At 42.0% G+C, this 72,089-nt stretch overlaps 1 long non-coding RNA gene across 1 annotated transcript; it reads right to left on the bottom strand.

Moving 5' to 3' along the window:
• Positions 1-26,135: 26,135 nt before the first annotated feature.
• LOC134757459 (uncharacterized) lies at positions 26,136-28,326 on the bottom strand. Its single transcript, XR_010131447.1, has 2 exons — positions 28,213-28,326; positions 26,136-26,697 (listed from the first exon to the last, which is right to left on the bottom strand). It is a non-coding gene; the product is annotated as an uncharacterized lncRNA (long non-coding RNA).
• Between the last annotated feature and the right edge of the window lie 43,763 nt (positions 28,327-72,089).

Below are 72,089 nucleotides of genomic sequence, written 5' to 3'. Positions count from 1 at the left end.
CTAGATAACCGTTTTTATTTCTATTTTTATAGAGCCATAAGCAAGAATATAACTGTGAGCTAAGAGTGTCATAGAAACAGAGATATATTGATGTTTTATATAGTGAAAAAAAGCTGTCTACATCAAGATTACCATCTCCTTCTGAGGAGAAACTTTCCTGGTTGGCTTTGCCTTAAGTTCTCCAATGGCTATAAAATTTCAAAAGTTTGGAGGCACCCTTCTGAGTTGAGAAATTATAACCCAAGATTCAAGGTCCTGAAGTCTTTCTGCAGGGTGGATGGCAAGAGGGGAATCGATCAATGGTTTCTATTAAAAATAAAGTTTAATTGTCTTCAGTCAGTGGACCATCAAAAGCTTTTTTACCTCGTAAAAATGAGCTTTGGAATAAAGCATTAAAGGCTTGCTGCATTTAGTCATATCTGATTTTGGTACCAGAAGATACATGAGGTTCTATTATTAGATTCATAGGCCTTCCAATTACAATTTTATAATGGTCAACATATTTTTTCTACTTTAAGTGGATCTGATTGTCATTAATCTGAAATTGCAACAGCAATCCAATCAATTTGGTTAGCTTTGCTTAATACTATTGTATCTGTAATAACTTAACAGTTTTACAACTTCTCTACTAAAATAAGAATTTTTATCATTGGAGTTTTTTTTCAGAAATGTCCCATTAGGAAAACATATTTTCTAATATCTTTTTAGCTACTGTCATAACATCAGCCTTCTTGCATAAGAAAGCATTTATACAACCAGAAAACGTGTTAAAATGACAATTGAGTAAAATTTCTGTATAAATGTTTAAATTACCCATCAGGTAGCATAAATGTACCTGAAGTTTTGATTGTCTTCTCAGTATTATATGTTTGGCAAACAAAGCATTGGTCATAAAATATTTTAGTAATTTAGATAATCAACACACACACACACACTTAATTTACATTTAATTTAGATTATTTTATCATTTCTGTGTTGAGTGATAAAATGCATAGCTTTTAATAATGGAAGCTATAAGAACTCAGGAAAGCCCAAGTGGCTGTCTAGGTTTTTCAGGAGCCCACACTTAACATTGGATTTATGTCCTCTTATTTTTTTGTTTTGGTTGTTATTTTGAGACAGAGTCTCACTCTGTGGCCTAGTCTTCACTCTGTGAAGTGCAGTGGCATCTTATCAGCTCACTGCCACTTCTGCCTTCTGGGTTCAAGTGATTTTCCTGCATCAGCCTCCTGAGTAGCTGAGATTACAGGCCTTTGCCATCATGCCTGGCTAATTTTTGTATTTTTAGTAGAAATGGGATTTCCCCATGTTGGCCAGGCTGGTCTAGAACTCCTGACCTCAAGTGATCTACCTGCCTCAGCCTCCCAAAGTGCTGGGATTACATGTGTGAGCCACTTGCCAGGCCAGGATTTCTGTCCTCTTACGTACTAGGTTTGTTTCTGCAATTTAGGTACGTAGCACTAATAACTGATGAGTTATCATACATAGGTAATTATACTTGGACCATATGGTTTATTCAAATTTCATATCTAACGAATTTCATTACTTGTTGGTTTAGCATAAATATCTGGCAAAGTATTGTTTTGGTGTTCAATTAATTTTTGTCTCTCCTGGGTTAGCAGTTTTATGAGTCAGTCTCTTCATTAAATTTCCCAGAATTCTGACCCACTCTAAACAATATCATTCTAAAATGACCAGAAAACTGCATGCAACTTGTCTGGGCACTTTTCATCCTTTTCATGAATCTCCTTGAAGACACAATACTCCAGGATTTTGTGTGCTTATGAAGATTTTAGGAACTGCATTAGAATTAATCCATTAACTGTGGAAATATCTTAAAATGCTTATAAAGGCACGTCAACAAAAAATTGTTTATATTTATGGCCTACAGTAATTTATCATAAAAACTGTAACTGTGGGCTGGGGGCATTGGCTCTTGCCTGTAATCCCAGCATTTTGCGAGGCCCAGGCAGGTGGATCACCTGAGGTTGGGAGGTCTAGACCAACCTGACCAACATGGTGAAACCCCGTCTTTACTAAAAATACAAAAAATAAGCCAGGCATGGTGGTGGATGCCTATAACCCTAGCTACTCAGGAGGCTGAGGCAGGAGAATCACTTGAATCTGGGAGGTGGAGGTTGCAGTGAGTTGAGGTTGTGCCACAGCACTCCAGCCTGAGGGACAGAGCAAAACTCTGTGTCCAAAAAAAAAAAAAAAAAAAAAAACAAAACTGTAATTATGATTAATAGCATATACTCAGATGTATTAGAATTTTATAAATCCCATATAATTTTGGATCACATACTAATTAGATATTTAACAAAATACAAGTTGAAGAAAGTAAAACATTTTTTATTTGACAATATTTCCCATGTTATTTAACATATTAAAAGATTCTGTTTATGTCTCTTGGGTGTTTCAGGGACCCTCTTTTCTTTTGTCAAAAAGACAATTTTGGAGCTAAAATTTGGCTTTGGGAAGCCTGTCCAATATGTCAAAGTTTGGGCCAGGCATGATGGTTCACGCCTGTAATCCCAGCACTTTGGGAGGCTGAGGTGGGCTGATAATCTGATGTCAGGTGTTCAAGACCAGCCTGGCCAACATGGTGAAACCCCATCTCTACTAAAAATACAAAAATTAGCCAGGCAGGGTGGCACAGGCCTGTAATCCCAGCTCCTCCAGAGGATGAGACAGGAGAATTGCTTGAACCCAGGAGGCAGAGGTTACAGTGAGCTAAGATCGCACCACTGCACTCCAGTCTGAGTGACAGAGCAAGACTCTGTCAAAGAAAAGAAAAGAAAACAAAACAAAAGAAAAGAAAAGAAAAGAAAAGAAAAGAAAAAAAACTCTAAGGTTTAAAACAATTTACCAAAATAGGATCAAGGTCACCACGAAATAATAGTCATTCACTTAGCCAAAGTGATAATTTAAGAAAATTATTAAAACAAAATCCTTTTTTTTATAGAAAAGATTTAGTTTGCTAGTCAAAAGGCCTAAGTAAGAAAGCATGACTGATATTATATGTCCTCTCTTTCTCATTCTTTAAGTTTACTCAAAAGTTGAGCAAAAATATTATACTGTGTTTATTAACACTACATACAATTTTTGTTAAAGAGAAAATCAAATGTTACTTTTTTATTAATGTATTATCAATACTAAAGCTAATTTTAATAAAATCTTATGAAGAAATCTATCAAATCTGTCATTTTTGACCACACTAGTTTTCCATAATTATTTTAAAATCTCATAATTAAATTTTATACTTCTTATATTTTAGTTTTATCTATATTATTTTTATTCTTTCAATCTGAAACAACACTTAAGCAATTTCAAACTGGATAAAAATATTCTAAACACACGTTTTATGCCTTTATAACTTTATTCATCAAAAGTATATCTTGCTTTTTTCTTTTTTTTTTTTTGAGACAGAGTCTCACTCTATCACCCAGGCTGGGGTGAGGTGACTTGATCTCTGCTTACTGCAACCTCCGCCTCTGGGGTTCAAGCGATTCTTGTGCTTCAGCTTCCCAAGTAGCTAGTATTGCAGGAGCCCACCACCACACCCAGCTAATTTTTGTATTGTTAGTAGAGATGGGGTTTCACCATGTTGGACAGGCTTGTCTTGAACTCCTGACCTCAAGTGATACACCTGCCTCAGCATCCCAAAGTGTTGGGATGACAGGCATGAGCCACTTCACACAGCCGTTTTTTTCTTATCTACTCTTTAGGCAGACTTGTTTTTCTTACATTTAGTGTTTTTCAATTATATTTAGGAATTACATTAACTGTTAATTATCCCAACTTTTAGTGAAATGTCTAGGAAATAATTTTGAACTTTCCTGTGTATTTGTAGATAAAAAATTTATATTATTTAAAAAGTTGTTTTCCTGATTTTTTTTTAATTTTCTTTTTCTTTTTCTTTTTAAACTGAGTTTTGCTCTTGTTGCCCACGCTGGAGTGCAATGGGACTATTTCAGCTCACTGCAACCTCTGCCTCCTGGGTTCAAGCAATTCTCCTGCCTCAGCCTCCCAAGTAGCTGGTGTAGCAGGATGAGCTGCAGACAAAAGTCCTCAGACACTGGGTTAAAGAAGGAAGTAGGTTTATTTGGCCAGGAGCTTCAGCAGACTTCCGTCTTAAAAGCCAAGCTCCCCAAGTGAGCAACTCCTGTCCCTTTTAAGGGCTTACAACTTTAAGGGGGTCTGCATGAGAGGGTCATGATTGATTAAGCAAGCAGGGGGTATGTGACTGGGGGCTGCATGCACCAGTAATTAGAACAGAACAGGAAAGAGATTTTCACAATGCTTTTCCATATAATGTCTGGAATCTATAGATAACACAAGCAGTTAGGTCAGGGGTTGATTTTTAACTAACAGGCCCAGGGCATGCGCTGGGCTATCTGCCTGTGGATTTCATTTCTGCCTTTCAGTTTTCACTTCTTCTTTCTTTGGAGGCAAAAATTGGGCATAAGACAATATGAGGGGTGGCATCCTTCCTTATTCCCCCCTTTGAGAACTTCACTCATTAGTGGGAGTTCTCACTTTTATCCTCACTACCCATGTCTTCTTGTAGGACAAATTGATAATGATTTATATAGTACACTCGTGCTGAAGCATTTTGGTGAACTAAGGTAGTGATGAAGCGTTTTTTATTAGAAGGAGTACAGGTAGCAAACAAGGGAGTAGTAAGCAGGTGCCTATTACTATTATAATTTCTATTATAAGAGTTTTATATCTTCCTAGTTCTGGGAACCATTTTCTAAACATGACCTGAGGATTAAATCCATGGCACACCTGCATGGGCACATGTGCCACTTTTGTCATATCTTTAACTATGTCTTCAACTACTTGCCCTTGATTATCTATGTGAAGACAGCAACTGGTAAGGTTAAATTTCCCACAGACCGCCCCCCACCAGCTGCTAGCAAGTAGTCAAGAGCCAGTCTATTTTGATAGATAGCATTTCTCATCTGAGTTTCTTGCTGGGCCAGAATAGTCAAGGCTCTGCCAGTTTTATTAGTGATTATTTCTAAGATTTGGTTGAGCATGTAAATAGGGGTCTGATATCCCCATGAGCCATCTTGTACCCAAGTAGCAGGCCCATAATATTGTATGATTTTCTTAGCGGGCCATTTATCATCTTTCCAATTACCTATAGCTATGCTTCTCTTTTAGTGGGAAGCATAGACAGGGAAGCCCAGGAATTCACTTGATTTTATGGGTAGTAGGAAGAAGGATGGTTTAACAGTGCCAATAACACAACTACCTGCCCACTGGTCAGGTAATTTGGCATAACCTTTATGCCCGCACATCCAGTATAATCCAGTGGGGGTTTTCCAGTCCTGGTGGGACTCCAGGTGGGTCCACATGGTTTGCAAATTTGGGAATTTACTAAATGGATTCTTTTTAGTATGGTTTAGACCCAATGAGATGACTATTTTTAATTTTATTTTAAAGACTGTGACCATAGGGGGCTCAGATGGGTTATAATACACATCAGGCTGGTCACTTCCTGGGCTACATAACTCATACTGGGTGGTATTATACAAACAAGTCCCTTTTAGAGTTCCAGCACATTTATAATAACTATAGAACAAAAAGATGGTTTTAAATTGTTGCCCTACCTTAGAGACCTGATGTATACACTGGGAACAGTCCTTAGTTTGAGGAAGTCAGTTGAAGTCCCTACTGTATAAGTCCAAAATTTAAGGAAAATAAGTCCCATGGTGAGTTTCCTCATGCTTCAGCCATGCATGGACCAGTTAGCTTCCGGGTGTGACTGGAGCAGGGCTTGTCATCTTCTTCTGAGTCACTTTGCAGGGATTGTCCAGGCTTGGTCTCACCTCCCAGGTCTCAGGTGCTGCAGGTTTTATGCAGCTGTGATGGATCCAGGTTGTGATTCCTCTTACTTTTACGTCTGTGGGAGTGGTCAAGATGATGGTCTGGAGTCTTTTTCATTGTGGCGGCAAGGGGGCTACACTCTAATCCTTGATCTATACCCAATCACCTTTGCTGTTTTCTGTACCAAGTCAGCCACTAATGCCGGCTCATTGTCCAAGCTGATTTGTAAGGGCAGTCTAAACCTAGGGATGAGATCTCCACATTTGTGCATCTCAGTGAAGTCTACTTGGAGTTCTTCAAAGGGGGCTGCTCCATAAGCCTGTATGCCAGGTGGAACAGTTAGACCTTGCCTAGCATTGTGCTGCCAGGAGGTGACACACTGCTATGCCACTGTTTTGGTAAGGGCTGAGAGATGTGAGATGTAGAAGTACTGGCTTAACAACTTTTTAAGTGACTCTTGGCCTAGGTGGGTGGTCTCATGCACAGCCAGTATGACCACAGCTCCTAGCAGTTGTGGCATGGCTATTCTTCTGTCTGATAACCAGATCCATCCTTCTATTACCTGCCCTCCCTCTGGTTGATGAAATGCCAGGATGAAAGGGATAGCCAATTGGACCAAAGCACAAGTGCCACTCTAGTTATTTGGCAGAGTGTCCAGTAAAGGTCCACCACAATACCACCACACATCCGCTCAGGGATGAACAAGGGCTGACCTATTGGTAAGCCCTTAAAAATTCTTAAGCTCACTGAATCCCTTCAGGTCTCCAAGGAACACTAACTTTCCTCCCTGTCGTGAGAGACACGAAGTGAACTTAGTGTTTGGAGATGGAAGCTAGATGCCCTCAGGGACTGACCCACAGGGTGTTGAACTTCAGCATATATCAGAGAGAGAACTTGGCACAACTTATTACTCTAGGCTGTAGAATCCTGGAAAAGCACTACCATGCAGTCCACACCTGGTCGACTGGAGGACCTCCTTAGCGGAAAGGGGACAATCTGGGCCTCTGGCCTGCCATGTGCACAAGCACAACAATTGCTTTTGTTTAACGAGTGGACAGAATATTTGATCCATTCCAACAAGGCATTTGCATCTTGGTATCCTGTCTTAATTGTCAAGGTTTGTTTTAAGTCTTTAACTTCTATGATCCTCTAGTAAAATGAATGTATGGTTTTAGGAAATAACAAAAACCAGCTGGGGCAGTCCATCCTTGCTCTTTAGTGGTTCACAGAATGTTGGGCCAACTACAGCATAAAAGCTCTACATCTGGGCGCAAGACTTCTAGTTGACACTGGGGTCTTTATCAAATTCTCCTGAGATTAAATGGTCCTAATTTATTAATGCCTAGTCTCAGGAGAGTCAGGAGGGACAGAGGTACTTTTCTGAAGTAGAGAGCTGTCTTTGACTTGGCAAGTCCTCACAGGGTATAACAAGGGAAGCATTAAATTCAATAGTTTGAGGTGGAATTGACTTGGTTATGTTAATAAGTAGATGGTCAGCAATAGAGCAAGAAAAGAAGGAAGACTAATAGAATAGATGAATTAAATTTTTCTTAGCTTTAGTTTGGTAGAATTTTCCCTTGGGACTATGGCCCATGACTCTAGAGGGGTGGCGCTTTCTTGACTTGGGTGTGATGAATCCAATCCCTTTTTTGCTGTATGAACAGCAGTCTCAGTGGTTAGCAGCACAAGGTAGGGTCCTTCCCAGGCTGGCTTGAGTCCTCCTTCTTTCCACCTTTGATGAGAATGTGATCTTCCAGCTGGTGGTGGTTTACAGGAAATTCTAGGGGTGGTACATGTGCTAAAAGACTTTTAGTTTTGAGGGAAAGGAAAGTGGAAGATAAACCAAGTATATAATTTTTAGGAAATTGATCTTCTTTTTTTAAATGTGGGGACATCAGCAGTGGACTTTATAGTCCTTGGTGCCTTCTTACTGAGAAATTTCCTTTAGCATCTATTTTTGTTAGTTTTTAGACCAAAGAAAGCCAAACACCATTTTATATTTGACTATGCTTTCTATATAATTTTTATACCAGATAAGCTATATTTCACCTTCATATTAGTGTGTTATTAATGTTAAAATTAGTTTTAATAAAAATTTGTAGATATATTTATTCAATTTTTAATGTCTGACCATAAGGTAAGATTTTTATAGATTCTTTTTAACCTTTTATAATTTTTGTTAAAGAGCAGGTTAGTGCTTCAAGAAAACCCCATTGTGTTTTTACTTTAATGTCCAGTTCACAGAAAAACTAGATGACATCCCTTTAACTTTAGCTAATATGTTTAGACACACAATTTTATTTACAATTAATGTTTTAAAACTTGCTTAAACCTTTAAAACAACAAAAAAAATTTAACCTTTTAATGTAGGTAAAAATTCACATTCTTATGCCTCCTTGTAATCCTTTTACCAGAGGTATATTTTACTTTCTTTACACACCTTGCACATAAACTGTTTTTTCAATAGTTTTACGTTCAGGAAGCCTAATTACTTTTAAATTATACAGCATTTCTTGCATAAATTTTTTTATAACTTTTTTTTTCTTTCATGACTTTCACAGACAATTCTTTGACATGTCTCAACTTTCTGGCTTATTACAAACATTTCTTTCTTTAAACAACCAGTTAATTTATTTCAGGACAAGAATTCAAAGATGGCAACCATTCTTTTCCAAAGTGAATTTTCTTTATGTCTGTGGACTAGACTGTCTAAGGCCACAAGATTAGAAGTTACTATAATACATGTTACACTGTTAACTTTTAGCAAACTTTACTTTTGTTGAAAACCTTGTAAGTTTGGGATTTCAATTATCCTTTGCTATTAATATGAACTTGTTTAGTCCAAATTAACTTAGAATTGGTATAGATGGCCTTTTTTTTCCCTATAATTACCCAGGAGGAACCATCTATTGTCCTGTCCTGAAGGAAATTCCTCCTAGGTCCGGTCATACCTTTGTATGGTAATTAAGATTTAGAGCCCCTGTTAGGAAACCTGCTGGGTTAAGGGAATTTTCAGTGGTTAATGTTAAATCATCTTTTTTTTTTTTTTTTTTTTACTTAGTGTACTTCTGAACTGGTGGGGTGTACTCACAATGAGGTTTCCTCTAAAAGTTATTTTTCTACCTTCTTCTGTTAGCAAAGCAATTGCCGCTACATATTGAATGCATATGGGCCATCCGCAGGTTACTGGGTTAAGGATTTTTTATAGGAAGGCTACGGGTTATCAGTGGCCTCAGTGCTTTTGGGATACACTTTTGTTTACACTGAAAACAAGGTGGTATTGGAGTGGTATGGGGTTACAGAGAATACCTTCACTTATTAACTATAAGTTTTTAAATTTACCTTGGCTTTTAAAGGAGTAGGGTACACTGTTTTTTTCTTAACTACTTGTATATCTCTCTCTTTCTCTCTTTTTCTCTTTGACTTTCTGTCTGGCTCTCTCTGTCTTTGCTTTTGCCTCTGTCTCTTCCTCTCTCTGTCTCTCTCTTTCTCACTCTCCCTCTCCTTGACTCCTTCTTTGTTTCTCTGTCTCTTCCTCTCTGTCTCTTTCTCTCTCTCTCTCTCTGCTGGTCTTTCCTTGCCTCTGGCAGCTACTTATGCTGCTGTTCTCTCAACCACTGTGGTGGAGCAGGGTAGGGGGGTGTCTAAAACCAGCTGAAACCAAGTGTCTATGTACTGAACTGGTCTGGGTGCTGTGGCTTACAGGTTACCTTGTGCCATACCTTTGAAACAAGAGACCTGTCCAGGCTTCCTTCTGATGGCCAACCCATCTCTAATGCTGGCCAGTCTATTTCACACAATGTTCTAAGTTTTCCTGGTGTCATAGTAAACCGTAATCTCCCTTAAATCCTTTCTTGAAATTTTTCAACATAGTTCCTAGTGGAGTGGGCTTACTTTGTTCCTGATCCATGTTTCCTCAAGAAAAAACACCATGCTCACACCACACACACACAACAAAACAGAGAATGGGTAAAAAGGGCACACACACACTTTTACAGTTTACACCAAACCAGAATCAAAACCAAAATCAGAGTATCAAGAAATCCAAGCCAGGTCAAAACTAAAACCAAAGTATCAAGCAATCCAAGTCAAGTCAAAAAACAAAAAAAAAAGTGCCAATACAGGCACACCATGGGTGATCAGGCCATGCTTCCACTCAAATGGAGTGGGCAAGTTCCAAAGACCAGTCTTACCAAGTTTCAGATGTCTGGACTCCAAGTGCCAGTTCCTTCCCAGTGTTCAGCCACTGTGTTGATCCTCCACTGGGGCCTGCCACACACTGCTCTGGCCAGGTGTCCCACCAGGGCAATTGCCTACCTGGGAGCACTCTTTGGATCCGCATCGCTAAGGCTGGTTGGAATCCCCCACAGGGATGTTCCACAGGGCAGGACAAAGACGACTAAGGGGCTGCCTCCACCATCCACCAGCCACCTCGCTTCCCAGTCAGGGAACCAGGAGTTGTAGCAGGATGAGCTGCAGACAAAACTCCTCAGACACCAGGTTAAAGAAGGAAGGAGCTTTATTCGGCTGGGAGCTTCAGCAGACTTGTGTCTCAAAAGCCAAGCTCCCCAAGTAAGCAATTCCTGTCCCTTTTAAGGGCTTACAACTCTAATGGGGTCCACGTGAGAGGGTTGTCATGACCAATTGAGCAAGCAGGTGGTACATGACTGGAGGCTGCATGCACCAATAATTAGAATGGAACAGAACAGGACAGGGATTTTCACAATGTTTTTCCATACAATGTCTGGAATCTACAGATAACACAAGAAGTCAGGTCAGGGGTTTATTTTTAACTAACGGGCCCAGGGCATGTGCCAGGCTATATGCCTGTGGATTTCATTTCTGCCTTTTAGTTTTTACTTCTTCTTTCTTTGGAGGCAGAAATTGGGCATAAGACAATATGAGGGGTAGTCTCCTCCCTTATTGGGATTACAGGCATGCACCACCACACCCAGCTAATTTTGTATTTTTAGTAGAGATGGGGTTTCTCCCTGTTGGTCAGGCTGGTCTTGAACTCTCAGCCTCAGGTGATCTACCCACCTCGGCCTCCCAAAGTACTGGGATTACAAGTGTGAGCCACCGTGCCAAGCTAAAATTTTTTTTTATTAAATTTTCTACTAACTACCTTATCAAATTATATTTAGCTTTTTAAATATTATATAAAAATATGATGCTAGCCAGGTACAGTGGCTCATGTCTCATGTCCTCTTTCTCAATCCCATATTTTCGGGAGGCCAAGGCAGATAGGTTGCTTAAGCTTAAGAGTACAAAAACAGCCTTGGCAACATGGTGAGACCCTATCTATATAAATAATTCACAAATTAGCTAGGTGTGGGTGTGTGTGCCTTTAGTCTCAGCTACTCAGGAGGCTGAACTGAAAGGATCATCTGAGTCCAGGAGGTAGAGGCTGCAGTGAGCTGTAATCATGCCACTGTACTTCAACCTTGGTGACAGAGAGACCCTGTCTCAAGAAAAAGATGCCAAAGCATATAAACTTAAACTTATGTTTAATAATTAATGTTTTGGGCTGAGCATGGTGGCTCATGCCTGTAATCCCAGCACTTTGGGAGGCCGAGGCAGATGGATCACCTGAGGTCAGGAGTTCAAGACCAGCTTGGCCAACCTAGTGAAACCCTGTGTCTACTAAAAATACAAAAATTAGCTGGGCATGGTGGCAGGTGCCTGTAGTCCCAGCTACTTGGGAAGCTGAGGCAGGAGAATCACTGGAGCCCAGGAGGTGGAGGTTGCAGTGAGCCAAGATCATGCCATTGCACTCCAGCCTAGGCTACAGTGTGAGACTCCATCTCAAAAAAAGAAAAAAGAAATTAATGTTTTAGTATTTTAATATACAAATGACTCATAGATTTTATGATTATTATTAAATTAACATAGTATCACTTTAAGATTCTAAATTATTGAAAAAGATTTTGAAACTATGACACAGGTACTCTTCCTAATATCTTTCCCAGTCATCCTGAGTCTCTAGTAGGCATATGGCATATAAAATGGCTCTGAAGGTCAGGACCTGCAAGACTCCTACATTTACATACTAGATGTAGAGCTCAGGATAAAAGCTGGATCCAACCTCTTAAAGAATATCCAGAAGGCAAAGCTTGGAAAGAGAAGAAGAGGCCATATTAAGCTTCATTGTCTTGTAGCTGCTGGTCTAGGCACTGAGAACTTGTTACCAGTTCTCAACATGGCCATCTATCCTCACACCTAAATCCAGAGGTTCAAAACCAAAAATTTAAGTTCACAGCCAAATCAAGCAAGTATCAAATTACATTTAACTGATTATTCTGAAGTCATTTCTACTTTTACCAACAATTTAAAAGCTGGCTTTAGCCGGGCGCAGTGGCTCAAGCCTGTAATCTCTTTAGCCCGTAGGTGCACTACCACATATAGGCATATGGTTTGAATGTATATAAGCACTGGAAAAGAAGCCTGTAACGTCGAGTTGGTCTAGTGAGTTATTCTGACTGTCTCTCTGTAGCCAGTTGAAGAAATAAACTCTCTTCTTTCTCAGTTTTTATGCATCTCATTAATGGACCATAAGAACAAGCAGCCAGACCCCTGTTTAGTCTGGGAAACCTTCCAGGGCCTAATAGTTGTACATATAAATGTAGTCTTAGCTGAAAGGTAAACTACTCAGTTTTTAAAAAATTAAAAATTTCAGCTGGATGTGGTGGCTCACATCTGTAATCCCAGCACTTTGGGAGGCCAAGGCAGGCGGATCACGAGGTCAGGAGATTGAGACCATCCTGGCTAATGTGAAACCTTGTCTCTACTAAAAATACAAAAAAATTAGCCAGGCGTGGTGGCTGGCGCCTGTATTCCCAGCTACTCAGGAGGCTGAGGCAGGAGAATGGCATGAACCCGGGGGGCAGAGCTTGCAATGAGAGGAGATTGTGCCACTGCACTCCAGCCTGCGTGACAGAATGAGACGGCATCTTAAAAAAAAAAAAAAGAAAAAAAATTAAAAATTTCATTTTATCTTGAATTGTAATTGCCCACGGGGTTCTTTCCGCACACTTCATAAAGAAAACTGCATTGTACTAAAGAAAGTGCTCAATAGACATGAGGTAGTCACTCTACATGGGAAATAGAGTTTGTACTTAAATCACTTCATCCAGATGGGGACAGTGGCTCGCGCCTATAATCCTAGCACTTTGGGAGGCCAAGACAGGCGGATTACTTGAGGTCAGGAGTTTGAGACCAGCCTGGCCAACATGGCAAAACCCTGTCTCTACTAAAAATACAAAAATTAGCCAGGCGTGGTGGTGGGTGCCTGTAACCCCAGCTACTCTGGAGGCTGAGGCAGGAGAATCACTTGAACCTGGGAGGCAGAGGTTGCAGTGAGCTGAGATTGCACAGTTGTACTTCAGCCTGGGCAACAAGAGTGAAACTCCGTCTCAAAAAACAAACAAAAACAACAAAAAATAATCTTATCCAAAGCTTATCGGTGAGGGTCTTTCTTTCTTTCTTTCTTTCTTTCTTTCTTTCTTTCTTTCTTTCTTTCTTTCTTTCTTTCTTTTCTTTCTTTTTCTTTATCCTTCCTTCCTTCTTTCCTTCCTTCCTTCCTTCTTTCTTTCTTTCTTTTTCTTTTCTTTCTTTCTTTTCTTTTCTTCTTTCTTTCTTTTCTTTCTCTTTCTTTCTTTCTTTCTTTCCTTCCTTCCTTCCCTCTTTCTTTCTTTCTTTCTTTCTTTCTTTCTTTCTTTCTTTCTTTCTTTCTTTCTTTCTTTCTTTCTTTCTTTCTTTCTTTCTTTCTTTCTTTCTTTCTTTCTTTCTTTCTTTCTTTCTTTCTTTCTTTCTGGTTTCATTCTTGTCACCCAGGCTAGAGTGCAACAGGGTGATTTCCACTCACTACAACCTCAGTCTCCCGAGTTCAAACAATTCTCCTGCCTCAGCCTCTCGAGTAGCTGAGATTACAGACACCCACCACCACACCCAGCTAAGTTTTGTATTTTTAGTACAGATGGGATTTCCTTGTGTTGAACAGATTGGTCTCAAACTCCTGACCTCAGGTGATCCACCCACCTCGGCCTCCCAGCTGGAATTACAGGCATGAGCCACTGCACCCAGCTGTGAGGGGTCTTTCAAAGGCAGTTTCAATAAGGAGTGAGTTGGTCAGTGAACAGGTGCTTGCTCCTGATTAGTTGGAGTGGAGATATAATTATAGGAGGTCAAAAACAAGGGGTCAAAGCTGTCTTTCTGTAGTTTGAATAACTTGTGGGTGGGGCCACAGGAGCTGGGTTGGTTAGTCTAGAAGAAGCCATCAGGTCCAGATGAAGCCATGGGGATAAACATGCATAAAACTTGTAGAGATATCTCAAAAGGCTAATCTTATGTACTATAGAAGTGACAATGTTTGCAGGAGCAATTGGAGATGTTGCATATTTTATAACCTCCAGAATAATGGCTGACTTCCTTCATGTCTGTGCCTTGGCAGGACTCAGGCTTCCCTCTTCCCATCAAGCCTGATGGCCTCCCATTAGCTTTACAAAAGTTGAGTTTGGACCCAAGGCCTATTATCATTTAAACAACAGCCTGAAGGTTTTCACTAGTTAGCTGGGTCCAATATCCCAGGAATACTTAAGGGAAAGTTGAGATAGAGGGTGAGTTAGCTCAGCTTACTGTTGTAATTTTTCTCACTAATACAATTTTTGCATTGTTAATTTTAGAACCTTGGCTTTAGCTTAGATCTTTCTGAACAACTTAGCCAGTAATTTTTCTCTGCCTAAAAGCACAAGAAAAAATAACAAAGGGGGCAGAAAACAAAAATTCCTGCAAATTTTCAGAAGCCAATGTTTACATCCCTTGAAATATTGCCATTTACTGAAACCACCATTGCAAAATTATACCTGAGTCAGTGAAAGAGAGCTGATGTAACCAACTCCATCTTGCTTCTAATGTTTAAGATGTCCCTGTTCACTCTTGTGTGTAGGCTGAACTAATTTTGGGAGGAACTTAGTTTATAGTTCAAAATGAAGGCAATAGCAGCCCTTTCCTAACACAAACTTCCTTCTTTCTTGGAGACAAGACTGCCTTTGTAGGACTAGCAAATTAGCCGCAAGATTAGAAATTATGGTTTAGGAGTCATGCAGCTGGAGGCTACAAGATTCTGGCATTACACTAACTGCTCCTGGGGATAACATCACTGTTTTGTGTGTGTGTGTGTGTGTGTGTGTGTGTGTGTGTGTGTTTGTGCTTTGAGGCAGAGTCTCACTCTGTCATCCAGGCTGGAATGCAATGGTGCCATCTTGGCTCACTGCAACCTCCACCTCCCAGGTCCAAGTGATTCTCCTGCCTCAGCTTCCCAAGTAGCTGGGATTACAGGCATCTGCCACCACACCCAGCTAATTTTGTATTTTTAGTAGAGAGGGGGTTTCACCATGTTGGCCAGGCTGGTCTCCAACTTCTGACCTCAGGTAATCCACCAACCTCAGCCTCCCAAAGTGCTGGGATTACAGGCATGAGCCACCATGCCTGGCCCCATCACAGCTGTAAAATCTAAGATTAGTGCTTGGAATATTTTTCAGACTCTGAACTGGATAGATCAGCTGGCATCACCCAAATTGATAAACTGGCTTACCTGATCTGTGCCCCCGACCCAGGAACTGACTTAGTTCAAGAGAACAGCTTTGACTTTCTATGATTTTATTTCTGACCCAACAGGTCAACACTCACTGGCATTACACTGTGCACCAAATTATCTTTAAAAACTCAACTTCCCAAATGCTTCGGGAGACTGATTTGAGTAATAATAAAACTCTGGACTCTCATACAGGTGGCTCTGACTGAATTACTCTTTCTGTATTGCGATTCCCCTGTCTTGATAAATTAGCTCTGTCTAGGCAGTGGACAAGGTGAATCCTTTACATGGTTACATTACAATTGATTTCTGTCTTACCCAGTGAGACATAAGAGACCTCTAACTGAATTCCAGTTAGTTAATTATTAGATCCAAACTGATCCTGGACCCAGTCCAGGTTTTGTCCTGACATCCAAATCAAGTTCAGATTTTAAATTTGCTTAAACTAACTCAGAGAGCTCAAAACAAAATTTTATGACACTTTGGAATCCAAGAGAAAACTTACTAAAATTCCCAGATGCTGCAAAAGAGCCATGGAAACAATGGGTTATTGTTTTGTCACCTGGTACTCCTGGTGGTCACTAGAGGCTCTACCTCAGATTCCACTATTGATGCAGTCTGTTAAAATTTAGAAAATTTCCTGGGCACGGTGGCTCATGCCTGTAACCCCAGCATTTCGGGAGGCTGAGGCAGGCAGATCACCTGAGGTCAGGAGTTTGAGACTAGCCTGCCTGGCCAACATTTAGCAGAAATCCCGTCTCTGCTAAAAATACAAAACTTAGCCAGACATTGTGGCAGGTGCCTGTAATCCTAGCTAGTTGTGAGGCTGAGGCAGAAGAATCACTTGAACCTGGGAGGAGGAGAGTGCAGTAAGCCGAGATCGCACAATTGCACTCCAGCCTGGGTGACAGAGTAAGACTCTATCTCAAAAAAAGAAAAAAAATGTAGAAAATCTTAGACAAATTAAATTTAACAGAGTTTAATTGAGCAAAGAATGATTCAAAAATAGGGCAGTCTCGAGCCAGAATAGGGTCAGAGAGACTCTCAAGCAACTACATTGTCAAAAATGTTCAAACCAGAGCAACTCCGTCTTGAATATGGGCTAGGCAAAATAAGGCTGACACCTGCTGGGCTGCATTCCCAGGAGGTTAGGCATTCCTAGTCACAGGAGGGAGGTCAGCAGGACTGATATCACAAAATACAGGGGATAAAGACTCTGCTGATAAAACAGAATATAGTAAAGAAACTGTCCAAAAATCCATCAAATCTAAGATGACAATAAAAGTGACCTCTGGTCAACTTCGCTGCACATTATATGTTAATTATAATGCAGAAGCATGCTAAAAGACACTCCCCCCAGCACCATGACGGTTTAAAAATGCCATGACAATGTGCAGAAGTTACGATGTTTAGTCTAAAAGGCAGAGAAAACCTCAGTTCCAGAAATTGCCTTCACTATTTCTGGAAAACTCATGAATAATCATGAATAATCTCTTTTTTTTTTGATGGAGTCTTGCTCTGTCACCAGACTGGAGTGCAGTGGCACAATCTCAGCTCACTGCAACCTCCACCTCCTGGGTTCAAGCAATTCTCCTGCCTCAGCCTCCCATGTAGCTGGGACTACAGGCACACGCCACCACACCCGGCTAATTTTTGTGTTTTTAGTAGAGATGGGGTTTCACCATATTGGCCAGGATGGTCTCCATCTCTTGACCTTGTGATCTGCCCACCTCAGAGTCCCAAAGTGGTGGGATTATAGGCGTGAGCCACAGCGCATGGCCATTTTGTGTTTTTGATTTTTGAGAGGGAGTTTTGCTCTGTCACCAGGCTGGAGTTCAGTGTCAAGATCTCAGCTCACTGCAACCTCTGCCTTTTAGGTTCAAGCGATTCTCCTGCCTGAGCCTCCCAAGTAGCTGGGACTACAGGCACATGCCACCACACCCAGCTAATATTTGTAATTTTAGTAGAGACAGGGTTTCACTATGTTGGCCAGGATGTTCTCAACCTCTTGACTTCATGATCCTCCCCTCTTGGCCTCCCAAAATGCTGGGATTACAGGCATGAGCTACCGCATCCCGCCAATCCCTTTGTTTTAGTATGAAATTAAGAAATAAGTATATGCACTCAAGCAGTCCACAGAGTAGCCTTTCTTTAATTCCTTTACTTTCTTAATACACTTGCTTTTACTTTATGGAATCACCCTGAATTATTTATTTATTTATTTATTTTGAGGCAGCGTCTCCCTCTGTCCCCTAGGCTGGGGTGCAGTTGCAGTGGCACAATCTGGGCTCACTGCAACCTCCACCTCCTGGGTTCAAGCAATTATCCTGCCTCTGCTTCCCGAGTAACTGGGATTACAGCCACCTACCACCATGCCTGACTAATTTTGTATTTTTAGTAGAGACAGGGTTTCACCATGTTGGCCAGGCTAGTCTCAAACTCCTGACCTCAGGTGATCCATGTGCCTTGGCATCCCAAAGTGCTGAAATTACAGGTGTGAGCCACCATGATTGGCCTGTCACCCTGAATTATTTCTTATGTGAGATGCAAAAACCCTCTTTTGAGGTCCAGATTGGGACCCCTTTCTGGTAAAAATAAAATGAAAGAATATTTATGCACAGAAAAAGAAACGTGAATTACAGAGAAAGAAGAGAGGTACACAAACAGCTGGATTGATTACACCTTGACATTTGCCTTATTTAAACATGGATTGAACAGTTGGGCACCATTGATTTGCCAAATCTCAGTTACTTGCACAAAAATAGGTTACAGTCTGTAACCAGTTAGGTTTCAGTTTACCACGTATGAAGAAACCTTTAGGCTGAATTTAAACTATATAAGGAGGCAGAGTTAGGCTAAACAAAACATATTTCATATGTGTGCAAACTCTTTTCATCCCTTTTTGACATTTGTAGGCTATTTATTATTTTCAACACTGACTAAAACTACTGTGCCTAAAAGGGAAAGGAAGAGAGATCAGACTCTTACTGTGTCTATGTAGAAAAAGGAAGACATAAGACATAAGAAACTCCATTTTGATCTGTACTACGAAAAATTATTCTGCTTTGAGATGCTGTTAATCTGTAACCTTAACCCCAACCCTGTGCTCACAGAAACATGAGCTGTATTGAATCAAGATTTAATGGATTTAGGGCTGTGCAGGATGTGCCTTGTTAACAATTTGTTTGCAGGCAGTATGCCTGGTAAAAGTCTTCACCATTCTCCATTCTTGATTAACCAGGGATACAGTGCACTGCGGAGAGCCACAGGGACCTTTGTCCAAGAAAGCCTGTGTATTGTCCAGGTTTGCCCCCACTGAGAGAGCTGAGATATTGCCTCATGGGAAGGGAAAGACCTTACAGTCCCCCAGCCCAGCACCCATAAAGGCTCTGTGCTGAGGAGGATCAGTGAAAGAGGAACGCCTCTTTGCAGTTGAGATAAGAGGAAAACATCTATCTCCTGCTTGTCCCTGGGAATGGAATGTCTCAGTGTAAAACCCGACCACACATTCTATTTACTGAGATAGGAGAAAACCTCCCTATGGCTGGAGGTGAGACATGCTGGTGGCAATACTGCTCTGGTACTCTTTACTGCACTGAGATATTTGTGTAAAGTTAAACATAAATGTGGCCTACATGCACATCCAGGCACAGTACCTTTCCTTGAAATTATTTATGACACAGATTCCTTTGCTCACATGTTTTCCTGCTGACCCTCTCCCCACCATTACCCTATAGTCCTACCACATCCCTCTGGCCAAGATAGTAGAGATAGTGATCAATCAATACTGAGGGAACTCAGAGACCAGCGCCGGCGCAGGTCCTCACTTGCTGATTGCCGGTCCCCTGGGCCCACTTTTCTTCCCCTATACTTTGTCTCTGTGTCTTATTTCTTTTCTCAGTCTTTCATCTCCACCTTGAGAGAGATACCCACAGTTGTGGAGGGGCAGGCCCCCTTCAAACAACCTTTTACTTTGAAATCAAGTGACTTATATTTAGATCTGCAGAGAAAACATTTCCTTCTGTTGAGTACATCTAGAAGTGTGTTTTGATTTTTAACATGGCAAAGCCTGTTTTCAAGATTCCAAAGTCAGAAGCTGCCATGGAGAAAATCTCAGCAGCACACATGAAAATCAGACAGCAAGTGCATCTTTTGCCCTCAACCAATTTGTTTCACACCAGTCTGCATGTAAAAATCACCTTGTGTGGGTGCTTGCTGTGAAGTTTTAATTACCTCTTTCTATTCTTTATGTGACTCATATATTTTACACCTTCACATTATATATGTCACAATACTGTGTGATAATCCTTCTTTAGAATAGTCATATCATAAAAAAATTAAGAGAAAATTCTCTTAATAGGGCCTGGCACAGTGGCTCACACCTGTAATCCTAGAAATTTGGGAGGCCGAGGCAGGCAGATCATCTAAGATCAGGAGATCGAGACCAGCCTGGCAAACATGGTGAAACCCCCGTCTCTACTAAATAAATACAAAAATTAGCTGGGTGTAGTGGTGGGCACCTGTAATCCCAGCTACTTGGGAGGCTGAGGCAGAAGAATCACTTCAGCCCAGGAGACAGATGTTGCAGTGAGCCAAGACTGCACCACTGAACTTCAGTCTGGGTGATAAAGTGAGACACCATCTCAAAAAAAAAAAAAAAAAAAAAAAAAAAGAAAAGAAAAGAAAAAAGAGAAAATGCTGTTTATAAATATTTGGAGGCAGGTACTTTTGGGCCATGTAAATACACAGTTTCTCCTTTAAATTTCACCTGCTATTTTTGCATTCCTTAGTACGTCTTGTCTACAGTAATTATTAATGCGATGTTCTAATGATAATTTTCTATTTTGCATTATCCATCTACATTGATTAGTACTTGGAATTCCATAAAGATCTCCTTTCTATGTTTTTTCCTTTGTTTCTTATTTATTTTTTCTTTTCTTTCTATCTTTCTTCTTCCTTTTCTTTTCTTTTTTTTTTTTTTTTGACAGAGTTTCTCCCTGTCACTCAGGCTGGAGTGCAGTGGTACAATCTCTGCTCATTGCAACCTCCTTCTCCTGGTTTCATGTGATTCTCCCACCTCAGCCTCCTGAGTAGATGGGATTACAGGCATGCGCCACCATGCCTGGCTAATTTTGTATTTCTATTGGAGACAGGGTTTCACCATGTTGGCCAGGATGGTCTGGAACTCCTGACCTCAGGTTGTCCACCTGCCTTGGCCTCCCAAAGTGTTGGATTACAGACGTGAGCCACCTCACATGGCCTGCATCATTTTTAAAGAGTAAAAATTTGAGAAAAAAAAAAAAAAGGCTGCTACTGATAACATCACTAACAGCAGCACAGGTTTTTGTTTTTGCTTTTTTTTTTAAATGGTGTCTTGCTTTCCCACCAAGGCTGGAGTGCACTGGTGCAGTCTTCTCTCCCCGCAGCCTTGACTTTCTGGGCTCAAATGATCCTCCCACCTCAGCCTCCTGACTAGCTTGGACTGCATAGGCACATGCCACCAATGCCACCATGCTTAGCTAATTTTTTTTGTTTGTTTATTTTAGAGGTGGGTCTCACTATTTTAAGAATTAAAGAAAGAGGAGAGAAACACGAAGGGTGACTCAATAGTTAATAAGTTTATTTTAAACCTCGGAGTGATGATTGGCTGAATTGGGTCAGAGGAACACTGTCTTACAGACTAAGTATTTTTAAGGATTCAGGGTGGGAGAATTTATCAGAGGCTTGGACTTCTTCTGTGTCTCTTTGTTGTGCTTATCTGGGCAGGAGAATTGTGTGTCTATTCCCACACATCTTTCTGCAGCTGCAGGCATATCCCTCGAGTCTGCCTTTAGCTTCCCTCTCTTAGTGCACCAGAAGGGAAAGAATGTGCTTATTAAGGCCCACTGTTTTACTGGGGCCCCATCGTATGAGGTGAAGTTTGGCAGTTACCCAAGAGACTTCCTCCCTGCCTTCCACTGTGGCTGAGCTGTCTTATCTATGTTTTACTATTAGCTCTTTTCTGGCTGCTTGTAGTTAGAAGAGAAGTGATTTTCTTGAAATGCATGAAGCTGGAAAGGCAGCTGAAACTTAAAGTGACAGTGTTTGTCTGAGATGACGGTGCTCCTGCTTTGTCAGCTATGTTATTCAGGCTGGTCTTGAACTCCTGAGCTCAAGCAATCTTCCTGCCTTTGCCTCTCACAGTGCTGGGATTACAGGTGTGAGCCACTGTGCCTGGCTTCTTAAATAGATGTGATAGTTACTTTTTTTCTTTTTGTGATGAAGTCTCACTCTGTCACCCAGACTGGAGAGCAGTGGTGCAATCTCAGCTCACTGCAACCTCTGCCTCCCAGGTTCAAGTGATTCTTCTGCCTCAGCTGAGTAGCCGGGACTACAGTCACCTGCCTCCACGCCTGATGAATTTTTGTATTTTTAGTAGAGATGAGGTTTCACCCTATTGGCCAGGCTGGTCTCAAACTTCTGACCTTGTGATCTGCCCACCTCAGCCTTCCAAAGTGTTGGGATTACAGGTGTGAGCCACCGCACCTGGCCGATATTTACTTTTATGTGTCCATATTAAAGGTTACACAGATAGCCAAGAAAGCATTATTTCTGATGTGTCTGTGAGGGTGCTTTGGAAAGACATTAGTGTTTGAATCAGTGAACTGAGTAAAGATGTGGACAGTCAAATGTGGACAGGCACCAGCTAACCCACTGAGGATGCATATAAAACACAAAGGCAGAGGAAGGGTGAATTTACTCTCTCATGAATGTGGCACATCCACTTTTTCAGCCATTGGACAGTGGAGTCCCATGTTTGCAGGGCGTTAGCCTTGGACTGAAAGTTATACCATAGGCTCCCCTGGTTCTCAGGCCTTTGAAGTCAGACTGAATTTCACTACTGGGTTTTCTGGTTTTCCAGCTTGCAGATGAAACACCATGAGACTTTATAATCATATAAGACAATTACTGTAGTAAATCCCCTTTTACATGTCTGTATATATCTAATTGGTTCTATTTCTCTGGAAAATCCTAACACAATACAGTTTCTTTCTAGAGTGTTTTTAGGTTACCAGAAAAATCGAGCAGAATGTATAGCGATTTTACGTATACCCCCTTCCCACACATATGCATACCTTCTCCCATGATCAATATTTCCTACCAGAGTGGTATATTTATTAAAATTGATGAACCTACATTGACACATCATTGTCACTCAGAGTCCATATTTTACAGTAGTGTTCTTTGTTGGTGTTGTACATTCTACGGATTGGGACAAATGTATAATGACCATGTATCTACCATAACAGTATCACACAGAGTAGTTTACTGCCCTAAACATTTTCTGCATTTTTCCTATTTATATTTTTCTCTCCCCAGTGCCTGGGAAGCACTAATATATTTATCTTCTCTATAGTCTTGTCTAAACAAACTGTGGTATTGAATGTCATAGAGTTGGAAACATACAGTTTGTAGGCTTTTCGGATTGACATACTTCCTTTGGTAATATGCATTTAGATTTCTTTCATGTTTCTTATGGCTTTCTAGCTTATTTCTTTTTAGCACTAAATACCATTTTATTGTCTAGGTGTACCACAGTTTGTTTATCCACTCACCTACTAACATACATCTTGGTTGCTTTCACATTTTGGCAATTATGAATAAAGCTGCTATAAACATCCATGTGCAGGTTTTTGTGTAAACCTGTTTTTAACTCCTTTGAGTAAATACCAAGGAGCACAATTGCTGAATCATATGGCAAGAGAATACTTAATTTTGGGAGACTACAAAACTAAACTGTTTTCCAAAGTGGGTGTAACATTTTGCAATCCCATTAACAGTGAGTAAGATTTTCTGTTCCTCCATACTCTTGCCAACATTTGTTGTTTGTGTTGTAGAGTTTGGTAATTCTAGTATGTATGATGTGATATATAATTTTTTTTCCAAGATGGAGTCTTGCTCTGCCTCCCAGGCTGGAGTGCAGTGGCACAGTGTGATCTCAGCTCACTGCAACCTCCACCTCCTGGGTTCAAGCTACTCTCCTGCCTCAGCCTCCCAAGTAGCTGGGATTACAGGCACTTGCCACCATGTCCAGCTAATTTTTGTATTTTTAGTAGAGGTAGGGTTTCACTATGTTGGCAATGCTGGTCTTGAGCTCCTGACCTGAAGTGATCTGCCCACCTCTTCCTCCCAAAGTGCAGGGATTAGAGATATGAGCCACTGTGGCTGGCCAGTGAGATTTAATTGTTGTAATTTGCATTTCTCTAACCACATATGATGTGAAGCATCCTTTTCATATAGCTATGTGTCATCTTGGTAAGTTATCTGCCTTTAACCCATTTTTTTGGGTTGTTTATTTTCTTATTGATGATTTCTAGGTCTTTTTTGTATATTTTGAATAGTAGTCCTTTAATATGTCTTTTGCAAATATTTTCTCCCTGTCTGTGGCTCATCTTCTTATTCTTTTGACAGCATCTTAAACAAAGTGTAAATTTTTAACTTCAGTGAAGTACAGCTTATTCACTGTGTAAAAAAATGGATTATGCCTCCAGTGTTGCCTCCAAAATGTCTTCTCCAAACCCAAAGTTATCTAGATTTTCTCTTATATTATCATCTAGAAGTTTCATAATTTTGTATCTTACTTCTAGGTTTGTGATCAATTTGGATTAACTTTTATATAGAATGTAATGTTTTTATCTAAATTCATTATTTTTGCACATACCTGTTTAATTGCTACAGCACTATTTGTTGAAAAGACTACTTTTTCTTTATTGCATCACTTTAGCATAAATCTTTTAAATTTCAAAATAACCCAATAAACAGAGAAACTGAATTAAAGACAAAAACAAACAAAATTATATTAAAACATCTTCAGCCAAATGAAGTGACAAGATATCCTTGTACTAAAATTATTTTGCTGGGCCAAACTGTCAGTGCAACAATACTTGTTTGGTATAAAAACAAAGGTCTGGAACGGGAAAGAGGACAAAGTGATATTAGAAGGCTCTGAGAGCCAGGCATTCCTAAAATTGCTAACAAGATTAAAAATTATAATAAGCAATAAAACATTTTTATAAACAACAAAGGTTTGTGATTATATACAACACAGATGAAAGCTATAATCTAATATTTCAAATAACAGTAATTAAGAATATTTAGAAAACCAATAGAAGCTTTTAAAGAACAGTATATTGCTGATTTGGGAAGAGATAGGAATGATTAGACAATAGAAAAATAGAAAATAGTGCTAACAGATCTCAGAAAAGCAAATAAGAAGCAAAATAAGAAGAAAAAGAAAAAAAAACTTTAGAAAAAATACAAGAAACAAGCCAATAGACATGATATCATCATGAAGAAAACAGAAGATGAAAATGAAGAAAATAGGGAAAAATAAAGAGATTAGATGATACAATACAAAGTGATAGATTTAAAAACTAGTCAAAGAAGATTCCACCTATGTATAAGAAGACACAGAACACTTGATTGCCCCCAGAATAAACCCCATACCTATTTTTTTGTTTTTAAGGTGGAGTCTCACCTTGCTGCCCAGGCTGAAGTGCGATGGTGTGATCTCGGCTCACTGCAACCTCTGCTTCCGGGGTTCAAATGATTCTCCTGCCTCAGCCTCCTGAGTAGGTGGGATTAGATGTGCTCGCCACCATGCCCAGCTAATTTTTGTCTTTTTAGTAGAGCCGAGGTTTCACCATGTTGGCCAGGCTAGTCTCAAATTCCTGACCTCGTGATCTGCCTGCCTTGGCCTCCCAAAGTGCTGGGATTACAGGCGTGAGCCACCACGTCCAGCCAAAACCCCATACCTATTAACAGTCATGCCTCACATCTCACATACCTTAAGAGGTTCCTGTAAACCACGAATCTACTTTTTCTATTCTGAACATTTTATGTAAGTGCAATTACAAAATAAGTGGCCTTTAGTGTCTGCTTTCATTTAGCATATTGTTTATGATGTACATTTATGTTGTAGTATATCTCAGTACTTTATTAATTATGAAGGTTGAATTATATTCCATTAACATAATATACAGACAAATTTGTTTGTCTATTCACCAATGGATGGACATTTAGGTCGTTTAAACTTTCTAATTATAATGAATAGGCTGCTATGAATATTCATGTACAAATTTTTGTTTGAATGTGTTTTTAATTCACTTGGGTATATAACTAGACCTGGTATTATGGATCATAACTATCTGTTTAACATTTGAGAAACTTTCAGACTGTTTTTAAAGTAACTGTGCAATTTTAAGTTCCCAAAAGCAGACTATGTTGGCTTCAATGAGATGGGAACATAGGAGCGCACCTTTTTTTTTTTTTTTTGAGAGGGAGTATTGCTGTGTCACCTAGGCTGGAGTGCAATAGCTCGATCTCAGCTCACTGCAACCTCTGCCTCCTCGGTTCAAGCGATTCTCCTGCCTCAGCCTCTTGATTAGTGGGGATTACAGGCACCTGCCACCATGCCTGGCTAATTTTTTTTTGTTATTTTAGTAGAGATGGGGTTTCACCATGTCGGCCAGGCTGATCTCAAACTCCTGACCTCAGGTGATCTGCTTGCCTTGGCCTCCCAAAGTGCTGAGATTACAGGCATGAGCTACTGGGCCCAGCCAGGAGCACCCTTTAAAATAGCAATACATTAACCCTCAAAAATGAATATGTGCATGCTGAGAAGCCAAGTGCAACAGGAGATTAATGAAGAGGGTCAGCAGCAGAATGACTGGGGAAAGGATGTATTAATAAGGGAAAAGTGTGTTGGGGCTGATTGCTCTGAGGAAAAGTAGGTCAGGACTCCTGGTGTAGGTGGCTCTAGGACCAAGTTGGCATGGGCAGCCTGGATGGGCTGGTGAGTCAGGAAACCCTGGTGATGCAATTCCCAGCTGACAGCACTCTCCCAATTGCAAAGAGCATCTTTTCACTTCTCCAGTTGCTAGGTCAGAGGGGACCCATGGGCAGCTCCGCAGGTCATTTTAAAGTCAGGGAAATGCAGAAAAAAAGGATAAAATTGAGTCTCTGTCCCAGTGTACTCCTGCCCCCAGCCAACCTTCCACCTCTCTCATTAGTGTCCCTGAGATGCCTGGCAGTGCCTTTGGCCCTCCTTTCATCTGGGTTTCAGCCCACTCTGTCCTCTTCTACTTCCTGTCTTCGATTGCCTCTTTGGCTCAGGCTTGTCACATCCGCAGTGCCAGTCACCTGGGATTGCAAGCGGCCCAGATGGTCTGTTCAGAGTGTTTCTAGGAAGGTGGGTGCTGGGACAGTGGCCCTGGGAGACTAAGAAGCTGAAGGAGGGAAGAAGGAAAGGTGAGAAGGTTACAGCCATGCCTCTGGACTATGAGTGTGCATTTGGTGGGGGTGTAAGTACTAGACACTAAGCATTGAGCGTTCAGGATGCTGGTCATCAACAGGCACATTTGGGACCAGATCCAAGGGCAGCAGAGACACTGAAGGAGGAGAGGCTTGTGGGGTTTGAGACATAGGAAGAAAGTATCTGTGAGTGGGTAGATACTCCAATCACTTGGTTAGACAATAAAGCTAAATGTCTTTCTAATGAAGAGGGGGACTGTAGCCCATTTCAGCTCTGGAGTTAATTCTGAAATATCAAGGGCCAAGGAAACCTCAGAGAACTAGATGCAGGCCCTTGCTCACAGGACCTCAGCTGCTTTCTCCAAGGGGTTCAGAGACACACAGTGGGCCCAGAGTTGGCCCAGGTGTCCACTGCCTTGGTGAAAGCTCTTTCTCCCACAGCTGAAACCTCCTAAACCTCACCTCACCATGTGCCTCTTTTTATAGGCTAAAGTCCCAGGGAGAAAAGACTTTGGCTTGGAGCCCTTCATGGTGAACGAGAAGATGGGTCCACTGAAGAGAAAAAAAAGGGAATGGAAGATGACCTACAGGGAACAAGAAAGTGGGGCCAGCCACATCCTCCAGCCACCAGTTGGGGGGTGTGGGGGGAGGGGGTTGGACAAGATGACCTCTGAGGTTTCTGTCTCACTCAGTCTGAGACAGACTGAGTGACAGGCTTGCTCAGAAAGGACATCCAGATGTCAGTTTCTGATGCATCCAGGATACTGGAGTTCAAACATTTTCACCCTTCCACTTCCTTGGCTCCAAGCTTTATACTGAGAGCTGGTTCTCAGGCTGTGAAGGGGGTAGGGTTTGCGGTGGGCAGACTGCTGACCTCTGCCTCCCAATTTCAGGTTGCTCTGCCACTCAGTTTTGGCCTTGGACTGTCCTGAGCAGGTTGCTGTTCCCCTACCCTGCCATGTACATAGAAGGCAAGTGTGAGACCTTCATTTTCTCACTAGAAAATACTGAATAAAGTTTTCTGAGGGCCCCCTTCCCCATTTCACATGCTAAGCTGGAGGGCAAAAATTGAACATGGAAGTGGTAGAAATAGGTAGTTCCCAGTGGAACACCAAATACAGCCAGGCTGAAGGGCCCAAGCAAAGTGGAGGAACAGACAGCAATGGATTCCCCTCATTCATCCCTGTTCTCTGCTGACTCTTCCCAAGTTGGGGTCCCATCAGCTACCCATGAGCATGCCAAAAACAAGCACAGAGTTAATAGTTTGCAGCATAGACAAACAAGGCTCTGAGAGAAACACCACCTCCCTGGCAACTGTACACTCTGCTCTCCTGAGACTGGAGAGCGAAGCTGATTACAATCAAAGGGAAAAAGAAAATATCCTGCCTCCAAGAGTCAGGCTATCCTCCAGTTTTCTTGGCAGCACCATTGTCCCTTGCTGACCACTGACTCCCTGCCAGGACGGGTGGGAGAGAGACTAGGAGACTCACCTTGGGACAAAGGGCTGGTCCAGCCTTTTCAGCTCCTGGGGGACTTTGTCCCAGCCAATGCTTTCATGGAAACTGAGCTATGAGAGACACTCCTCAGAGAGATCAAACATGGCATTGAAATTTCAAGTAGGTGGGGCCAGAGGGGGGAGCATTCTTCATGGTGGAAGGGCCCAGTGGCATCTAGAGTTTGATGACTGTGGCTGAGAAGACATAAGAAAAATGGCAGGGGAAGGAGGCTCTTCCCTCCTGAGGGGTGCTGGGCCCAAATGAAGCCTGGGTCTCAGGCAGAGCCCCTCTCCTCAGGCAGGGCAGGAGAGACTGGTATTAGCATTAGGTGACCCACTTTGGGGCCAGATAACTCCCTGGCTCAAAGGGGCATGATCTCCTCCTCTTCCTCTTCATGGGACATTGAGATATCTTGGCCATGGTGCAGTCAGGCCCAGGTGGGATCCTCAGAGTTTGTATGGAACCACTCAATCACCCTGCCATGGTTCAGGTCACATGGCCAGAGAATCCTGGAGACTCTGGACAGAGAGAAGGAGGGTGCTGAGGAAAGATCAGGGACTGGCCAGAGGAAGGAGTATTTGTAAAACTTCGAGAGCCAGATGCTGGAGACATCAAGTTGCCCCTAACTTTTCAGTTCTCCTGGGGCCTGTCTGTGTACAAAATCCATGATCCCAGGGTCCCAGACTTCTACTGTAGCATAACCCCACAACTGAGACCCCCTGGACATCTCTCAGCCCCAGCTGGGCCTTGGAGACATCACCCATAGGCAGGGCAGAGAAGGAGTGAGATTCACTTGACTCTGAACACAGGTCCTGATCCAAAGTTGCTGCCCTGGCCAGGCCAGAAGTTCTGCAGGCCTCTGACCCAGGCTGAATTTTTTCCTCCTGCACTAGCTGCTGCATGGTCTCAAATTCTGTGATCATATAGGTCAGGAGGTTAGCTTCTTGGAGCAGGAAATATTGTTTATGGGCCAAGCACAGCACCTTCAGGGCCAACTTGGAACAGAAAGAAGGAAATTTTCACCCTTACTCAGACCCAGCCTTACCAGGGGCTTCTGTGTTGTGACCTGTCCCTATTATTCCAGGTGTGGTTGAGGAACCTAAACTGGTCCCCTGGTTCCCTCCTGCCTTACCCCAGACTTGCTGGCCAGACTCACCACCCTCTTAGCCATGGCTACTGCACTGCCATAAACTTCATTAAAGCCAAGGCTGGCCGTGATGGCTGCAGGTACTGGTGGGAGGTATTACCCACTAAAAATACCGCATGACAAAGACAGTTAGTTACTTAGGAAATAGAAAAAGGGCAGTAAGTGGTTTTGGACTTAGAAGGACTTAGATTCCTCTCAGATCTGTCACTGGCTAGTGCTGTGATCATAAGTTTATCTACCCTAGGGCAATGCAACGGAGCAGCTAACAACACAGCTCAAGTCAGACTGCCAGCTTCCTGCTCAAATTCTTCCTCCAACATCTCCCAGCTGTGTAATCTTGGACACATTGATTAATCTCCATCTCCACAACTTTAAAATGGTGCTAACAAATGCATGCACTAATGAATATTATTATTAGAATGGTGGTTGGATGAGTATTTTACATACAAAATGTTTAAAGAATATGTGGCTCATAAAAAACACTGTAAGTTTAGCTAAATATTGTTTCCTGTAAAATAGGGCTACCTTATTAGGATAAGAGGAGATTATATAAGATAGGCTATGTTCATCTTGGTTCTGAGAAAACTCTCAAAAATACATTAGTCTGTGCTCTTTATTTGATGATTAAAATCTTGAAAAAGTATTTGTAAATCAGTGCATATTTCACATGCACTAGGAGGGGCTATTTAAAGGAAATTATCAGGGTAATGCAATTATTGTTGTAAATTTAGATTCCAATAAAGTGTTTTTTTCTGTAAGGTGCACCTATAATAAAGGAATATGAATAATTATTAAGTGTGAATTATCTATGGAAATGATTTATCTTCAAGTATCTACCTGCCTGGACATCTCCAAACCCCCTCCATTGCCCTCAGTCGCTATGTGCTTAGAGAACAAAAACTCTTTTTATAACACTGCCTCAGGCCTTTTTGAAAAAAGGAAGAATTAAAATTAAAATGAACATAGTGGCAACTCATTCTATATCATGAACCACATCTATATCTCTATATCATGAACCACACATTATAAGGAAGATAAGACTATTGATATAACTGGGTATTTAAAAAAATGCACAGGCCTGGATGGCAGGCTCCATCCCTCTTGTGTTTGACTATTCCATGACACTCTTCACTTGGGCTCCTGTCCCAGGTTCTTCTCTTGAAGGGTTTGAGGTCCTGCAGGGAGCTCTTGGGTGCAGGGCTGGGTGGGAGGGTACAGTGGGAAAGGGAGTAGAAAATCTAAGGGGGAAAGAAGGATGTGAGAAGCAGGGTGTGGGGCAGGTGGGAGAGCAGGGAGTCAGTGAAATCTCTGTAGCATCAAGGAAGTACAGAGTCTGTAAGGAGAGGACACTTGGGTGGTAGCTGAGTGTGGAAAAAGGAGTCAGGGGTTTTCTGGTTTGAGAAACAATGACACAACCCCTAAGTTCACCATCTCTTGAATAATAGGTCCTGTTCATATGGGCTTCAATGCCATTTACTCATTTGACACAGAGCATTCTAAGTGACAATCAGTTGCTGGGCACTGGATGGGAATCCTTAACCCTAGGTATTGGAACAGAAGCAAGGAGTCACTGACCTCCAGGATCTGGAGAAGGGGAGCTGGTTCCTGTCCTGGCCAAGCTGCAGGGTACAGGCAGAGTGGGCAGTGAATTTCACTGTTTTGTGGTGTCCCTATGGGGATTATGGAAGGTTCTGTTGTGGGGGCCAGGCTCCCTCCTCATACACCTGGAGCTTCTTCCTCACAATAGCCACCTGTAGCAGAAGAAGCCCGGCCCCTCAGAACCCCAGCTGAGCCCAGGAGGTGAGGGATGTGTACAGAGGCCCAGTGATACTCCCAAGCTTCTGCTTCTTGCTCTTTGTCCCCAAGCCTGTTCCCCAGGCTGGTGCCTCACCCAGCCTGGATTTGTTGGCAGATCGTGGTATACCAGCTGAAGTGACAGTTCTGGCTGATTAAATTGTTCTTCAGCTGAGATTTAGGGCACAGGGAGATATTTGTTTGTTTATTCAAAGCAGCTCTTATCAGTCACCTCTGATGGCTAGACACTGCACTAGGCATCTCACTCATGTCACAGTGACCCACCTGCACAAATAGGAAAACACACCAAAGAAGGTCAGTGCCATGCCTGGGGCCACAGCAAAGGTAGAAGGTATCCTTTGGGCCTAAGACCCCTGACTCTATGACTAAGACATTCTTGCCAGGCTCAGGCCACTGCTCCACAGTGGCTCCAGGAGAGCCAGGGCCCCGTGGGGGTGGAAGAGAGGGAGAGGCCAAGCAGATGCAGCAGAAACCATATATTGGTGTTCATATTTTGCTGAAAATATGCTTCTGTTGCTAAAAACGAGCTTGGACTAGACCACTGGCTAATAAAAGACCACCTCTCCTGCTATCTCCCTTCATTTTGAAGACCATCTTACCTCTGCCAGCTGGCAACTTCCCATCCAAGCATGGGGATTCTATTGCTACTATCACAGAGAATCTCCATAGAGACAGAAGAGCTTCTTTCTTCTGCCTTGAGAAATACTTGGTCCAGGAATCTGAGAGAGCTGTCTGGGTTCTGTTTCTTCTTGCTCCCAGGATGAGGGCTCCCACCGCACCCAAGCTGGCCCTTGATGGCACACACTGGGGAACCCAATCCCCTTGGCCCAGTCAGCATATGTGAGGGTGTTTTATGTGTTCTTGTAGGCCAGGCTGGAGGTGCTGATGGCAACAATCATCACCATGTGGCAGTTACCCCTGAGGGAGTCTGAGAAGGCAGGCCAGTTTGCTGTCCTTGCAGGGCACATGGGTCTTGTGGCCCTGTGGGGCAGTGAGCAGGTGTGGGGTGAGGTGGCTGACTAGAGCGTCCCACGTGGGGCCTGAAAACCTTTTGCCCAGGGTTCAGACACTCAGTTGCTATCCTGTGGTAGGTGCTGGTCTGTGCTGCTTAGTCTTTGCATCAGCCAGGGCATTGAGGATGTTGACGAGTGCCAGCAGAGAGTGATTGATGTTGGCACCCTCCCGAAGCTGCTCCCTGTTCTCCTGGGTACTGGATGTCACCTCAGCATCAGCCAGGCCAATCAGGCTTATCTTCATCACCTGAACATCCTGGGTTAGTTCTGGATCCCAGTTCTGCTGGTTCTCAAAGGCCTGGGAGCAGATGGCAGGGATTGTGGGGAAGTGGGGCATTAGAAGCCCCCACTTCAGGCTCTGACTCATGATCCCTCTCACCTGGAAGATGGCATGGGAGTGGGAGGGAGTAGCACTGGCATCAGTGGAATGCCACATGCAGTTATGGGTCCCTCTGGTCAGCATCTCCAGCAGCTGCTCTGCTTAGGTTGGCTACAGAGAAGAGGCCAAGGAGCACGGCTGTGGGCTCCCCCACCAGGACTTTTCCTCTGATGGAAAAAGCTGCGCTTCAGAATGAATGTCAATCCTCCTTGCTTCCACCACTGCCACCATCGTCACAGGACCCAGGGCATCTCCAAACAGTTTTATGAAGAAACCCTGGAGGGCCAATGTGATTGCTCATCCCACCTAAGCCCAATCCCGCACCTGGTGGAAAATAAGTCCTTCTATCACTACCCCTTTGTCCAGATCCTCACAGATGGCAAGGGGCTCCTTGGGCTCCAGGAGGTCCTGGATCTGCTCATTGTACACCTGAAGGGAAAGGAAAAAACTTGAGGGAGAGGGGTCCATCAGAAAATCTCTCTTCCTGGATGCTGGAGGAGGAAGCATGAGGCTGGGGCATATCTGAGACCCCTTGTATAAGTGACATTTTACAGGACCACGTTAAATGATAAGAGCATGGTGAAGTGGTGGGGGGTCATTTTTATTTTAATTAATTAATTTATTTATTGAGATGGAGTTTTGCTCTTGTTGCCCAGGCTGGAATGCAATGGCACGATCTCAGCTTACTGCCACCTCCGCCTCCCACGTTCAAGTGATTCTCCTGCCTCAGCCTCTTGAGTAGGTGGAATTACAGGCAAGTGCCACCACACCCAGCTAATTTTGTATTACAGGCATGCACAACCATGCCCAGCTAATTTTGTATTTTCAGTAGAGACAGGCTTTCTCCATGTTAGTCAGGCTGGTCTCAAACTCCTGACCTTAGGTGATCTGCCTGCCTTGGCCTGCCAAAGTGCTGGGATTACAGGTGTGAGCCACCATGCCTGGCTTGGGTGGGGGTCATTCTTATGCAGCATCTCGCTGAGCTATATCTATGCCATAAGCTCTCATTGGGCCCCAACTCTTTGTTTTCTACCATTCTGTCTTCCACCAACTCACTTCCCTCCTCAGGTGGTTGTAAGAATGAAATGCAGAGCAGAGGGCAGCCTGAGTTCCTGACAGGTGATGATCACCTCAAAGTGCTTCTCCTCCTGGTGGACCTCAAAGTGCCTGTAGAGGTACCTGATGGTCAGGTCCATGATGCTGGAGGTCTCCTCTCTTTTCAGCATGGTGAGTGTCTTCTCAGGCCCAGTGACCCCATAGGCAAACACTACAGAAGACAGAGCATGGAGGAGGCCGCAGTGCACTGCCGCCCAGCTCAGCCCTTCTCTCCCCATGCCCCTCTCATTTGCCTTTTATGTATCCCGGTCTACTGCTCCCACCACTCACACAACCCATGTTCCCACTGCAGTGTTGGCATACTCCACGTGTCTATTCTGGCTCCCCCATAGGCTGGTGGATTTCAGGACAACTAGATCTCCATTGTGAGTGTGGGCTATCCCTTCCTTCCCCAGGCTAGATTCTGTCAAAGGTCCACAGTTTTTTTTTTTTTTGCTCATATCATTTACCTTGATTTGTAACCACACACTTGTCGGTGTGATTCTGTGATCAGTTTCTCTTCCCTTCTAGGCTGTGAGCACCAAGAGAACATAAACCACGTTGGTCTGGTTTGCTATTGTATTCCCAGGCCCAGTAACATGCCTCACATGTAGCAGAATGAATAAATGGGGCCACACAGAGCATGAAGAGGCCAGAGCTATCCTCAATAAATCATGCCCAGATGTGGGAGGCCAGAAGAAACATGAAACCCTGCCCTAGTTCCACAAGGCTATTGACAAGTGGAACCCAGGTTATCATCTTAGCAATTGTAACTCTGAAGGAAGCATTCCACAATGCTGTATGTTGTGTGCTGAACACATCCTGATATGTGGCCACCTCATCAAAAACCCAGGCAAAGACAATGTCAGGTCTTTGTTCTTCTTAGAGCCATCATAAACGCTCCCCAATTTCAGGCCAGGAAACCCTCCATGGGTCTCCTCAGTGTTAAACAAAAGCACCTTCTCATCCATCACCTGAACCACAGGCTGCTTTTGACTTCCAACTCTCGAGGGGGGAGGTGCTGCACCTGAACCACTACCTGTACCATGCCATCCTCCACGGCCATCATCATGGCAACATCTGGGTGAGACAAGATGAAGATAAGGACTAATTCTACTTTATGCCTGACAAAATGCCCCCTGAGGCCAGGCGCGGTGGCCCATGCCTGTAATCCTGGCACTTTGGGAGGCCAAGGCGGGTGGATCACAAGGTCAGGAGTTTGAGACCAGCCTGGCTAATATGGTGAAACTCTGTCTCTACTAAAAATACAAAAATTAGCTGGGTGTGGTGTCAGGCACCTGTAATCCCAGCTACTCAGGAGGCTGAGGCAGGAGAATTGTGCCCGAGAGGCAGAGGTTGCAGTGAGCCCAGATCACGCTATTGCACTCCAGCCTGGGTGACAGAGCGAGACTCTGACTCAAAAAAAAAAAATGCCCCCTGAGCTCAGGAGTCTCCTCAATTCCTTCCCAATGGCTGGCCTCTGTTTTGTGCAAGAGTGTAAAAATAATGGTGCAAACACCAATTATTAATATATATATTTTTCACTTCCAATACCACCTTTGTCACACCCACTATTACTGGGCTTTCTATGTTTCACTAATCTATTTGTCAATTCTTTTGCCAGTACCACACTGTTTCCATGATATTACTTTATCATGTGCTTTCTATCTCATAAGGCAAAAATCCCTTCATCAGTCTTTTTTATAACTTTTTTGGCTATATTTAGGCATTTATTATGGTATTTGACTTTAAGAAAATTTTATCAATACGACTCCCAACCCAGAATCCCTGATTTCCTCAAAAACTGCATTGGGATTACAGTTGATGCTGCATTAAATTTACATATTAATTATATTAAACCTTACATTTTATTATTTATTTATTAATTTATTTATTTTTACATAAACCATTAGCAGCTTGGTACATTAAACTTTTTCTGGAAAGATTGTGGCTACTACCTTTATATTTGCTCAGGTATTTTTAAAATCCCTCAATAAGATTTTATAGTTTTCTCTCTCTTCAGTTAGTTTTTGTAATAGTCCTTCTACTATAATTAGCAGATACAATTTAATAATGAAATATTTTACCACATTTCTATTCCCAGCTGATAGTTGCTAGTAGAGAAACACAAATGTATTTTCTATATTTGCACTAGATCTACCACACTCATATGCTTTTAACACTAATTGATTTTATTAGGGCATATTGAGTTTTCCAACTATACAATTATGTATCAGAAGATAAAAAAATTACCCTTTTTCTCTGTATGTATACTAAATACTTAATTTCTTGTCTATTGCAGTCTCCAGAACTTCAAAAACAATGTCAAAATATAATAATGATAATAATGTGCATTTCTGTTTTGTTTCTGATTTTAAAGAAAATGGCTTCATTGCTCCACTATTTTGACATTAGTTCTGGACCTGAAGTCTTTATCAAATTAACAATTTCTTCTAATTTTATTTAGAATTGTTATTAGGAAAGCCTAGACTTTTATCTAATGCTCTTTTAACATCTCCTGATATGTTTATGTGGGGTTTTTATCTCTCACTTTGTATCTCTGGTAAATCATTTGATATTACTCCGGGTATCAAACTAAGCTTGCATTCCTGGAAAAAGTCCTTCCCTGGCCATAGTAAACTTTCCAACACTTAAACAGTGAAATAGTCAAATGTTTATGGTTTTTATGTTAAACTTATGAAGATACCCCTTCCCCTGAAGTAATCAATACTTTTCTTATATTTCTGTCTAATGCTTTTTCTTACAATTGGTCTCCATAGAGATGGAATCTTTTTGTGTGTCAACTGTATGATGAGTTTTCTAGATATCTTCTCTTTCTAATCGGTAAGCAATTATCTCAAGGTCAATTATTGAATAGTGCATTCTTTCTTCACTACTTTAAAATGTCAAATTTTATGTAACTAAATTCTCAAAGAAATGTGAATTCACTTCTGGAATCTCTACTCTGTTTCATTGTATTTATTTTTTATACCAGTACCTCACTGATGAAATTACTGTGGTTTAGTTGTATACCACATCGTTGCTCTTTTTCTTGGCTATTCTCAGATATTTTGTTTTGCAAGTAATTTTAAAATCAGCTTATGAAGTTCTATGAAAAACCTCAGTAAGATTTTAATTTGGATTATTTTGAATCTATGGATTAGTATAAAGGGAATCAGCATCTTTACAAAAACAAATGTTCCCATCTAGGAACCAATATCTCTTTTCATTTATTCACAACTTTATAATCAATTTTAAAATTTTCTTCAGATGGCATTATGTGTTTCTTCATAAGTTTATTACTAGTTATATGGTCTTTGCTACATTCTGAATAGGCTCCCTTTAAGCTACATTTGTATTTTTTTGCCAGAATATATAAAAAGCTACTTACTTCTGTATACAGATCCTGTATCTGGCCACAATGATGAACACTCTCATTGGATCTAAAACATTGTCAAGATTCTCTTAATTCTTTTAATACAACGCTAATTCAGTTTGCAAATGACACTTTCTATTTTTAGCTTTTTAATATTTCGTTCTTCACTTCCAGTAGCCACAAGGAATATAGGAATAAGTGTTAAAATTTATCAATGCTTTTTGGCACTTGCTGAAATGATTACACAGTATTTCCTTGTTAGTCAATTAATGTAAAGGGTGCCACAACAGATTTTCTCATGTTAAACAAGTTATAATGCTAAGCAGGTATTTACACATTTTGCCTCATATTTCCCCAGGCCTCTCTCACTGGCATTTTATATCCTTTACAAAAACCATATAATTTTCTCAATATATGCAGAAAAGGCCTTTGACAAAATTCAACAACCCTGCATGCTAAAAACTCTCAATAAATTAGGTATTGATGGGATGTATCTCAAAATAACAAGAGACAAACCCACAGCCAATATCATACTGAATGGGCAAAAACTGGAAGCATTCCCTTTGAAGACTGGCACAAGACAGGGATGCCCTCTCTCACCACTCCTATTCAACATAGTGTTGGAAGTTCTGGCCAGGGCAATCAGGCAGGAGAAGGAAATAAAGGGTATTCAATTAGGAAAAGAGGAAGTCAAATTGTCCCTCTTTGCAGATGACATGATTGTATACCTAGAAAAACCCATTGTCTCAGCCCAAAATCTCCTTAAGCTGATAAACAACTTCTGCACAGTCTCAGGATACAAAATCAATGTACAAAAATCACAAGCATTCTTATACACCAACAACAGACAAACAGAGAGCCAAATCATGAGTGAACTCCCATTCACAATTGCTTCAAAGAGAATAAAATACCTAGGAATCCAACTTACAAGGGATGTGAAGGACCTCTTCAAGGAGAACTACAAACCACTGCTCAAGGAAATAAAAGAGGATACAAACAAATGGAAGAACATTCCATGCTCATGGGTAGGAAGAATCAATATCGTGAAAATGGCCATACTGCCCAAGGTCATTTACAGATTCATTGCCATCCCCATCAAGCTACCAATGACTTTCTTCACAGAACTGGAAAAAACTACTTTAAAGTTAATATGGAACCAAAAAAGAGCCTGCATCACCAAGTCAATCCTAAGCCAAAAGAACAAAGCTGGAGGCATCACACTACCTGACTTCAAACTATACTACAAGGCTACAGTAACCAAAACAGCATGGTACTGGTACCAAAACAGCATGGTACTGGTACCAAAACAGAGATATAGATCAATGGAACAGAACAGAGACCTCAGAAATAATGCCGCATATCTACAACTATCTGATCTTTGACAAACCTGAGAAAAACAAGCAGTGGGGAAAGGATTCCCTATTTAATAAATGGTGCTGGGAAAACTGCCTAGCCATATGTAGAAAGCTGAAACTGGATCCCTTCCTTACACCTTGTACAAAAATCAATTCAAGATGAATTAAAGACTTAAATGTTAGACCTAAAACCATAAAAACCCTAGAAGAAAACCTAGGCATTACCATTCAGGACATAGGCATGGGCAAGGACTTCATGTCTAAAACACCAATAGCAATGGCAACAAAAGACAAAATTGACAAATGGGATCTAATTAAACTAAAGAGCTTCTGCACAGCAAAAGAAACTACCATCAGAGTGAACAGGCAACCTACAAAATGGGAGAAAATTTTCACAACCTACTCATCTGACAAGGGGCTAATATCCAGAATCTACAATGAACTCAAACAAATTTACAAGAAAAAAACAAACAACCCCATCAAAAAGTGGGTGAAGGACATGAACAGACACTTCTCAAAAGAAGACATTTATGCAGCCAAAAAACACATGAAAAAATGCTCATCATCACTGGCCATCAGAGAAATGCAAATGAAAACCACAATGAGATAGCATCTCACACCAGTTAGAATGGCAATCATTAAAAAGTCAGGAAACAACAGGTGCTGGAGAGGATGTGGAGAAATAGGAACACTTTTACACTGTTGGTGGGACTGTAAACTAGTTCAACCACTGTGGAAGTCATTGTGGCGATTCCTCAGGGATCTAGAACTAGAAATACCATTTGACCCAGCCATCCCATTACTGGGTATATACCCAAAGGACTATAAATCATGCTGCTATAAAGACACATACACACGTATGTTTATTGCGGCATTATTCACAATAGCAAAGACTTGGTACCAACCCAAATGTCCAACAATGATAGACTGGGTTAAGAAAATGTGGCACATATACACCATGGAATATTATGCAGCCATAAAAAATGATGAGTTCATGTCCTTTCTAGGGACATGGATGAAACTGGAAATCATCATTCTCAGTAAACTATCGCAAGAACAAAAAACCAAACACCACATATTCTCACTCATAGGTGGGAATTGAACAATGAGAACACATGGACACAGGAAGGGGAACATCACACTCTGGGGACTGTTGTGAGGTGGGTGGAGGGGGGAGGGATAGCATTGGGACATATACCTAATGCTAGATGACGAGTTAGTAGGTGCAGCGCACCAGCATGGCACATGTATACATATGTAACTAACCTGCACATTGTGCACATGTACCCTAAAACTTAAAGTAAAAAAATAAGTAAATAAAATAAAATAAAGAAGAGATGTTAACTCTTGTAGCTATGCTAAGGACAAATAAGGTCCTGTGTTTTTTGTGGGTACTAAAGTCACAGAGCATTACAACACTAACACACATTATGTAATGTCCATGGGTGGTAAAGAGAATGTCATAATGGGACCCAACACAAAGTTTGGATTATATCTCTTATATGTATACCCAGCCAACAGTTAGAACTTTTACCCTAACACATGGACATATCTCACTGGTGAGGTACTGCATCTGACTCACAGATGAGGTCCACAGTTGAAATTGAGACTGTCATATGTGGATCCAGTCACAGATGGGAAGGTGACTCATTTCTGGACGTAGCTCACAGGCATGGTGATGACTGTCATACCTAAACCCAGCCAATAAAAAAACGTTGACTCTCATGTCTGAGCTTAGGGCAATGGGTAAGATCTTGGGTCCACAATAGTCTGAAGGTCTCAGAGAAGATTTACACGCTCAAGCATAACATATGAAGCCCTCAGGTAAAACAGAGGGTGTCATAACAAAGCCCAGTAAAGAGGTTAGATTGTGACCCTCATATGCAGACCTCAGCAAATAAATGGTATCTCAGACCAGGTTTCAGCACACCTGTAGTATGTGACTCCTGTACCAGGATACAGTCACAGGTGAGATTGTGGCTCTCATGTACAGATTCAGACCACTGTTGAGATTGTTACTGGTGTACTTGAGCCCAACTCACAGGAGGTGTTGACTCTCATACCTTGAGCTGGGACATGTGTGGGATTATGAATCTCATCCTTGAACTTTCTGCAGGTTTGATTGTTACATATACCTTTGTCTAGCACTTAACTGATTTGACTATCCTGCCTGGGTACAGGTCACAAATTGGAGTGTAAAATATAACTGAGCCAAGGACCTAGGTAATGTGATTCTCTTGCCTAGGCCCTGTCTTTAGGGAGGATTTTGACATAGCTCTTGGCCCCTCACCTGGGTGATGTGACTATCCTCTTCTGCCTACAGGGTAGTTGTGACATATAACAGGGGCCATCACCTAGGTGAAGAGACTCTCCTCTTTTTCCTGGGCGTTGAACCAAGTAAAGATTTTGGCATATTGCTGGGGCCTGCACCCAAATGATACAACTCTCCTGCCTGAGCAATGCCAAGAAGAGGCATTGTGACATATCTATGGCCCATCACCTAGGTGATGTGACTCCCCTCTTCTGCCTAGATCCTGTACAAAATGTGGATTGTGACATATTGCTTGGCCCAGCACCTAGGTGATGTCTAAGACCAGGTTTCAGCACACCTGTAGGATGTGACTCCTTTACCAGAACACAGTCACAGGTGAAAATGTGGCTCTTATGCATGGATTAGGATTATTGTTGAGATTGTTACTGGGGTACTTGGGTCTAACTCACACTCATATGCACACTCAGCCAACAGTGAAAAGCAAATGAGTCACAGTCAGTGACTCTCTACCTGGGCCCTGCCCATAGCACGCATTGTGACACATTGCTGAACCCAGCACTAAGCTGATGTAACAAACATGCCAGGCCCTGCACACAGGAGGCATATTGACATATTCCTGGTCTAGCATTTAGTTATGGGACTCTCCTGCCTAGTTCATGCCCACAGGTTAATTTTGAAATGTGCTTATGTTCAGCCCACTGGCATGATGATGATTTTTATACATGCACCTGGCAATAAAGAGATATTTTGACTCTCATAGCTAGACTTAGAGCAATATGGTCTTAGGTCTCCTACTTGTAGAAAAGTCACAGAGAATTTTGACACTCATGCATATCCTCTAAAGCCCTTGGGTGTTACAGAGTGTCACAACAGGCACAGCACACCCGTGAGATTGTGAATTTTTAAGGCAAAACCAGCCAACTGTAAGAAATGTCACCCACTCACATGGACACAGCCCATTTTTGAAGTTCTGAATCTCACATCCGGAAATTGTCCAATGACATAATTGTGACTCTCAGATGTGGATTCTGTCTACAGGTAGAATGGTGACTCTCTGACCAAGATTCAGCAGTTATGAGGCTGTGCCTTTTCTATCAGGACACTGCTCACAGGTGGAGTTGAAGCTCTTGTGCACAAATACCGTCCAGCACTAATACTGTGAATCACATACTTGGACCCAACTCACAGAAAGAGTGAACTCTCATACCTGGAGCTGGAATGTACATGGTATTGTAAATATCATCCCTGGACCTCCTCAAAGGTGTGTTTGTAACATACAAAATTTTCAGTACCGGGGAAATTACTCTTTGACCTGGGCCCAGTCCAGAGTTGGAACTGTGATGTATACTTGAGCTAAGGACCTAGGTGATATGACTCTATTTCTCGGACTCTATTTCTCGGATTGTGGCATATCTCTGAGTCAATCACTTAGAAATGTGACTTACCTCTTCTATCTGAGACCTGTCTACTGGCAGCATTGAACCATATTTTTTGGGCCTCTCACTTGCGTAATGTGACTCTCCTTTTCCCCTTTTGCCCTGCCCTAAGTATGGATTTTGACATATTGCTGGGCCCATTATCTAGGTGATATGACTGTTCTCACCTGCTTGGGCCTTGCTTACAAAGAAGATTGTGAGAAATCGCTGGGCTCAGCACTGAGGTAATGTTACTCTCTCTTTCTGCCTGAGCCTTGCCTACAGAAAAGATTAAGACATATGACATATCACTGGGCCAATCACCTACATGATGTTGCTCACCTGCATGGGTTCTGCCTACAGTGGGCATTGTGACATATCCCTGGCCCAGAACCAAAGTGATGTGACTCACCTTCCTGGTTTCTGCTCACTGATGGAATTGTGACATATACTTAGGCCTAGCTCACAAGCATGTGATAACTCTCATACGTGAACCTGGCCAATAAGAGATTTTACTCTCTTAGGCTTATAGCAACAGGTATGCTCCTGGGTATCTTACTAGTAGAAAGGTCACAGAAAATTAGGGGACACATGCATGTCCTATAAAGCCCTTGGGTGGTAGAGATGTTGTAACAGGCCAACTAGGATTGTCACTCTCAAACATGGGCACAGCCCACTTCTGAGGTTCTGAAGCTCACACTTCATGGCAGGCAAATACCTTTGCCTAGCACCTGATTGATTTTACTTTTCTGCCTGTGCCCAGCCTACAGTTGGGATTGTGACACATACATGGGCTGAGTACTTGCGTGATATAACATTCTTGCCTAGGCCCTGCCTTCAGGAGAAATTGTTAAATATCTCTGGGCCAAGGTGTTAAATATCACTTGGTGATGTGACTCTTCCCTTCTTTCTAGGCCTAGGTTACAGAAAACATTGTGATATATCTCTGGGCTCATCACCTAGGAGATGTGACTCTACACTCTGGGCTGGGTTTTGCCCCTTTGAGGATTGTGATATATTACTGAACCCATCAACTAGGTGACATGACTCTCTTCTCTTGCCTAAACCATAATTAAAGGGGACAGTGTAACATTTTGCTGTGCCCAGGATCTAAGTGATGTGAGTTCCCTTTTCTCTCTGGGCCCTGCCTATAAAAAGAATTGTGACATATCACTGAGCCAAGAAGCCAAGTGATGTAACTCTCACCCTGGCCCTGCCCACAGGGGAAAAATCGACATTTTTCTTTCCTGACATTCAGGTGATGTGAACTTCTGCATGGTCCCTCCCCACATGTGAGATTGTGACATATACCTAAGCCCAATTCACTGGCATGATGATGACTCTCATACCTGGACCAAGACAATAGAAAACTTTTTTACTCTTCTACCTTGGCTTAAGGAAATGGGAAATTTACTGGGTCTTTACTTGTAGAATGGTCACAGGTTACAACACTCATGCATATTTTATAATGTTCCTGAGTGGCACAGAGAGTGTCATAACAGGGCTCAGCACATAGGTGGGATTATGACTTTCATAGGCACTCACAGACAATGGTAAGAATTGTCACTTTGCCACACGGACACAGCCCACTCACTGTTGAGGTTCTGAATCTCACATCCAGAGGCAGTCAAAAGTTGGAATTGTGACTCTCATATGTGAATCTGTTCCACAAAAAAAGATGATGACTATCAGACAAATACTCAGCACACATGTGAGGCTGTTACTCTCCTACCAGGAGAAAGCCTGCATGTGGTCTTGGGGCTCTCATGCATGAGACAGCTATGGGACGGTGTGCAGGTGAGTCTCCCCAAAAGTCGTGACCCCTGTTATCTCGAGGAGAGGCCTGCCTGTGAGCCTGTGGGCTGCTCTCTGACCCAAGGGTCATTCTCACGGAGAGCAGAACCGGACAGCTTCAGGGGCTGCCTGGAGGTGGGTGTTTCAGTGCCACTGCTGTTTGTCTGTGTGTGTATATTTCTCTCTCCTCTCTCTCTTTTTCTCTGTTTCTCTCTCTGTCTCTTTCTCTCTGTTTCTGTCTGTGTGTATGTGTGCCCCTGTGTATGTGCCCATGTGCGTGTGTGTGATGGGACGAATGTGACCTGTGTGCTGGAGGGCAGATGCTTACATGTCGGCCTTTCTTTGGGGAGCCTCTTTGGACATCTCTGCCTGTGTCATTTGGCCAGTTGTCAGTCGTTTTCTTTCCTGAGGGTTCAAGTTTGGGTTTGTGAAGGCGTGGGCCACGTGGGGAGCTGCGTCAGACCCGCAGGGGTTAAAATCTCCTCCCCATCCTGAGCAACCTCTTCTCTGGGATCAATACTGGCACACCACAGCTAAGGACAAAAGCCTCACAGGAGCTCATTGTCCTCCTGCAGGAGGGGTGCAGACCGACATCAAAGAAGATGGTTCTAGATGGTTCTTACTCCTCCCATCCTCTCCTCTCATTGAGAAATATTGCCACACCATGACACAGGCTTGGAGAGAAAGCTGGGAAGAGGATGTGGCAAGGATCTCTGTCACTCAAACGCTGGCATTTCTGGCCAACTCACCCACTGGCCACTCCTTCTTTCCAGATGCCCATGGTGGTGGCATTGTGCTGTATCCAGCCTGGGCTCTGGCCACTGCTCGGTCCTCCCTCTTTCTCCATCTGCCATGTATCTGAGGGGCCTAGTTCTTTGGTCTGGCTCAATGTCTTCAACAAATAACACTTTTGAGTCCATCAGGTTGAAACTTTTTCGAGATCCGTTTAATGATCATTTCCCTCTCCAAACCTATTTCTATAGATTGGGTAGGCATGACGATCCTGGAGCACTGGTCTTCCATACCTGTCTCAGATAATGGAAGCTCCCTTGATCTCCATGTCCCACCTGATGGCTGCATGTTTCATTTAGGATGAGCGGTCAGTGGCTGGCCTTTGCCTTCTTGGAAAGGGGTATTATTGCCTTTCATCAGGACTTCCTATCTCATTCTGGAGGGACATCCACTTCCTCTGCTCCAGGGTGGGACTGCCTCCCAGCACAGAATCTTTTGGCTGCTACAGACATCAGGGAGCCAAAGGGACTGGGTTTTGGCTGTTGCCTCAGGGCTACATGGTTGTTGCATTGCCCAGGGTGGGGTGTACTTTGCACAAACCTCTCTGCTCCTCTGGCAGTCTTCCCTGAATGTGGCTTGGACTCCGGCACAGGTCATTTCCTGGTTCCCAGGTGTGCTTTGTGTTTACTTTGCTTTCTTGGGGAGGTCTCCAATGCCCACCCCCGGCACATGCATGGACATCATGGACCGTCTCGCTATCACCCCATAGCCACAGGGACACATGCTCACTCCACCTTTTCTTGGGGGATGCCAGTGCCACGTGTGGTCACATTTCCTCCACCTCTGACTCGCTCCGTCCCTGTTTGCACGTGTCCCGGAAAGGAGTGTTGGGATGCAGGAGCCCCTGGGCTTTGCCTACCAGGGCAGGCCATTGCTTCACCTAGGGAGTAGGAGGGAAGAAGTGGACCCATGGGTCAGTGAATTTTCAGGTGACACCATACCTTGAGTTACATGGGATATTTCTGTGCCCCTCACCCCTCACCATATTATAACCCCATCCCTGCTGACCAGGTAGGATCCAAAATTGGATCCGTAGAGGAGTCCGAAGATCCCAGCTGGCACCCTGAAGCTCCTACTTCACTAGGAACTGAACCAGAAGACGGCTCAAGGTGGTCCTCAGGACAGGACTCTTAGTTGTCCGGTTCTGGGTCTTGCACAGTCTCCTTCCCCCTCTCCTCCTTAAACCCCCTCCCCCCTGCCCCCACCCCGGTTGAGACACCGCATCTCTCGCAGCCACAGCACTGCTGCCATTTTTTAATGAGGTTGTAGCCTGACTTTCAGGAGTGCCGCGCGAGTTGGCCTAGCCAGTGCGCATGTGCCAGCCGGTTCTCACGTCACAGTGACCTCCACCTTCGCCTGGGGGATGGGTCCATGAGGCTTGTCGAAGCAGGAGCCCTCCATCATAGTGAGTCATTTTGTCCAGTCTCCAGCCTGACCTCAGATGTAATCTGTTTTCTGGGATCTTCCGACAGAGGGCATGGTGACATATTTCTAAGTCCAGCACACAAATGCTGTGACTCTCCAGAGTCCCGCCCACTAGGAGAATTGTGACATGTCCCTTCGCCCAGTACCTACGTCTGGTTAGTCTCCTTATTACCTAGCCCAGCCCACAAGGGTAATTGTGACATTTCACCACACTGAGCACGCAGGTGATGTTATTCTTCTGCCTAGGTTCTGAAAGATTTTTTTTTTTTTTGAGACGGAGTCTCCCTCTGTTGCCCAGGCTGGAGTGCAGTGGCACGATCTGGGCTCACTGCAAGCTCCGCCTCCTGGGTTCACGCCATTCTCCTGCCTCAGCCTCCCGAGTACCTGGGACTACAGGCACCCGCCAGCACGCCTGGCTAATTTTTTTTGTATTTTTAGTAGAGTCGGGGTTTCACCGTGTTAGCCAGGATGGTCTTGATCTCCTGACCTCATGATCTGCCCGCCTTGACCTCCCAAAGTGTTGGGATTACAGGCGGGAGCCACCGCGCCTGGCCTCTGAAAGAATTTTGATGTATCCCTAGTTCAGCACCCAGGTGATGCAACATGTTTTTCGGTCCACACCCGCAGGTGTGATTTTGATATATACCTTTGCCTAACACCTGAATACTTGCCTCTTTTGCCTGAGATAATCTCACCTACAGGATTTTGACATATACCTGGCATAAGCACCTAGGTGATGTAACTCTTCTGCCTTTGTGCTGTCCTTAACGGAAATTGTGATGTATCGCTGGACCTGTCACTTGGTGATGTGACCATCTCTTTTCCCTGGGCACTGCCCACAGTGGGGATTGTACATATTCCTGGGCCCTGCACCCACGTGATATGATTCTTCTTCCTGGGCCCTGCCCACAGGAGGCATTGTGCCATATCTCTGGGCCTATCTCTTAGGTTGTGTAACTCTCCTCTTGTGCCCAAGTGCTGCCCTTAGGTGGGATTGTGACATATGCCTGGACCAAGCACCTGAGTGATGTGACATTTTTGTCTGAGCCCTGCCCTAAGGGAATATTTTTACATATTGCTGAGCTCAGCACCTAGGTGATGTGACTTCTTCCCTGCCTGATCCTGACCACATGGGAAGTTGTGACATATCCATGGGTCCAACACCTAGGTGAGGTGATTCTCCTCTTCTGCCTGGGCCCTACCCACGGAGGGTATTGTAACATTTTTCACCTGGCTCAGCACCAAACAGATGTGACTCTTCTACCTGAACCTTTCCCACAGGGGATATTGTTATGTATTCCTGTCCCAGCACTCAGGGGATGTGACTCTTCTGCCTGGTCACTGCTTACAGGTGGGATTGTGACCTATGTTTGGATCCAGCTCACAGGCAAGATGATGAATCATACCTGGACCTAGCCAAGAGGAAAGATATTGACACTTGTATCTCAAAATAGAGAATCAAGTAAGATTGTGGGTGTATACCAGAATGAAGGTGTCAGAGCCAACTGCAACTCTCATGCATATCATATAAAGTCCTCCAGTGTCATAACACGGTCCAGCACACAGGTCATGAATCTCACAACTGGAGAGAGTGAAAAGTTAGAAATGTGACTCTAATATGTAAATGCAGTCCACAGGTTGGCTGGTGGCTTTCAGACCAGAATTAAGCACACCTGTTAGGCAGTGATTTTTCTACCAAGACACAGTTTGCAGGTGTGATTGGGGCTCTCATGCACGAATCAAGTCAACCATTAAGATTGTGACTCATGTATTTGGACCGAACTCACAGGAGATGTTGATTTTCATACCTGAAGCTGAGACATGTGACAAATTATGAATCTCATTTTTGGATTTTCTTAAAGGTGTGATTTTGACATATACCTTTGCCTAACATCTGAGTGATTTTCCTCTCATCTGTGGGCCCAGCATGCATGTAGATTGGATTGTTACATATACCTCAGCCAAGCACTTAGGTGATGTCAGTCTTCTGCTAGGACAGGGCCCTGTTCTAAGGGAGGATTTTAACATATTGCTGGACTCAGCACTTAGATGATGTGGCTCTTCTTCCTGGTGCCTGCTCAGAGTTAACATTGTGACATATATCTGAGCTCAAAGCACAAATAAGGTAATGATTCTCATACCCGGACAAAGACAATGAGAGAAATTTAGAGTCCTGTAGCTCAGCTTAGAACAACGTGTAAAGTCCAGGGTCTTCTAGTTGTACAAAGTTCACAGAAAATTATGACACTCACGGGTGTTATATAAATCACTTGGGTTGTACAGAGTGTCATAACAAGACTCAACACAGAGAAAAGATTGTTACACTCCTATGTACACCCAGCTGACAGGATTGTCTCCTTCACACATGGACAGAGCCCACTGGGGGATCCTGAATCTTATTTGTAGATACAGTCTACAGCTGGAATTATGCCTGTCATATGTGGATCCAGCCACAAACAAGATGGTGACTCATTTCTGAACCCAGTTCACAGGCATGGTAATGACTTTCATACCTGGAACTAGTCAAAAAAAGAAATATTGACTCTCATGCCTGCACTTGAGGCAATGAGTAGCATCACAGGGTTATAGCACCACAAAAATCTCAGAGCAGATTGAAATTCTGAAACATACCCTATCAAACTTTCTGTGGTACAGAGAGTATATTAACATGGCCTAGCACACAGGAGAGATCGTTACCCTCGTATGTACACCCAGCCAACAGAAAGAATTGTCACCTTCTCACATAAACATGGCCCACTGCTGACGTTCTGAATTTCACATCTGAAGGAGACTGAAAGGTGGAATTGTGGCTCTCACATGTTGATCTGATCTACAGGTAGAACAGTGACTCTCAAGCCAAGATTCAGCACAACTGTAAGAATGTGGCTACCCTACTGGAATACTGTTCCCAGGTGGAGTTGAGGCTGTCATTCATGGATCTTGTCCACCATTGAGATTTTGTCTTACATACTTGGACACAACTCACAAAAGTTGTTGACTCTCATATCTGAAGTCTGGAAATGTGCGGGATTGTGAATCTCATTCCTAGACCTTTCTGCAGGTGTGATAGTGAAATATATCTTTGCCAAACATCTGATTGATTTCACTATCTTGTGGAAACCTAGCCATCAATTGGGAGTTAAGATTCTGACATATACCTAGGCCAAGCCCCTGGGTGATGTAACCCTCTTGCCTAGGCTTTTCCCACAGGGGACTTTGTGAGATGTCTCTGAGCCCATCACCTAAGTGATGTGACTCTACTTTCCTGCCTATGCCCTGGCTCCATTGAGGATTTTGACATATCCCTGAACCACCACTTTGGGATATGACTCTCCTCTATTGCCTGGGCCTTGTTAGGAGAGAAAATTGTGAAATATTACTGATCCCAGCACCTAGATATTGTGACTCTTTTCTGCTGCCTGTGCCCTGCCTACATAAAAAATTTTGAAATAATACTGGGCCAACCACCCAGATAATGTGACTCTCCTGCCGGTGCCCTGCCTACATTAGGCATTCTGACATATTGCTGAGCTAGCATCCAGGTGATGTAACTTTTTTGGGGGACCTGTCAACAGAAAGGTTTGTGAAAAATCTCTGGCCCAGCACCCACATGATGTGACCCTCTTGACTTGTTCCGCCTACACGTAGAATTGTAACCTATACCTAGGCCCAGCACACAGGCATGATAATGTCTCTCAGATGTGGAGCCACCCAATTGGAGATATTTTGACTCTCATAGATAGGTTTAGGGCAAAAGGTAGGATTCTGAGTCTCCTACTTTTAGAAAGGTTACAGAAGGCTCTGACAAACACACGTACATTATGAAGCCCTTGGGTGGTACAGGGAGAGTCATAATGCAAACCAGAACACAGGTGATATTGTGACTTTCATAAGCACACCCTGTAGAAAATTAGGATTGTCAACATCATACATAAACAGAGTCCACTGGTGAGCTCCTGAGTCTCACATGCAGATTAAGTCCACAGTTGGAATTGTGACTGTCATATGTAAATCTGGTCACAGGTAGGATGGTGACTCACTTCTGGACCTAGCTCACAGGCACAATAATGACTCTAGTACCTGAACCCAGCCAATAGAAGAGATGTTGACTTTAGTAGCTAGGCTTAGGGTGACAGGTAATGTCCTGGGTTTCTTACTTGTACAAAGGTCACAGAGTCCTACAACACTGAAGCATATTGTACAATGCCCTCAAGTGCTAAAAAGAGTTTTATAACAAGGCCAAGCACACAGACAAAATTGTGACTCTTGTCTGCACACTCGGCTGACAGTAAGGATTATTGCCCTCCCACATGAACACAGCTCACTGTTGGGGTTCTGAATCTAACACCTGGAGGAAATTGAAAGTTGGAACTGCGACTCACATACATGGATCCAGGCCACAAGTAAGATGGTGACTTTGGATCAAGATTAAACACCCCTGTAAGGCTGTCTTTCCTTTTAAAACACTGTTTGCACATGAGGTTGAAGCTCTCTTGCACAGATCCAGCTTACTGTTGAGATTTTGACTCGTGTACATGGACAGAACTCACAAGAGGTGTTGACTGTCATATTTGGAGCCAGCCCATTTGCAGTATTTTAAATCTCATCTCTGGACCCTTCTGTGGGTGTAATTTTGATATATACATTTGCCCAGTACCTGATTATTTTTAATCTTCTTCCTGGGTCTAGTATAGTAGTGGGATTGTGACATATACCTAGGCCAAGCACATAGGTGATATTACTTTTCTGCCTGGGCCATTCTCTCAGCGGGAATTTTGAACTATTTATACAGCAATCACCTAGTTGATGTGACCTTCCTCTCCTGCCTGGGTTCAGCCCACAAGAGGGAGTGTGACATATTTCTGGGCCCATCACATAGGTGATACGACTCCTCTCTTGCCTTGGACCTGCTTACCTGAGGGATTCTGACATATTACTGGGCCCATCACTTAGTAGATGTGACTGTCCTTCTTTGCCTGGACCCTGCCTACAGAAGGGACAGAGACAAATAAATGGGGCAAGCACCCATGTGATGTGACTCTCCTGCCTAAGCAATGCCTATAATTGAGATTGTAAATATACCTGGGCCAAGTATCTAGGTAATGTAACTCTCCTACCTAGATCCTTCCATCAGAGGGCACTGTGACATATCCCCATGCCCATTACCTAGGTCATGTGACTCCTCTTTTTACTGGGCTCTGTCCACAGGGTAATTTGTGACATATTGCTGGGGCCACACCCAAGTAACGTGACTCTCCTGCCTTGGCCCTGCCCACAGAGGGCATTGTGACATATCAGTGGGCTCAGCAGCTAGATGATGTGACCTTCCTGCCAGGGCTCTTCTCACAAAAGGATATTGACATATCTCTGGCTCAGTATTCAGGTGATGTGGCTGTCCTTCCTGGACCCTGACCGCAGGTAGTATAGTGACATATACCTAGGTTCAGCTCACAGGCATGATGATGACAACCAATAAAAGATATTTTTGACTTTTTTTTTTGAGATGGAGTCTTGCTCTGTTGCCAGGCTGTAGTGCAGTGGCATGATCCTGGCTCACTGTAACCTCCGCCTTCCGGATTCAAGAGATTCTCCTGCCTCAGCCTCCCAAGTAGCTGGGACTACAGGTGCCCACCACCACGCCCAGCTCATTTTTGTATTTTTAGTAGAGACAGGGTTTCACCATCTTGCCTATGCTGGTCTCAAACCCCTGGGCACAAATATTTTTTGCAGTAGAGTGTCGGGGCAGGTGGGTTATTTTCTGGTTTTCTCTCATGTGAAATGCTCACAAACAAAACAAATTTTAAAGAGTCACTTCCATCCCAGCCCTCTGGGAGGCTGAGGGGGGCAGGATCGTCTGAGGTCGGGAGTTCGAGACCAGCCTGACCAACATGGAAAATCCCCGTCTCTACTAAAAATACAAAAATTAGCTGGGCGTGGTGGCACATGCCTGTAATTCCAGCTACTCAGGAAGGCTGAGGCAGGAGAATTGCTTGAACCTGGGAGGTGGAGGTTGTGGTGAGTCAAGATCACGCCACTGCACTCCAGCCTGGGCAACAAGAGTGAAAACCGGTCTCAAGAAAAAAAAAAAAAAAGTCACATCCAATGATCTGTGGAAAAAAAAAAATGATTAAAATACTGTTTGAAATGTACAAAAAAGACAAATAGTTAACAATGCTGTGAATTAGAGGAGAGAAGTTCCTGTTCCAGAACGCCGGAAAGTAATTGAAAAATTTAAGATTTTACTGCAAGCCAGAGTTAGGCTGGGGGAACAGGTGGTGGATTTAAGATCCTGCTTGCCATACATACACTTGGAAAATGCAGAGGAAAACCAGTCCTCTGTGAAGTGTTAAAATTAAATAGCAGGCAATTAGACTAAGGTGGCTCTAGTGCCCTGGGTTCCTAAATAGAAGGAAAAAAAACGTAAATGAAATGCATTTCTTGTAAATTACTACCTTGGGGGAAACAAAATTCAGGCTTAACCAACCACAAAACTCCAGTTAACCTCTAATTACATAACTAGAAAATTTCCACCTAGGAAGTCCAGATACAGCGACTACATTACTGTAAACAATCAATTATTCAATTTGGTTTGCTTCCTCATGCACATTATAAAAAGCCTTTCTTTCAAGTACCCCCACCCTACCTTTAACCCATAAACCACTAACAATGTCTGGGTGTTTCCATTCACAAACTGCTGTTTGCTCAAATTCTAGCGTTTTAACAGTGACTCCTTTTAATTTTTAACAAAAGAAAAAACAGACTGAGAACCCCGTGGACCTCATCTCTCACCAACGACCCTGCACACCGAGTCGGGGGACTCTTCGTATGATGGTCCAGTCGTCCCCGCACAATGAGACACGGGGCTGCGGGGCAAAGCTGCCCCGAGAGGGCTCTGGACCCAAACGAAGGTGCCGCGCAGACAGGACAGAACTTCGGAGCTCCAGGCGGCCGGCCTAGCTCCACCCTGCGATACAAGGGACTGAGGTCCGAACTGCACCAGTGAAACTCGGGACTTCAGGCTCCAGAGCCCATCGCGGGGAGTCCCAGATCCCGCCACAGCCGGTTCCCGCCGGTTCCAACCAGCTCCCTGCCCCTTCTCAGGACACCCTGTCCCGCACACTCAGCATTTTCCAGCTTCCGGAATGTCCTAGCATCTTAGCTGTGGCACTCCCAGCACCTGCAGGTCACAGGGAGACAGAGGCTGCGATAAAGTCACCCTGGCCTCCCGGAACCCAGTACAGGGAGCAGAGAAGATAGAACGCCAAGCTCCAGCGACAGACAAAGGCTCCGCCAAATCCCGGAAGCTGCCCCCTCTTCTGGGGCTGCGCGCCTGATTGAACAGTTCCCAAGCCAGTACTGATTGGATAGGGCTGCAGGCCACGCCCATGCCAGTCCTGAGTGACAGGACGTGTGATCTCCTAAGAGGCTGAATGAGACTAGAATGGGCAATTTTTGTGTATTCTTCCAAAATTAGTCCGGGCATTTCCATGGATACCATCCTTAAAAAGGGCACACTTAATCTGCAATCTCTGTTCCTGAGGTTCTGAGGAATCTTGTCTCCCTCTCCTGTTGGAGACAACCCTAAAGATGAGTTTTCTTCCCAGGGCACAGAACAAGCCGAAGCGAACTTGTGCTTGTAAAAGCCGGGGTGGGTAGGGAAGGCTTCCAGCGCATTCGGGGGCACCTGTATGACTGCCCTTGCAAGGAGGAGCCAGCCCCAGGAGAGATACCCCACGTGTGTCTCCACCTATGCTGGGCCCTGCTGTCCATCCGCCTCCTCTGATAAGCAGGGCGCTCAAGGTGTGTTTACGCTCAGGTGGGGTGTTTCAGGCCAGGCCTTGGTCAACCTAAAATAATCAAAAAGTTTAGAATCTAGTTTCAAAATAGTTTGTTCAAGGGCTCATGCTGAGGATGGCCACCTGTAAGAATGGATTCTAATTGTTGTGAATTTATATTCCAATCTGCAGCCATTGCAAGTCAGTTTTAAGGAAAGAGAATCCAGCCAGTGCAACACAGCAAAACCTCTTCTCTACTAAAATCCAAAAAAATTAGCTGGCTGTGGTGGTGGGCCCCTTTAGTCCCAGCTGCTTGAGGGGCTGTGATGAGAGGATCACGTGAGCGTAGGAGGTCAAGGCTGTAGTGAGCCCTGACTGTGCCACTGCATTAAGCCTGGATGACAGAGCAAGACACTGTCGAAAGAAAGAAAGAAAGAAAGAAAGAAAGAAAGAAAGAAAGAAAGAAAGAAAGAAAGAAAGAAAGAAAGAAAGAAAGAAAGAAAAACGGAAAGGAAAGGAAAGGAAAGGAAAAGGAAAGGGAAGGAAAGTCACAGACTAACATAGGTGCTGAATCTTGGTCAGAGACTAATCATTTCACCTGAAGGCGGGATCCACATATAAGAGTAAAAATACCAACTTTTGATTGTCATATGGTAAGAGATTAATGACCTCAATCATGGGCTGTGCCCATGTGGGAATGTGACAGTCTTTACTTTTGGCAGTATATGCATATGAGAGTCAAAATCACTACAGTGTACTGGGCTTCATTATATTATTCTCTGTACCATCTATGGGCTTTATATGTGTGAGACTTGCAACCCACTCTGAGACCTTTGTGCTTATATGAACCTATGATCTTACTCATTGCTCTAAGCCCAGAGATGAGATTCAACATCCCTCCTTTTGTCTGGTTCAGGTATGAAAGTCATTACCATGCCTGTGAGCTAGGTCCAGCAATGAGTTGTCATTTCACCTGTGGCCAGATCCACATACGACAGTCAAAATTCATGCATTCATGAGTGAGATTCAAGACCTTAAGAGTAGGCTGTCTCCATGTGTCAGGTTGATGATTTCAACTGTTGGCTGGGTATACCTATGAGAGACACTATATAACCTGTGCACTGGGCCATGTAATGACACTCTCCCTACCATCAAAGAGCATTAGAAATCTTATGCATTATAGAATATGCATAAAATTTCTAATACTTTGTGACCTTTTCAAAAGTAGGAGACTGAAAACATACATCACCATAAGCCTAGCTATAAGAGTAAAAAATCTCATCCTGGGTGCAGTGGCTCATGCAGTGGCTCCCAACACTTTGGGAGGCCAAGGCAGGAAGATCACCAGGTCAAGAGACTGAGACCATCCTGGCCAACATGGTGAAACCCTGTCTCTACTAAAAATACAAAAATTGGCTGGGCGTGGTGCCGCATGCCTGTAGTCCCAGCTACCTGGGAGGCTGAGGCAGGAGAATTGCTTGAATCTGGAAGGCGGAGGTTGCAGTGAGCCAGGATTGCAGCACTGCACTCCAGCCCGGGCGATAGAGGGAGACTCCGTCTCAAAAAAAAAAAAAAAAAAAAAAAAATTGTACCTCTCCTCTTACTTTATCTAGGCAAAGATAACCTTATCAAAGTGTCTTTGGGTTTAGGTTCCACACTGGAAGCTTTCAGGGCCGTGTGTCCTCAGCCATTCTTTTCCTGGTCCTGAGTTTCACAACTGTCTGGGGGTGACCAAGATGCCCACAGTGGCCGTGTCTCCTGGAGTGTCTATTGACTATCTAATGGAAGAAAGACATCATAGGGGCTTGGGCTGGAGAGAGACTCTGGGGTCCATGGGAGGGAAGCTCTGCACACACACTGTGACACTGCACATTGTCCTGTGATTCCACATCTCCCAGAGAGAGAGGGGGCTGAGAAGTTCAATGGAATTCTGAAAACAGACTCCCTTTCCCACCCTCCTGCCAGCACAACATCCCCACACACTCAGGGACCTACATACTAGGCGTGTGTAGGTAGGCATGTACTGGGGCTGAGAGGAATCTCCTAGTGTGCTCTTCGTCTAAAAAGCTTACCCCTTGGGACATTAAGATTTTCTTCCCCCAACCCTAGTTTCCATTCCTTGGAGACACATTGCTACTCAGCAAATTGGATGCTGGTATTGAGGGGAAAAGACAGAAATGAATTCCTGCCCTCTGGATTATCTCAGACTTGTGACAGCAGAAATTCTATCCCAGAGGACAAGGAAAACCCACTCCAGTGAGGCAGTGCAAAAACCCTGCAAAGCAAAATGTACCTGGGGCACATAGTGGAGCACAGTTCAGGGTCTCATGGAGGGTGGTCATTCAGCATGTCAGTGAGCAGGTAGAAGGTGGGAAAATATCCAAAGAGATAGGATGGCCTGTTTTGACACTTGAATCAGATATGTCTGTGTTCCAGTCAGCTCTATCACTTGCTGGGTTTGTCACCTTGAAAAGATGTGTTCACTTACTTCACTTTTTCTGTTAAATGTAAATTGTATTTTATTGGTAGAGCTTGAAGAGTAAAAAAAAAATTCGCAAAGGGTGTAAAAGAGATGGACTTTAGAAAAAAAAATCTGGTCGTATATTCCATTTGTTAAGAATTCTTAGTTTCTTTTTCATATGCAGAGTGAGTGTAGTAAGTTTCTCAGGCATATCCTTTTGAGGGGTGATTTAAAACAGAATCCCAGGGTTTAGCTTTGGGAATGCTTCCAGGGAAAAAAATAGGGAAAATTGCTTTTCCATTATGACTTTAGAAAATGAATACATTTTCACAAGAAACTGGGGTAGATAAATTGTTAAATAACAAAGATGCATCAAAACATCGGTTCCTCTTTGTTTCAGGGTGGAGAATCTGTGGCAGTGAGTATCTGTTCTGTATCTTGTTATCTGTATGTCCAAGTTTAATGTTATATTTTATGAGAGGGGAATTGCCATCTGCTAGAAGTGTTTATATATGATTCTTTACTAAAGTATTCATTATGAACATAATTAAATGACTTTTTTTTGTCTGAAAGGGATAGATATGTTTGCCTTTCTTGTTGAGGTATAAAGTGTAAGTGCCTTACAATTTCCTTCCCTTCTATAAACTGTGATTGAGTGATTTTGCTGGATTTTTTAATCACTGGGTATTTTCTCATTTAAAACTTAGTGACTAAACCTGACTAGGAAGTAGAAAGAAGCCCAGACCCATTGACTCCCAGTTAAGGCCACTCTTGAGGCTGCAAAATGAGGTCATTGAAGGCCCAAGTAGTTCTTCCCAGAGAACTTCTCCAGTAGGTGTCCCAACTTGCTCACCCCAGTCATGGAAGGAGCCTTTCTACTGAGAGAAGCCATGGAACCGTGGAAAGCTGGGGATCACAGGCAGATGCAGTTGTGGTTGGAATAGAAGGGGGCTTGGGAGGCTCTTTCTAAGGATGGAATTGTTACTGTCCTGGTGCTCTTTCTAGACTTGGTCAAATAAACCAAATTCAGATGTAGGTAAGAAGTTACCTAATTTTAAAGGAGTATTATAACAGGGAAAATACCAACCATAAGGTATTTGAGGATCCCAGAGGTTAGGCAGAAAAGGGCTTTCCTTCATAGGGAGGAACAAAGAAGATTAGAAAGAAGGTGGGTGGGGGTGGGGGAGGGGGAGGGTAGGATTAAGCTTGGCAAAGTCAGATCCTCATGAGAGAGAATGTTTCACCCTGAAGTCAACTTGTTCTTAGAAAGAGCATAAGGAGGAGTTATGTGTTGGCTCAGGCTGACAGTGAGTCAAGAGTCCAGTGCCCTAGGGAAGGAGAGAAACTGAAGCAAAGTTTGGTTAATAAGTATTCTGCACTCTGTTCTGACCACTGAAGACAAAACTACTTAACTGTGCATGAGGCCAAAAAAAAAAAAAAAGGGAGGGAGGAATTCAGACAGTCTGCAGTTTTTGTGATAACTAAAAACAGGGAGCATCATCTAAGTCATACTGGAAAGGATGTTTCTTTGTAGTAAGCTGCTCTTGCAAAACACAAAGGATGGGGAATTTCTTTAGTCATAGCTATTTACTAGGATTACCTATCTACCCTGTAATCTCCCATGACTTTCCCTTACCCTATACATCTCTTCCATTGGCTGTTTCTGAGTTGTACATTTTCTAATAAACAGGTAGACCTCAATACAATGTTTTGCTGAGTCTTGTGTTAGTAGTTTTATCAAATTGTTGAACTTGAGAGGGGGTTTATGGGAACCTCTAATTTATAGCCTGTTGCTAATAAGGATAGATGGGCTCACTGGGGAAATGTGATGGGCATCTGCAGTGGAGAGAGTGTTGTGAGACTAAGCCTTGAACGTATGGGGTCTGTGCTAACGCTGGGTGGTGTCAGAATCAAGTTGCTGGACACCCAAGTAGTGATGGAGAATTGGTTTAGTTCAGCAAACTCCACACATTTGTTGTTGGAAGAAAGACATCATAGGGGCTTGGGCTGGAGAGAGACTCTGGGGTCTGAGGGAGGGAAGCTCTGCACACGCACTGTCACACTGCACATTGTCCTGTGATTCCACATCTCCCAGGGAGAGAGGGGGCTGAGAAGTTCAATGGAATTCTGAAAACAGACTCCCTTCCCCACCCTGCTGCCAGCACAACATCCCCATGCACTCAGGGACCTACACGCTAGGCGTTGATGTGGCAAGCACCCTCTGTGGATAAGGCTGCACCCTCAAGAATTGAACCCACCGTTTCTTCTAGAGTTTTCCAGCAAAAACCCACACAGGTACCCAGAGCACTCCTTTTTTATCCCTGCACCCAGACACTCAATCTGTAGGAGCAACCTGGTCCCTCCACCAACCCAGGCTCTGGACCACCCGATCATGGTCTCATTTCTCTGCATGGACACAGGAATAGCCCAGAGCATAGCCCTACATGAGCCAGTGCCTACCACTAACCAGTCCTTCTACCACCTCTGCATAGGTCTGCCACCTATGGGTCAGAAGAATGAACCTGCCCTAGTAGAGCAGCCAACCCTGATCAGTATGTGATGTTACCTGTCTCTATTTAACTATTGTGTAAGGGAAAGGACAAGAGTACTGTACTCTAGTAACAAAAGTTAACAGGGAGATGTTAACAGAAAGAGGGTCTTTAAGGTTTCTATGTTGACCTCTCATGGTGCTGAAAATGTCTTCTGTGGATTTTCTGCATCTTATCAATCCAAAGTCCTGCCGTTATGAATCCCAGGCAGAGACTAGCCCTTATGCGCAGATTTTAGGTAGGCTCAGTCAGGCTCTGCATTCTTGGGTGTCCCAGCAGGTGAGGTAAAACCAGCAGAAAGATCCTCTGATGGAGGCTGCTCTAACACATACTAAAGGATATGTCGACCTAAGGGAGAAGCTGAGATAAAATTAATATAAATAGAGTTTATTTGGGCCAAGCTTGAGGATTACAACCTGAGAACATAGATTCAAGTTGCCCTGAATGTACATTCCAATTAGCAGCAGTTACAAGTGAAATTTTAAAGGCAAATGTGGGGAACAGAAAGTGGGCTGGTACAAAGTTGTTTGTTAGAAATTCTCGTTGTTTTACAGAAATAACAGTAATTAGTGATTGGCTATACGAAGTGTGGGTTACAGTGTCTGGTGTGGAATTATGTTAATTTACAGTTGCCTGTGGCAAAAGCAACAGTAAAGACATGAATATATAGCTCAAAGGGAGGAGTAAGACATGAGATTGTGGTCTCATTTTAATGCTACTCTAAGAAAGCCTGATAATTATAAGGACTGGCATTTCTCAGATAAAAGTTCTGTTCTTTTCTCAAATTCCAGGGCCTGGATTTAGAATTTGGAGCTGCAGTTTTAGGTTTTGGAGGGGTGAGAAAGCAGCAGTTGTTGACTGCACATTCATGGGCATTTGGGCAAGAGGATAAAGGGGAAAGTTGAGATTCCCTGGTCTAATCAGTACATATGTATGACTCTATTGGTTTTTTGGAACCCATGATCTCTGAGTAAGTTTCAGGTCTAAAGATGCAAAGGCACTGAAAGTGGTAGAATAGTTGATTGCTGACCTGTGGTTATTTTTACAGAAATCTGGTCTAATATCTCTGGAACACACTGTAGAAAACTACAGAGCCCAAACTGGCAGACAAACTATTCTGTCTGCAGATTTTGGGGACAGCATGCACTTTGCTGCACAATCATGGGTTGTGACTAAAAACTCCAGAGGAAAAGGCCCCTCTAGAGTGAAGCTTGGTGGGCATCTTAAATGTTTACATCAAGTCTGGTAATTCTGGACATTGTTTGGGAAATATAATTAAAAACAAAATTGTGTCCAAACCCAGAAAAACTCTCCTACTGTTTTGTTACACAATTAAACCAGAATATGAAATGAATCACAAGCAATCTGCTTAAGAGACCGCAAAGACAGAAAGAAGGTGACCGTAATTAGTCTGCAAGTAGAAGACTTGACAGCACCACTCATCCTACATATTTCATCCTATATTCACCTGGTTTTGGGGAGGCCATTTGTATGCTAATTGGCTATATTCAAAAGAAAAATAAATTTCCTATATCTTCATGGCAGGATGTAGTTTTGCAACTCAGAGCCAGGTGCCTGCTGAAGTTAGGCTACTACCCTTCTACAGAAACTGGCATAGGGCTGTAATTTCTTTGCTATTTACATTTCAAAGCAATGGTTCTCAGGTGCTAGAGAAAGATATTTCTGAGTCAAAAAAGAATAACAAAAGACCTATTTAGCTATTTAAATGATTTTTATATATTTCTAAGAGGTAGAGAAAAAAATACATATAAGATTTTTTTCTTGTATTTGATGTAATATATATACATATATGTAATGTATACAAGATTTTTTCTTGTATTATATGTAAAAATACAAAAATACATATAAAAATACATATATTTTCTAACATAACTGCTTTAAGAATAGAAAAGAGAGTCAAGTCTTTTCCCTTATTTTCAAGTTGGAAGTTAAAAATAACTCTCATATTTCTGATTTGCATCTTCTCTTACAACAACCAGGTCTAAGGCTGTTGTCTTGAACTCATGGACATCTGAATTCCAGTAGCCACTGGATTCAGGAACCTGTGGGGTTCAGCATCATGTGCTCAGTACAAAGAAGGGAAGCATACGTGGAACTTGGGCATCATTTGGCCCACTTCCCTTACATTGTTTGATTTTCAGTGTTACTATCTGAAGGGCTACTCATGGACAAAAGTGTTATTATTTCTGTTGCTTTTATCTTGCTATAAGTGAATATTTAGCTTCTATTGTAATTGTCCTAGAATGTGCTAAGGGTTTCGGTTTACTTGCTTGTTAGCCTCTGTTATAAAGTACACAGGGAAGTAGCTAAAATAGATTATAAAACTAAAATAGATGAAGTTTCTTTGGGGCAGGGTTAAGAAAGACAGAACTGGAACTATTCCAGCAGCGTAGTGATGAGAGTCCTAGGGCCTGCTCCCTGCCCTGCCCTGACTGGATTCATCCTCTTCTGAGCCTTGTCCAGGTGTTGCTTCATTCTGGAATCATTCCTCACAGAACTGATGAGGAGATCAGAGTTTTGGGTGGCTGCTGATGCTGCCTCTCCAGAGCTTATGTACACAATTTCCTGAAACTCAGAAGCAGAAAAATGGGAGCAATGAATGGTCTATTTTGGGGCCTTCCTCTTTTTTTTTTTAAATTAAAATGAAAGGTGGACATGCCACCCAGTAACCTATTCTGCATTCCTGGAGACTGGTAATTACCCCACAAGATGCAAGAAAGTAAATATAAATACAACAAGGAAAACCTCCTCTGATCTACTCTTACCTCTTTCATTCTGTATCCCTCCCACACCTGTATTTATATTTTATTCTATACATTTTCTTTTCTTTCTTTTTTTTTTTTTTTTTTTTTTGAGATGGAGTCTTGCTCTGTCATCCAGGCTAGAGTGCAGTGGCATGATCTTGGCTCACTGCAACCTCCACCTCCCGGGTTCAAGTGATTGTCCTGCCTCAGCCTCCCAAGTAGCTGGGATTACAGGTGCCTGCCACTGCACCTGGCTAATTTTTGTATTTTTAGTAGAGATGGGGTTTCACCATCTTGGCCAGGCTTGTCTCGAACTCTTGACCTTGTGATCCACCTGCCTCAGCCTTCCAAAGTGCTGGGATTACAGGCATGAGCCACTGCACCCGGCCTATACATTTTCTTTTTAAAACCAAAGATGGAAATAGAGAAGAAGAAAGTCCGGGCTTTTCATGTAAATCCTGGGAATTATGGGATACTTAGTACCCATTTCCCAGCATGCATTGAGAATTAACTCACATAACATGAGGTTTCTAGCACAGTGCTCGAGAGCATGCTCCTGAGCACATAGTACGTGCTCTATAAACATAAGAAGAAATAGAAAATCTGGGTTTTTCCTGTAAATCCTGGGAATCATGGGATACTTAGTACCCATTTCCCAGCATGCTATGAGAATTAACTCACATAACGTGAGGTTTCTAGCACAGTGCTCTGGAGCATGCTCCTGAGCACATAGTACATGCTCTGTAAATATTGCATGATGTATGTGTACATATCATTTTCCAAATGCAGACTTACTGAGACATTACTGCCTTCTCCAGTCTTCTGTAAACATTAAAGGACCAGCAGAGAATGCAATGTTTCAGTATGGTGATTGGTGGTCTTCACTTTAGAACATAAGTGTTCGTGTTGTGATAAGAGTGATGGGTGTAGGGGCCTTGATGTGCTGTGCTTGCTTTCTCTAGCTGAGTACTACTGGCAGTGGGTCTAGGGGGAACAGCATCAGCACTAACAGGGGACTTGTTAAAGAAGCCAATTCATAGAGAGCCCTTCCAAACCTTCAGAATCGCATTAGAGCAGGGCCTGGAAAACCAAATGATTTATACGTACGTTGATGCCTGAGAGGCAATGCTTAGCTAAGTGGTTCTCAGCCCTGGCTTTCAATTAGGATCACATGGCCAGTTTAAAGAAATGCTGTCACCTGTGCCCTCCCCACAGAGTCCGTCTATTGATCTAGGAGGAAGCATCCATTTTTTTTCTTTTTTCTTTTTTTTTTTTTTTTTGAGACGGAGTTTTGCTTTTGTTGCCCAGGCTGGAGTGCAATGGTGCAATCTTGGCTCACTGCAACCTCCACCTCCCGGGTTCAAGCAATTCTCCTGCCGCAGCCTCTCCAGTAGCTGGGATTACAGGCGCCCAACACCACGCACAGCTAATTTTTTGTATTTTTTATTAGAGGCGGTGTTTCACCATGTTGGCCAGCTGGTGCTGAATTCTTGGCCTCGGGTGATTCATCCACCATGGCCTCCCAAAGTGCTGGGATTACAGGCATAAGCCATCGCGCCGGGCCATGTTCTTTTAATTAGTTGCCCCACATGATTCTAAGGTGAGGCCAAGGTCATGCATGAGGATGCCCAGATCCATTCATGAGAATCGTTCTAAAGAGAGTTCACAGGGTCTGCTCTGCTTGGGTTTGGTAGTCACAATTCTATACATTAGATCCATAAACCTTATTTTGTAACTGAAAGCTTGTACTCTTTGTACAACAAAGAGTACCCCACCTCTAGGATCTGACAACCACCTGTGTACTATCTACTTCTAGGATTTTAAACTTTGGAGATTCCTCATATAAATGACAACAGCAGGAAGTACTTATCTTTCTGTGTCTCACTTCACTTAATGTATTGTCCTTCAGGTTTGTCCATTTTGGAATGGCAGGATTTCATTATTTTTTCAGCTAAATAATATTCTGTAGTGGATACACAAAACTTATCCATTCTTTCTTCATTCAGCATCTATAAATATTGAGGTTGTTTTTATATCTCGGCAATTGTGAGTAATGCTGCAATTAACATGGGGGTGCAGATATTTCTTCAAAATACTGGTTTTATTTCTGCTGGTTATATATATGGAAATGAGATTGCTCTCTCTTTTTTATTTAAATACCTTCTATACTGGTTTTATAATGACTACCAATATACAGCTCACTAATGGTGTAAAAAATTATTTTTCTTCACACTCTTGTCAACACATATTATCTGTCATTTTGTTTTTTAAAAATTTGTATGAGTTTATGGGGATAGAAGTGCAATTTTGTTACATGGATAGATTGTATAGTGTGAAAGTCAGTGCTTTTAAGATATCCATCGCCTGAATAACGTACATGTCTCTTCTTTTAGATATTAGGCATTTTAACAGGTGTAAAGTGATATGTCATGATTTTGTTTTGCATGATAGGTGATGTTGAGCAGCTGTTTATATACCTGTGGGCAATTTGTATGTCTTCACTAAAAAGTTATCTATTCTTTCTTTTACACATTTTATTATTATTATTATTATACTTTGAGGTTTAGGGTACATGTGCACAATGTGCAGGTTAGTTACATATGTATACATGTGCCATGCTGGTGCGCTGCACCCACTAACTCATCATCTAGCATTAGGTATATCTCCCAATGCTATCCCTCCCCCCTCCACCCACCTCACAACAGTCCCCAGAGTGTGATGTTCCCCTTCCTGTGTCCATGTGTTCTCATTGTTCAGTTCCCACCTATGAGTGAGAATATGCGGTGTTTGGTTTTTTGTTCTTTCGATAGTTTACTGAGAATGATGATTTCCAATTTCATCCATGTCCCTACAAAGGACATGAACTCATCATTTTTTTATGGCTGCATTGTATTCCATGGTGTATATGTGCCACATTTTTTTAATCCAGTCTATCATTGTTGGATATTTGGGTTGGTTCCAAGTCTTTGCTATTGTGAATAATGCTGCAATAAACATACGTGTGCATGTGTCTTTATAGCAGCATGATTTATAGTCCTTTGGGTATATACCCAGTAATGGGATGGCTGGGTCAAATGGTATTTCTAGTTCTAGATCCCTGAGGAATCGCCACACTGACTTCCACAGTGGTTGAACTAGTTTACAGTCCCATCAACAGTGTAAACGTGTTCCTATTTCTCCACATCCTCTCCAGCACCTGTTGTTTCCTGAGTTTTTAATGATTGCCATTCTAACTGGTGTGAGATGCTATCTCATTGTGGTTTTGATTTGCATTTCTCTGATGGCCAGTGATGGTGAGCATTTTTCCATGTGTTTTTTGGCTGCATAAATGTCTTCTTTTGAGAAGTGTCTGTTCATGTCCTTCGCCCACTTTTTGATGGGGTTGTTTTTTTCTTGTAAATTTGTTTGAGTTCATTGTAGATTCTGGATATTAGCCCTTTGTCAGATGAGCAGGTTGCAAAAATTTCCTCCCATTTTGTAGGTTGCCTCTTCACTCTGATGGTAGTTTCTTTTGCTGTGCAGAAGCTCTTTAGTTTAATTAGATCCCATGTGTCAATTTTGGCTTTGGTTGCCATTGCTTTTGGTGTTTTAGACATGAAGTCCTTGCCCATGCCTATATCCTGAATGGTAATGCCTAGGTTTTCTTCTAGGGTTTTTATGGTTTTTAGGTCGAATGTTTAAGTCTTTAATTCATCTTGAATTGATTTTTGTATAAGGTGTAAGGAAGGGATCCAGTTTCAGCTTTCTACATATGGCTAGCCAGTTTTCCCAGCACCATTTATTAAATAGGGAATCCTTTCCCCATTGCTTGTTTTTCTCAGGTTTGTCAAAGATCAGATAGTTGTAGATATGCAGTGTTATTTCTGAGGTCTCTGTTCTGTTCCATGGATCTATATCTCTGTTTTGGTACCAGTACCATGCTGTAGCCTTTTAGTATATAGTTTGAAGTCAGGTAGTGTGATGCCTCCAGCTTTGTTCTTTTGGCTTAGGATTGACTCGGCAATGCGGGCTCTTTTTTGGTTCCATATGAACTTTAAAGTAGTTTTTTCCAGTTCTGTGAAGAAAGTCATTGGTAGCTTGATGGGGATGGCATTGAATCTGTAAATTACCTTGGGCAGTATGGCCATTTTCACGATATTGATTCTTCCTACCCATGAGCATGGAATGTTCTTCCATTTGTTTGTATCCTCTTTTATTTCCTTGAGCAGTGGTTTGTAGTTCTCCTTGAAGAGGTCCTTCACAACCCTTGTAAGTTGGATTCTTTTACACATTTTTAAATCAAGTAATTACTATTATTTTTTGTCTTTGATTTGTATGAGTTTTATATTTATTTTGGATATTAACCACTTATCAGATATATGTTTTGCAAATACTTTCTTCCATCCTGTAAATTCTCTTATTGTTTTCTGTGCAGAAACTTTTTAGTTTGATTTAGTCAAACTTGTATTTATATATATGTGTGTACGTGTGTGTGTATATGTATGTGTATTATTATTTTTAAGACAGAGTCTTGCTCTATTGCCCAGCCTGGAGTGCAGAGGCGTGATCTCAGCTCACTGAATCCTCCACATTCCAGGTTCAAGCGATTCTCATGCCTCAGCTTCCTGAGTAGCTGGGACTATAAATAAGCATGCACCACCATGTCCTGCTGATTTTTGTATTTTTAGTAGATCTAGGGTTTCACCATTTTGGCTAGGCTGGTCTTGAACTCCTGGCCTCAAGTGATCCGCCCACCTCAGCCTCCCAATGTGCTGGGATTACAGGTGTAAGCCACCGCTCTTGGCCTATATTTGCTTTTCTTGGTGGGCATTTTGTGTTGTAACCAAAAAATTATTCCTAAGACCAATATCAAGGAGGTTTTTCATGTTTTTTTAAAGGATTTTTTAGGATTCACGTCTTTATATTTAAGTTTTTGTTTTCTTTTGAGTTAATTTTTGAATATGTTGCAAGGAAAATGGTCCAATTTTATTCTTTTACTTGTGGATATTTTCGTAGCACCAAACATTGAAGAGACTATATGTGCATTCTTAGCATCTGGTAGCTGTCCTTCAACTCTTTATTCCTATGAGTTTAATTCTTTTAATTTTTAGCTCCCATAAATAAGTAAGAACAGATGAAGTTTGTCTTTCTGTGCCTGGCTTGTTTCACTTAATGTAATGACCTCCATTTTCCTCTATGTTGTTGCAAATGACAGGTTCTTACAATTTGGAAATAATGTTTTATTTCAATATTTATTTTCTATTCATTCTCATGATAGGTATTCTCATGATAGGTATTTCTTTCTCTCTCTCTCTGTCTCACACACACGGACACACACATTAGTTTCTCCACAACTGTCATACTCCTAAACTTCCCCTTTGGGTTGACATATTTGTATTATTTGGTAATGTAAATCAGAAATAAAACTCTGTATGTGTTTTTTAGGCCCTGAGGAATGGTGTGTGGAAAATAAACTATAGAGTAATATGTTGTAAATAGTAATTCAAGAATTCAAGTTTAAGAAAGGCATAACTTATTATTATACTTCTATGAAATCTGTTATAGCCACCATAATGTCTCAGCAGTGACAAAAAATAGAATAAAAATATAACTTATAGAATCAGTGTTCTCCAAGTTATTTAAAGTTTAATACCACTGGAAATAAGAATTGCTTGAAATGGCATTTTACTGTATGTTAACTGGAATCTTGAGCAAGGCGAAATAAGTTAACATTTTTGGTCAGATAATAGCATATCATCAAATATACAATTGTTAGCAAATTTTAAATACTGTTTTATTTACTAAAACAAATTCACACATTTAGTAAAACATTTCAAAATCCACCATATTCTCAAGGGGCAAAATATATATTACAAACACTCATAAAGTATTGTTCTTCTGATACCACAATCTATGTGAAAAATTTGCTTCCTTTATTTAACAGACTAATTATTTCGAAAGTTGGATTCAGAATTTATATACTGTCATAGAGGACAACTTATATCCTATCTACTTTCTCTGATATCTGTGCTGATTTCTGTATTGCTTTCACACCATTTAATTTCAAGACTTTTTGATATTGCTAATAAGGAGATGCATCAGCATATCAATAGACTGGCCAGACTTGATTATTTATTTCTAAAAATCAGAGTGTTCAAATCTCTCACTTTAATGGAAAAGAATAATATCCTGAACACATAACTCCTCATGCATGACTTATAGCGCTGACGTAAGTCAAACAAAACGAGCATCTCCATTTAGATTTTAATCATACATCTTATATTTCAGTGACTTTAATCTTCCAGGAGAGAGTTGACATAAATGTTGCTCAGCTAATATAGAAAAACCTCTCATAGCTTGTAGGTTGCAACAGTCAACCATAGTCTTTTACACAAACATTAGTAATGAAGGAATAGCATTGAGTATTTTGAGTTTAATTACATCAATATTTACTTAACCTTAAGTACTGTCATTACAAAAAGTGTATACATTGAATATACCTATTGATCCACTAATCTCTTTTTTTCATTGAAATGTACAATTATCTAATAGTTTGGACTTGTGATTATTCACTATAACAAACACTCTAGTGTAATGTCTAAGTGTTAATACCTGAGTCCTTTCTAGGGTGATTCCCCTTATTTTTATTTAAACTTGATTTCTGATTGATACTTTCCCAAATGTGTTGCACCTGTAGTTTCTTTCCAGTACAAGCTCTCTGGTGTCTTGTAAGGTATATATTTTGGATAAAAGTCTTTCAATATTTATTATATTTGCCAGGTTTTTTTTTTTCTCTGTTGGGTAGGATTTAAGCAACAGTTAAAGCCTTTGCTCATTGATTTACATTTGTAAGAATTATTTCCAGTATAAATACTGTGGCATTTCCCATGATTTAAATTTTGGACAAAAGTCTTTCCAAAATTATTACATGTATAGGGCTTTTATACACATATGCCACATATGCAAGGATTTATTTATGTACTGTATTATGCAGATTCTCTAATGTTGAGTAAGGTGTGAGCACTAGTTAAGGGGTTTGCTACTTTCCTTTTTCAGAATATAATGCTGAAAGAAAAATAGTACATTGTTCTACTTACTAAGTTTAGTTAAATATACTTTCCAAATCTAATGTAGAATTATACCAAGTGAGAACACCAGAATGATGGCAGAATAGAAAACAGGTCATCATTTCTTCACAGATACATTAACATAACCATAGTGATCAATTTTTCTGTGGAAACTCCAGAAATTAAGAGTTTTATGGCAACCCAGTGGTATATGTTGGATGACAGGTATGGACTTTTTTTGCATAAACGTAAAGATAATCATATGATATCTAAAGGGACCAGAAGAGCAGTTACTAAAAGAGAGTTACTAAAAGAGAAACGATGTTGGAGGCATAATACTTCCTGATTTAAAAACATATTATAAAGCGATGTAACAGAAATAATTTGGTACTGGAATAAAAGAAGACAAATACACCAATGAAACATAATAGAGCACATAAATAAATCCTTGCATATGTGGCCAAATAAAGAAGTATTTAAACATCCATATCCATTTTAGCATTATTCACAAAAGCCGATAAGGGGAAGAGATTTTACTTTTCCTCAATGTATAAATAATTGAATATTATTTAACTTTTAAAATAAAGGATATTTTATTATAAATTTAATAATTATAAAAAATGTGAGGGCATTGTGCTAAGTGAAATAAGCCAGGCAAAAAAGGATACTTTATAATTCCACTTATATGAGATGTCTAAAGTCAAACTCCTAGAAAGAGAAAATAGACTGAATTGTGTCAGGGGCTGTGGGGAGGAGAAAATTTATAGTAGTTTTTTCATGGACAATGTGTTAGGACACAAAACAATTCTTATTGTTTTTAGATTGAATTATACAGTATAAAAATCATACAATAAAAGTTGAAAGCAGCAACAAAACTGTGAAATCCAAAAATAAGTGGAACTTAACACACTCTTGTTTAAGAGTAAGGAGATTTAATATTTAGATGTCAACACCAACAGTGATATTCAAGTTCAATGTAATCCCTATGAAAATCCAAATGGTACTTTTTTTTGCAGAAATACCTTTAAAAATTTTTAAGTCTGTGTGGAATATCTAGGAGCATGAATAGTCCAAACATACTTAGAAAAGAACAAAGCTGGAGGCATCACACTTACTGTTTCTACAACACAGTACTAATCTATAGAAATCACAACCATGTGGTACTGGCAGTAACACAAATAGATGATGGAACAGAATACAATACCCCCAAATAAAACTTTGTATGTATGATTAAATAGTCTTAAACATGTTTGCTTATAACTACACAATAAAGAAAGGAAAGTTTCTTCAATAAATGGTGTTGAGAAACTGGATATCCACATGGAAAAATTTAGTTTTGACCCTTCCCCTGCACCATATGCAAAAACTATCTTGAATGGATTAAATACTTGCACATAAGAACCATCACTCTAAAATTCATACCAAAAGTATAGAGAGAAAGATTATGACAATGGTCTCTACAGTATCTTCTTGGATATGACATCAAACCCGTATGCCACAAAGAAAACAGATAAATGGGACTACATTAAACTTCTACATGTCAAAGAAAAATTCAGTGGAATGAAAATTCCACATAAGAAATGAGACAAAACATTTGAGAATCATATACTTGACAGGAGTTATTATAATATCTAGAATATAAACTCGAAAAACTAAACAAGAATTAAATAACATGATTTTTAAAATGAACCAAAGATTGAACAGACATTTCTCCAAAGATGATATACAAATAGCCAACAATCATATGAAAATTTACTTATATTTAGAAAAATGCAAAGCAAAATCACAGATATTACCTGGGCCATTATGGTGGCCAGTTTCAAGCAAACAAAAAATAATAAATATTATGAAAAGTGTGGAGGAATTGAAACCCTTGTACACCATTGGTGAGTATAAAATGATGCACCCATTATGAAAATAGTATGGAGATTTCCCTCCAAAATTAAAAATGAAATTATTGTGTAATTCAGCAATTCCACTCCTGGAGATCTATTCTAAATATGCAAAGCAGGACTTGGAAGAGATATTTGAACACTCATGTTTCTTGCAGCAAAATAAACAAAAACTAAAATGTGAAAGCAACTCACATGTCTCTCTATAGATGAATGAATTTTTAAAAATGGGCCTTATACGTACAATGAAAATTCTTCAGCCTCAAGAAAATCTTGTCATGTGCTAAGTAAAAATAAACCTTGAAGATATGTTAAGTAAAATAAGACACTAATGAAGTGACAGTGCATGATTTCACTTACATAAGATATTTTAAGTATTAACCTTATAGACATAGGAAGTAAAATGGTACTTGCTAATGATTGGGTTTGTGAAACCCTGGTGGAACCCAGGACCAAGGAGGGCCATTTTGAGAGAGCAGTCCTTCACCCAGGTAGCAAACTCAAGAACCCGTAGACATGACTACAGACCAGGGAGTAGTGCATCAGACTTGGTCTTTTTGAGGATCCTGAAGCAACCCTGTAACCTGTCATAAATGCTTCTCAGCCATGGTCCAGAAGTGTTCCTGCCCATTGAGAGACCTACAGAAAGACATATCCAGCCATGGCTTTGGAGACAGACTTTGGCATCAACCTTGTTTCCTTGCAGCAGCCCTGTGACTCAGTTCCAGCCCCCACAGCCATAGTCCATGGTGAGTTTTGTGTGCCTAGGAACCCACATGGTGACTTCTGGGGAATCCTCCTAGGTACCCAGTGGGTGCCAAACTCATTCACATACCTGGTATTAGTCCTACCACATTTAAGCCCAACTGTAGAACCCTTTCATAGTTTCTGTATTATAGATCAAAGTCCTCAAGGCAATCAGACAATCCATGACTGCCTTAGTCTCCGGTACAAGACGACCGAAGACACACCCAGCAGAAGCTATGTGATCCATCTATAATTCCTCTTTTCTGCAGTTCCAGAGGGGATCCCATCAGCCTGGGGGCTAAAGAAGAGAATACCTTCATTTGCTAAAACCACTTTATAAAAACTGGCAGAGGCAACTATACGTACACCAATGCAAGACTACATCATGCCCACCCACAGTGCTTCTGTCTTAACATGTTTGTGGAAGTTTGCATCAGAAGAATTATACAAAAAAAGAGAACCATCCAAATTGGAAAGAACAAAAGCAAATATCTCACTGTTAGTAGATGACATAATATTTTATATAAAAATACCCAGAACAAAAAACATGTTTTAACTAACAAATGCATTCAGTAAAGTAGCAAGACACAAAACTAAAATTTTAAAAATATTAGTTGTATTTCCATAGGCTAAGAGCAAACTATTCAAAATAAAAAGCCAATTCCATTTTCAGTAGTCTCAAAATAAACAAATAAAAACAAATGAGACCACAGCAAACTAAATAGCTTCATGGCAAAGGAAACAAAATAAGAAAATCT

Source organism: Gorilla gorilla, chromosome 18, assembly GCF_029281585.2.
Source record: "Gorilla gorilla gorilla isolate KB3781 chromosome 18, NHGRI_mGorGor1-v2.1_pri, whole genome shotgun sequence".
Taxonomy (NCBI): domain Eukaryota; kingdom Metazoa; phylum Chordata; class Mammalia; order Primates; family Hominidae; genus Gorilla; species Gorilla gorilla.
This window is presented reverse-complemented; position numbering and strand designations above follow the sequence as displayed.